Below are 72089 nucleotides of genomic sequence, written 5' to 3'. Positions count from 1 at the left end.
TTAATTAATTAATTAATTAACTACACCAGTTATATCTACCATGCAGACTCTCTATCCAATTTTGACCTCCTGCAAAAACTTTTAATTCTAACAAATTCAGGCTTCCAAACGACACATTAGGAGTAAATGCCATCATGTTGTTCTCTCATGTATGCAGTCATTGCTCCAAACATGTTGATCAGTATTCTTAATGGAGAGAAGGATAATAGGCCTGTGATGGATTGGTGTCCCTTTAAGTGTGTATTCTGGCCTTGTGCACCATGATTCTGTTCAGGATAACATGGTTACTGAAGATGAATGAATTAACAAATGAAAGTATTAAATTGTAAGGCAAGGATGGTACACCTACTAACGTTATGAAGAATGTGAAAGCTGACATTTTTTTTATGCATCAAAGGGCCTTTTCCCCATCTAAACATTTTCAACATAAAACTATAGTTGTTATTATTTATTGCTATTTCTTTGTGCAATGGCATAAAAAATAGTGTGTAACATTCATAGTAACATTATTGTAATGTTCATTATAATAAACCATTTTTTTGCACATGCTTTTTTCTGAATATGTGAATCCTAGAATGTGTTGGTGTGCAGATAAAGCACAGATTTAGGTGAGGCGTAAATCCATTCTCCCTTTTTATTAGCACATGTCAGTAACAACGGACTGTTTTATGGGTCCTTACCATAAGAAATCTTTTTTCCCCTGTGATCAAAGTGGAGCCCATGAAAGCCTTCCCTCAGAGGATTCTTCACATCCTTTAGTTTAATAGTGCCTTGAAGATGATGAAAGGATATCTGAATATCCACTTGATATACCTCATTCTTTAACATTTCCCAAGGTTGTATATATCCTACAGATACCGTTACAGATACAGACTACATTTACATTCAGTATGCAACCTGAATGAATGCTTTAATCTGCTTTAGTCAACTTTAGTAGGAACTCTCACTACCCAGGGATCTGCTAATCTGCTTTGGAAAATAGATGTTGGCATTAAAAAAATGCTTTTTCATTTAGAGTCATAATCAATTCATCATGCTGGACTGCAATTCTCAGCTTGAATTTATTCACCAAAAAGAGCTTTGGCATGCTTGCTGTGCCTAGTTGGGGTAACAAAAACAAAATACATCCCTCTAAAAATTGAAAGGCAGGGCTTAAGAAAATATGAACTTTCAAAAATATTTTAAAAGGTGTTTCATTGGTGGTCAATCAGAGCCACTTCCAGTGTCTTTAGAAAACAAAACAAAAACCAAACAATACAGTGCACATTGGAGAATTGGCTGTTACTCAATGAAACTAGTTCCCAGGAGTGGTGATTACCAGGTACCAATAGAGACCTTACAATACATAAATGTCACAAATCACAAATATTTAATTCAGAGTGTATTATTGAGGAGGTGGGTGTCTTAGCTACCACCCTTTCACTGCTCCCAATATGTATAAAAGTGTAACTATGTAATTTGGTTCAGATAAAACCACCTGCTGAGTTAGCAAATTGTATGATTCATGTATTATGTACATGTATTATACGCTTCAGCTGTGCAGAGTCTCATCAATCTTTTCAGAATACACATAGAAGCACATGTATATTAACAAACATGAATATATTCATATCAGCTCAAATATACTCAAATGAATATTAAGCACAGCATGGTTTCACTCTACGTGATCTGCAGATTAATGCTTTCACGAATAAGTAAATATGGACCATTTATGCATAGCAAGGAAAATGTGAGAGGTTATGGAGTTATGTTATTGTGAATATAGATGCAGAATGTAACTGTGATAGAAAGATTGATGCTTCACTCAGAGTCTTCAAAAGAGGCCAAGTTGTTATTACACTGCTTTAAATCAAAACAGATTGATATAAATAGAATCCTCAGCAACAAAAGTCCTGAAATAGATCATCAGCAACAAAAGTCTCTCACTAGACTTTTTTTTTTTTTTTAACTTCACAGAGCATCCTGTTTGGCAGCACTGACACACAGGAGGAAAACAACACATCAAATAACCTTTGATCTGTCTACACTAAAGCTCAGGGGGAATGTGTGTATTAGAACTGATAGATTACATGGACAGTATTGGAACAGCGAGGCCAATTCTTTTGCTTTTGCTAAACACTGAAGACATTTGGGTTTGAGATAAAAAGTTGAATATGAGATAATACAACCCCAATTCCAAGTTGGGATGCTGTGTAAAATGTGAATAAATGTAAATAAATGCCGCCATATGTCGAGCTCACTCAGCTGGTCTGCTTGGTAGGCCTACAACACTATCACTGTCTGCAGTGACTCACAAGCAAGACTACAACCACGTAGGTCTTGCCCACCAATGCCACGGTGGCCTTACACGGTGGCTTGGACGGCAAAGCCGGCCCCCCTAATTACCTGCCGTCGATGGAGAGAGGTAGCTCGCAAGCTCCTCCACCTTCAGCATAGCTAAATAGCCATGCCGTTCATTCCCCACAATGGCTGAATAATCCAACATCATGGGGTTATAAATACGGCTTATGCATGGTTTTCCCCCAGAAGCCTGATATTTTGTCATGCACTTCTGGAAGAAAGGGGAGTTTCTGCAGTGTGAGGGATTTACTTTCACTGGGGAGAAAAAGGCACATCCAGCCTTAGTAATCATTTCAAGCAGATCTTTACATGCTGCTCTCAGTTTTTAGCACATCCTTCTGGCTCCTCAGAGTCAGAGAGGAATTATTACTATTATTTTTGTGTGTGTGTTTTTTCCCCCCTTTTGGCTTTCCATAGTGGAAGGAGGAGTCGCGATGCGAGCTCCAAAATCCAGCGGAGAGCCGAACCCAGAAGACAGAGCAAGAGATTGAGCAGCGCTCGTCTCCGGCTCCTCTTCCGGATCCATAAGAGATCCCCCGAAGCTGAGATGGCTAGCTGCCTCAGTACCGGCCGGTCCAGATCCGTGAGGCTCTGAAACCCAACTTACTTCGGCTTCCGAGAAGAGCGCGAGTCGCAAGCTGAGCTGCATAATGTAGGCATCGCATGCTACATCCCTAGACACTTCACCCAAAAAGTGTGCACTATTCCCCGTGATGAAAACCGGAGCAAGCTGTAACACACTTCCTGAATTCTCTCACTCATATTTTTCTCTCTTGCTCATTTCTTTTTTTTCTCTCTTTTTTTAAAGGGATAGAAAAGTTCTGAGATTTAGAGAAAAGATAGTGAGGAAATGAAGCGTCTTTTTGTTTCTTTTCACAAACAACTGACATGCAGTCTTTCGCTGAAGATAATAAAGGCAGACACTCAAATGGATGCTGTGATGAGTGGTAGATGAAGACGGTAGGAATTGGGACCTACTCCTGCCCTGCTTGCTCTTCGCTGTCTGAGAGGCACCCCAAGCATCCACAGGCTAAACCCCCTTTGAGCTCCTCTTCGGACAGCACCCCCGAGGACTGTTGGACATGGCCTAGGATGCCTGAGAGGAACAGCCCTCTCCATTTCACTCCCTGGTGGAGTATGTGCAGGACATGCAGGAACGGATTGACTGAGTGACACCGATCATCCAGGAGCATATGGAGGCAGAGCAGCAGGACTAGCAAAGGCCCTACAACCGACCACCTGAGCCCAGAGAATTCCAAACAGGCGATTAGGTGCTCCTCCTACTCCTGAACAACTCCTGCAAGTTCCTGGCTTGCTGGTAGCGTACACAGTCCTCGAGAGGGTGGGTCCAGTCAAGTACCAACTGCAACAGCAAGCATGCAGACTCCCAACTGTATCTCATCAATCTATTGAAAAAATGGGTCGAACATGTACGAGTGGTGTCTGCTTTTGCCACTCTTCTCACAGATCACAAGTATACCTTGGTCTACCAAGGCGTGGACCTCACCCCGAGACAATGCCAAGAGCTGACAGAGCTGGTGGACCTGTTTGCCAACATCTTTGCATCCTCCACAGGCCTAACGCATCTGGTCCACCATGAGATCATAACCCCACCTGGATTAGTGGTAAGACAGCAGCCCTACCAGGTCCCGGAGGCTCACCGTCAGGCTATTGAGTAGGACGTCAGCTGGATGTTCTGTGATGGCATCATCAAGAAGTGTGCCAGCCCCTGGTCCAGCCCAATCATTGTGGTGCCAAAGCCCGATGGCAGTATCAGGCTCTGCACTGACTTCAGTAAGCTGAACCAGGTGTCTCATTTCGACAGCTACCCCCTTCCCTGAGTGGATGGCCTGGTGGAGCAGCTGGGGAGCGCCAGCTTCATCTCTATCCTTGACCTGACCAAGGTATACACTCAAGTAGCCCTGGTTCCTGAGGCTAAACCCAAGACCGCCTTCGGCACCTCCAGCGGTCACTTGCACTACCGGGTTCTCCCCATTGGCCTTCACAGAGCCCCAGCGACATTCCAGCGATTGATGGACATCGTCCTAAGACCCCACAGGTTCACAGCCGCCTACCTGGACGATGTCATCATCCACTCCTCCGCCTGATTGGGCCACCTTTACCATCTGAGAGAAGTCTTGGGGAGCCTCCGAAAAGCCAGGCTGATGGCCAGCCTGAGAAAGTGACATCTGGGGCTGACCGAGGCACAGTACCTGGGGTATCACATTGTCTGGGTCCTCTTAACCCTCTAACCCCTTAAGGCCGAAAAACCGGCTTGGTCGTCTATGCCAAATACCCGTAAGGCCGGCATTACTCTGCTATGATTCCTCACTTATTTAATTATTATTTTTTGACCCGGAAGGTTGATGACATCATGACATCACGACGTGATTATGTCATTACGCTGTCATTACGATGAAGCTGATCCAAGTGTGAATGTTGTTGATAAACTTATGTTTTAATAGTAGAAGTGAACTAAAAATGCCAAAGTGAAAAGCTAATTGTGTTCCAGCTAAAGTTACACCTACAGTGAACACAGGTACATCTAAAACAGTGAAAAAAAATAAAACATACACAGTTACACAGGCAAGAGCAAGGATTCTAGATAGTGACAGCAGTGAAAGTTCAGGCGATGTTGAAACCGAAACCGATGGTAAGAAGGCTAGACACTTCCCCAAGAAAAATCCTTCCGTTGAAAAGAAGAACAACCCACACAAGGAATCAAAAACTGTTTTTCGTTGTCGGGAATGCGACCAATTTCTGTGCATTCGTGAAAACAGTACCTGCTGGTCTGATTATCACCAGAAAGTTGACTTTTGGCGCTAAAATGCATTTATTCAAAGGCATTGACCACGCTGATGCTCGTGTGGTACTTCTAAATGAGTATAAGGATTTTAGCGAGCATTTTTCATAATTTCTCTAGTTAAGAATTGTGCTCTAAGTGGAGTAAAAACACTGAACTGCTTCATTTTCAAAGTAATATTACACAAATACATTATTATAAGTTGTTTCAAGGCCTACAAATGTTAAAATTAAAATGGTGATTTTGGGGCCAATTTTGGCCCAGGAACTCAGGGTTGGCATGCTGTTTCTATGGGGAATATAGGGTTGTGGGACATAATATTGTGGGTAAGAGGGTTAAAACCACAGGAAAAGAAGATAGAGGCAGTGAAAGAGTATCCCTGACCCACCGAAGAAACAGGTATGTGTATTTTTGGAGTGGCAGGATACTATAGGAGGTTTGTGCCTAACTTCTCCTCTCTAGCCTCCCCCACTCTTAGATCTCACTAAAAAAGGACAGCTGGACCAGGTGCAGTGGACCGAGGAGACCTGGATTTCAACATGCCTTCACCGACACCTCCGAGACAAGGCTAGGGGCCATCATGTCTCAGACATTCAATGAGAAGAGCACCCAGTCCTCTACATGAGCCAGCAGCTAAACCCCACCGAGACAAGATAAAACGGGGTTGTAGAGGAGCTATGGTACTATGTGGCAGGTCGGAACTACACGCTCATGACCGACCATTCTCCTTTGCAATGGATGGCCAGAGCAAAGGACACCAATGACAGAGTAACCAGGTGGTTTCTATCATTACAAGACTTCCCTTTCCAGGTGCAGCACTGAGTGGGGGCCCACCATGGAAACCCAGATGGCCTCTCACGTCGACATGCATTATGGGCCCAACATCTGCCAGCAGTAGGCTCTGAACTGGGATGTTCATGCAGCTCACATGCACAAAAGCCAACCCGCTCCTCGCATGACTGCCACCCAAGTGTTGAATAGACAGCTCTGCTTCAGCACCTCACATGTTTCGGACAGCTTAACAGCACATGGTTACAAGGCAGGGAGGCTGAAGCATACATGGCTGGCGGCCAATGAGTGGAGCAGCAGCTCACCCTCCTGCAGATGCTGGAAGAGAATAAAAGGGCCATGGCAGCACAGAGCAGGCAGCCACGTCTCCTATAATGCTGGTATTGACTCCACTCTCTTTGTCTCTTACAGAAGCAGACAGAGATGATGACAGCTCCGGAGATGACTCTCCCTGGCCACGCTGCACCTTCAGCCAATACCCTCTGGCAGTGCCATGCTGTCTGGGTCTGCCTCGAGCCTGCTCCAGCCCGCCCGCCACTCCCCACTATGGGAAGACAACACTACGAACAGCCTCCACTAAATTACCTGATGCCCTCACCTTCCCCCTTTCTCCACTTATAAAAAAATAAACTCCACACATTTCCCTTCATCCTGCCTCCTTTGTGTCTGTGTTACTCTCATCACAGCCTTGAGTTGCCACAGATTAGTTGATGTTAAATAGTGTTTGTACTACTGCCTGGTATCCTCTCAAAATGTATGACTGTGTCTGATTTAGCTATTTAATTGTACTTATCACATAGTGATTTTATTTAGCATATGTCTTCATATCCCCTGAAATAATTTCCTGGCTATGCTACTGATGGGAGTAATAGGAGCAGCCTCATTGTGCTTGTGCCCAAACTGGACAGGGTGGTCTGTTTCTGCGAGGACTTCCGCAAGGTGATGACTGTTTCTAAATTTGATGCCTATCCAATGCCTCGTATTGACTGTAGTGAAATCTTACTGCCATATTCTTTTGTTGCAAATGTTCATGATTTTTTCCACAATATTATTTTTACACCAATTAGTCACTCTTCTATTCAGGCTCTTTGGGCTGCTGGCTACATTCTGCATGCTGTGGCCCCACTGTGCCTATGCCACAACTGATTTACATACAGTCCTAATGTCCTTGAGATGAGTCGGCCTAATGTGATCCAGCTTCCACTTTGGTCATGGGCAGGTACCTCCCCAAATTGATAAGACTGCCAAAAATTGAAGCGAAATTAACTGTTCTCAACCCCCTCTGTAATAAAAACTTCTTCAAATTCTTCTTCCTAATGCTTAGTGTGAGCCCACCAGGACAGCAGTTGTATCTATTATTACTGTACAGGGGGAAATGTTTGTAGTAAATGTATAGATTTTCTAGCAAACATATATAGATACTGTATTTTAAAGCTTTACTGCTGTTTAAAAATTAGAATATCAAAAATGTCCAATTTAATGAGACCTGCTGAATATTAACCGTTCTTAACATTTGATACATTATTAATTATTTGTGAAATGCATATTAAAGCTGTGGTTATCTTATATAATTCACAATAAATCTGAGTCAATAATGTTATATTAAACCTTTAACTGACATGCCAAATGTGAACAGTCATTCAAATATACATTGCAAAGTGAATCATGCAGCATTGCAATTAATTTTTTTCTCCATTTTTAATGCACCCAAAATGAAACCCTAACATGCTTAGCAATCATCTAAAGCTATAAGCATATGAGATGTGGTGGTATTTTAAGTAGCTTTGTTTTTACACTGTCATTACAATTATCTTAGAATAGGTGCAATGTAACAATAAAGCTGACCTCTATCGTTTAAGTACCACCTATTTAATTGCATGTTACCTATACGCTTATTTGTCACTACCATTTCCAACTGAAAATAGCCTACATGTCTGTGGGAGGCCATGAGATCCTAAAATTATCTTATCTCTTTGAATCTCAGTTCAGAAACTACGCCACCCAGCCAACACACAAGGGCTCACATCATGGATTACATTGCTAAGTACTGCCAACATGAATTGAACAGACTGCATCATACAAGCGTACAAGGAGCTTACACTGCCAACCACCAAGTGAACTCACATTGTGTCTCTGTGCTACACACATTCCACATTTACATTGGAGGAAATGTGTGGGTTTGTTAGTATGTTCAGTGTGTGTGCATGTGTGTGTTAGTATGTTCAGTGTGTGTGTGTGCGTTTGATGGTCAGCTGCGTTAGATTTCGCATCAGTCAGGAGCTAAAAATATCATTCCACTTGATGGCAATGATCCAACGAGACTGCAATCACTACAAAAATCTCAAGATTACTCAGTGGAGGCAGGTGAAAGAGCATTACAGCTGACAAATCTCTACAATAATATTATGGTACTGTTTAAGGCCTCCTATACACAGCTTGGATTAATCATAGAGCAAATCTTTGATTAATTGTAGGATGTGTATAATTTCTGTCACTAACCTAAATGTATTTCCCATGTTGCTTGATAATTGGCCCGATTGGTCTCTCTCTCTCTCTCTCTCTCTCTCTCTCTCTCTCTCTCTCTCTCTCTCTCTCTCTCTCTCTCACTATGTCTCTCATTCTCATAAGTGAAGTAGACTTGTGCATTCCCATAGGATGCCCTCATTTTGTCTAAGCTAATGGATTTATTTTCTACTCTTTCCACTGGCATCATATTGATGGAGGAAAAAGGAAAAAAGGGATTCAAAAGGTAAAAGTGTATTTAGCCAGTGTGACACAAGGTCAATTTCATTGCGATGTAGGCTACATGGAGTCAAAGCCATTTTTCATTACCTTTCACCCTGACATCCTCCAGTACTATAAAACACTATACTTATATTTTTTTATTGTGTGGCTGAAAGAGCTTGAAAGTCTTTCATCACCCACACCCCTGCCACAGGGAAACTCTTGTTGCAAAATACAAGTCTAATGAGCATCATGTATAGGATTTAAACGTTCAAACTTCCTGCAGTTCCACTAAAATGTTATTCCCAACCATGGAAGTATGGCTACAACCTTGCAGCTTTTTTAATACCTCTGTCGCTACATGGTGAAGGCATTATTTTTTTTGGTTGTCTGTCCATGTGTCCATCCAAGATTCTTGTTAGTGTGATATCTCAAGAGCAAGTGCTGGAATGTTTATAAGATTTATGTGGAATAATCATTGTAACCAGCAGATGAACTGATTTGATTTTGGAATCAATCTGAACAGGATCAAGGTCACAACAAAGTCATAGCTTTTCTCCAAAAGCTTCCTACCTATTTATCATACAGAGAAATTACTTAAAGGTCCATGCCCAGGAAGTCAAGAATTCACACCCAGGAAGTCATTATTCACTAGCTATCTATGACTTTTGTCTTCGGTCCATCCATCCATCCATCTATCCATCCATCCAAGGTTCTAGTTAGTCTGATATCTCAGGAGAGAGTGGTTGAATGCTTGTAGGAATTATATGAAATGATCATTCTAACTAACATGTGAAATTATTAGCTTTTTTAATTGATCCAAACAGGGTCAAAATCATATCAAGGTCAAATGTCTGAAATATTTTTTTTCTTCAATACTTTCCTACCTGTTTGAAGTATATTTTAAGGGTATTTTAAGCATACAAATTAGTGATAAGCACTATACTGGCTGGTGGTGGTGGCATCCCCATCGAGTTCTACTTATCAATAAATGGCATTCAGTTGCAATCTTTATTTTAGAGATTGAAAACTTGCAGCATAACTAAAAGAGTTCATGTGACATAAAACCATTTCTGAGTAAATTCAGTGACGATAAGATTTCTAGATCCATGTTGTAGCTGATGTAACAATGGTCTTGTGATCCTGTTACTTCATAGGAAAAAAAAGACTAGAACAAATTTTTCCAACGTAACATGTGAAAACAAAAAAATTCAGGAATGAGGATAGAAATTTGCATTAACATGCATATGTGAACATGTGCTAACTTTCTCTGCTTTGTGCCCCATCAAGCCACACTTCCACAGAGGTCTGACAGACAGTAACCAGGAATCATAACAGAGTTAGACACTTGGGCCCATATTTATAGACTATGCAGACCTTAGACGTAACTATTCAGACAGTTGAGCAGAATTTGTGGGTACACACGGCCATGGGTGATTGCCTAAAGCAGAGGAGTGTCTCAGTTATCTGTAATTATGATCCTAGACTTAGGCCCATTTTACTTGTGCAATATCTACTTAAAATAAGGAGCAGTATTAAGAGCACAGCTACCATACTATCTGTCAGTTTGATGTAACCACGATATGTCATGCTGAAAATTAACATTAAGGCCATTTTAAATTAAGTCAACAAGGTTATTTTTTTCAGACATTGGAGGAAAACTGAGACATTGCCATCATCTCAAGGACTGAATATATTTTTATAGATAAAGTTTTATTTTCTGGTCGTAACTGAAAACTTACTGACTAACCTACCATTTTATATGATTAATGAAAATTTCTAAATGTGGAGATTCTCATGCTGATGTGCAGATGTTCAAAATTTCTAAAGAATAGCAAATGCTTTACTTGCTTTTTATACATCTTCCTAAACTAACAGTGTGTGTTCTGAATCAATCTGCTCATTTAAGAGTACTTCTTCAAAATCCATTGTTCTTTTACTAACTTTTTTTTTGAGTCATAATTTACTGATGTGTGGCTGACCATGCCTGTGTATCTGTTTGAAATTTGTGCTTTGTATAGTACGTATAACATAAGAGCCACTTGTTCCCTGCCAAATAAATAAAAATTAAGAAAGTAATATTCTAGTGAATTGGCCAAATTGGTTTAAATTCTGTGGCACTTTTCACAAACCCTACTAGAAAATGAAACTAGTCACCACTCTGAATTACATGATCCATGGCTCAGCAAATTTGTCCTGCCTTAATGCATGGCTTCTCTTTATGATTACTGGTGGACCTCTCAAAGGGGTGGAACCTCATAACAAACTGCCAATCAGTAAATTTGGGAATGAACATGACTGTCATCTCAAAGATATCCACATCCAGTTAGAATCCCATGCAGTCACCTGACTTGAACCCAATAGAAAATCTCTGGTGGGATTTGAAGAAGGTGGTTGCAGCATGCAAACCCAAGAATATTACTGAACTGGGGGCCATTGCTCATAAGGAATGGGCTAAGATTCTTCAGGAACGCTGCCAGAAGCTATGCATCTCGATTGCAGCAGGTCATAACAGCAAAAGGGTGCTATACTAAGTACTAAAGATGTTTGCCATGAATAGGTTGAATAATTCTGAAACTGGAGAAATCGTTATAAGTTGCATTTTCAGTTGAATTTGGGGAAACCACTTGAAACATTCGTTATATTGAACTATTTCAATTTCTTTTGTTTGATTTGTTCATTGAAAACAGCTGAAAGTCTGTAAATTTGACAATAAACCTGATTTGCAATAAGGTTTGAATAATTTTTATTGCAACTGTACTTTATAAAAATCCAACATCACTCCGTCATCAACCGGCCACGCACAGGAGCTCGTCGCAAGATTTCTGACCAGGGAGTCTGAAGAATATTCAGAAGAGTAGCCCAAGAGCCAAGAACCACTCGGAAAGAGCTCCAGAAACACTTGGAGGCAGCAGATACCATCGTCACAGAGAAAACAAGAGGCAATGCACTCCATGCTCACGCTTACCCTGTAAGACTCCATTACTAAAGAAGAGGCATGTCGAAGCTTGTTTAAAGTTTGCTACAACTCATTTGGACAAGCCTATGAAATACTGGGATTGTAGTCTGGTCAGGCGAGAGCAAAATGTAACTTTTTCGCTGTCATACTACACACCATGTTTGGAGAAGAAATGGCACTGCACATCACCCTTAAAACACTATAGTAACAGTGAAGTGTGGAGGTGGAAGCATCATGGTGTGGGGCTGTTTTGCATCACATGGTACTGGCATGGTACTTCCCATCCCTGCACCATGGAGATGGGGGCCAATTCCCCAGAAACCCATGTCCTGAACCCGTGCTTTCCGTCCCCCTCCTGCTTCCCTTGTGTCCTCGCCTCACCATCGAATAATCTTGGGGACAAATTGATCGGGGTTTTGAGCATTAGCTAGAGAAATGTTTGTGTATCGGTAGTGCAGTAATGAAAAATGGTGTGGTATATGGGCAGCATTGGCTGGGGAGACAGTGCCAGGGCTGTCAGCATGAGCTGCACATCAGGGAGACGGCTATAAGAGTTTGCACTGTGAGATAAAGTGCTTGTCTTAATACCCACGTCAAACTCTAAATTACTTGCCAAGTGGTAAGGGCCCTTTGAGGTCATACATTGGGTCAGGGAAGTTGACTGTGAAGTAAGGCGAACACATAGAGGTGGGGTTGCCCAAACACAAAAAAAATGCAATTTGGGATGAACTCAAGGCTATGCTCAACGTGGGGGTAATCGAGGAGTCCCACAGTAACTGGAGCAGCCCAGTGGTGTTGGTTCCGAGGAATGGGGGAGTCAGCGGCAAGCCGGATGACTGCATGGCCTGAATCAGGCGGTGGGGGTATGTGGGAGTGTGTGCAAGCGCCGGTTTGTAAATGGAGGACGGAGCTGGAAAAGGTGAGTGGTAAAGACTGCACACCTATGGGGAATTCTCTTAATGATTGTTCTGAGTTGCAATGAGAAGGATGAGCGGATAAGAAGGAGTGAGATATGCACCTCGAGAGAGAGAGCCATCAGCACAGAGCCGTGTGTGCGTGCGTATGTGTGTGTGTGTGAGTTTACGCTGACAAGTGGGAAAAAAGGAGGAAATAAAGAACACTTTGATTTGGTTCAAGCCTGTCTCTGACTTCCTCCTTTCTGTCTGAATGGGAGAAAATATTACAGTGAATTTTCAAATTTTTCCTTCACCTTTAGAAAAGCTTCATTTTCAGTCACCAAAAATGCTGTTTTGATGTGGAAGGGAGGCTAAAACACAGAATACATCTTCAAATAATATGCATGTTTGTGTGCAACATAATTTAGTTAAATTAAACTAAACTAAACCACCATGCACACCTATTGCAGAGTTGAACCAGATTGGTTCTAAAGAGGTGTAAACTTGAAAGTTTGGAAAGATGCTTTTAATATAGAAAAACCCCCGAATATTATTATTAATTATAATATAAAAATGATTATTTCAAGCATTGCTTGACCCAATTTCAAAATATTGTTGTGCCCCAGTAAATAAAAGCATCTCAGAATGCACAAAACATTGAACCTTGAGGTGGATGGGCTACTGTACAAGAGCAGAAGACCACATCAGGTTCCACTCCTGTCAGCCAAGAACAGGAATCTTAGGCTATCATGGGCACAGACTCAACCAAACTGGACAGTTGAAGATGGAGTGGAACCTGGTGTGTTCTTCTGCTGTTGTAGCTCATCCATCTCAAGGTTTGCTGTGTTGTGGATTCTGAGATGCTTTCCTGTGCACCATGATTGTAAAGAGTGCTTATTTGAGTTACTATTGACCTCCTGACAGCTCAAACCTTTTGGTCATTCTCCTCTGATCTCTGATCTCTCATTGTGGCTGTGTTTTGTTTATAACAGTTATAATCAAACAGCACCAACACATTTAGTCAGCCCAGGATTTTATGGTCTGAACTTAAAAAAAGAACACCTTTAGATCAGTTCAGTAGTTTAAATTTGAGTGGAATTGTAAACACATTTGCCTCACACCTTTGTGGTTGGTGGTTCGAACTGCATGTTCTTCACGTGCTTCACGGGTTTCCTCCAGGTACTCCGGTTACCTCGACAATCCAAAAACATGCGTTGTAGGCTGACTAGCATTTCGAGTTCCCTGAGATAGGCTCTAGGCTCCCAGTGACCCTGTGTAGGATAAGTGGGATGGAAAACGGATGGATGAGGCACTATTTGTTATAGGCAGAATAGTCCCTATTATTACTTCTGAAAAAGCACGCTAACCCTGTAAATAATTTGCCACAGTTTAGGCTGCTATTGATTTTAGGATAGTTCAAAAATGACTTTAAAAAGGGGTGAAAAAAAAAACCCTCCAAGAAAACACAGCCAGTAATCAGTAATGTTTGTTCCAATTTCAGCAAGGTTTTAAAGGCTACATGATATGGATAGGGTGAGAGGGGCTGCATGGACAGTAGGACAAGAAACAAACACATATGTACTCTCTTAAAGATTTAAATGATATTTTATATACTACATTTTAATATTTAAACTTTTGGTCAGTGTAAATATTTTAGAATCATGGGTAAATATGTAGATACGTGCACCTAGACTAAGCACAAACTACAATTATGAAATTAAAACACAGTTATGTGTAGTTATATTGAAAATGTTGATGATTGGAATGAGTGTTGGAATCATTCAGTAAAGCTTGATTTAAGAAGAGCGCATGATCACTCATTATAATTTGTGCGTCACTAATAAGGTTATCCAGGCTAGTTATACTCAGGACATCTGGCCCTTAATTGGCGCAACCAGATACGCGTGGCGTGCATAAGCATCACATCTCACACTCTCTCGAGTGTCACGTCAGAAGATTTGAACTTTTAGGATCCTTTTGCGGACCTGGGCCTGAGCGGTAGTGCGCAGGTTTGGACGCGACATCTGTCTTGTTATCAGTCAGCAGACGTCATCAGTTTCTAGTAGGCCCATAGATATGGTTCTGTAGGGACCTACTTGTTTCTCACTTTTGTTCGCTCGCACCTTCCCACACTCGAGTGTCTCTCTCCTCCTCTCTCATTACGCAGTTGATCCTGTTCAGCGTTCGAGCGCGCGCTGCCAGAGGAGCACTCACTCTCACTCACACGTAGTCGTGATGCGTGCGATGTGATGTGGACTGTCGTAGTTAAAGAAGGATATCTGTAACGCACAAAGGCGCCGCTTTTATCGGTCTTTCCTTTTTTTTTATTTAAATGTGCAATGCATGTTTCGGTGGCGGCGTACAACGACACAAATAAAACGGAGGCACGGTAAGTTGCTCGCGCTTCTCCGACAACCGACTGTTGCGCTAGGAGAGCGTCAGTCAAACATGAGCGGAAACGCGGACGGAGGCGACGCGCTCGCGGAATACGAGCTCCTCGCCACTTCATGAGGCGCGAGCTTCGATTCTTTAACGTTGTAGAGTGGAAGCGGGTACAAAAACAAACAGCGGAAGAGCGCGCGCAGGATGAGAAGCACGGAGCTGCTGCTCGCCTACTTTCTCGTGAAAGTTGTGGCGTGCAACGTAGCCGGTGAGAGCGCTAGACAGATCGGTTCGGTGGCCGTGTCCGGCTCCAACGAGTCCCGAGACGGCGAGAGCGGTCTCTCGGAGCCTCCGCACACAGAGGATAAATGCAGGGGCTACTACGACGTGATGGGCCAGTGGGACCCGCCGTTCGTGTGCCGCACGGGAAGCTACCTGTACTGCTGCGGCACGTGCGGCTTCCGCTTCTGCTGCGAATTCAAGGAATCGCGCCTGGACCAGCGCGCGTGCACTAACGACGGCACACCGCCGTGGTCAATGACGGGCAGACCGCCACCCAAAAAGAACGACCCGGCGCACGACCCCACGAAGGATAAAACCAATCTAATCGTGTACATCATATGCGGAGTGGTCGCCATCATGGCTCTGGTGGGGATTTTCACCAAACTCGGCCTTGAAAAGGCGCATCGACCTCACAGAGAAGACATGTCTAGGTGGGTGACCCGAGGGAAGACTTAACAACATCACCTTTTTATCCATAGTCAGAAAAATAGCACGGACACACTAGTGAACCCATATTGAGTGAACTCAATGTGCCTGTCCAGTATCCACACTAATATAATAGACTATTCACACTAGACAACCCATAGAATCATAATTCTTAACAATCACACAGAGGAGAGAGTATGGCTTGAGATAGACATGGTAAACAGGTATGCAGGGGTCTTCAGTTTTATGCACTGCTACAGGCTTTCATTACATTCAAACTGAAGGCACACTTGATAGAGTGAAGATGAACTGATTAAACAAGTGAAATCAGGTGAGGCTCCTGCTTGGTTTGGAGTGAAAGCCTGCAACCACACCTGCCCTTTCTGTTTAAGATTGAAGACCCCTGATGTAGCATATAGGCCTAGTTGCTGTCATTTAATTTACTGATAGGCCTGGTGTTTACTACTGTACAGTGGATGTATGGTAGTAAACACTATCAGTAAATGAAATGTGTTTGAAAGGGGGGGCCCTGGTATAAAGGATATGACAGAGTGAGATGCGAACATGCTTTTACACTACCTCTTAAGTTAAACCTATAGTATAGAGATGGAAAAATGTTTGTTTTTAATGTATGCAGCTCCACAGCAGCAACTGCCAAAGTTTTTTTTTTTTTTTTTTTACATTTTAATATAAATACACTTTGATGTGTTTTAAACCCTGCTTCTAATTAAGCCACTATCACAATTTATCCCGATCATGCCACTGAACAAGTGATTGTTCACATCTTCATTCAGGACACGTCTTCTAGGCTTTAGTATAGAAATCTACAGCGTGTCCCAAAGGTCTCCATACTCAGGGGACTATGTTTGCCAGCACCACATCTGCTGTACCTTTGTCAGTGGATGTTCTTGGACGTCCACTTCTTGTTTGGTCCGCAACACTTCCAGTTTTTTTGAATTTGTTAATAAGTTTTACATCAGTGTCATGTGTGATGTGCTTGCCATGTTTCCTGTTAGTCCATCGCAACCTTGCGACACCTTCCCGATCCAGCCATGAGAATGACTTCAATAAAAGGCATTCTTAAAGGTTATCTGGGGTTGAAACATATATAATGTAAACTAAGCATAAAATGTTGGGAACATATTTTGCTAAAAAGTGTTAATTTCCCCTATTTATGGAGACTTTTGGGACACCCTGTATTTAGATTATATAAGGTCAATTATTTTTCAGACTCCCTGATTTCTGACATCCATTTTTAAGCATGCACTTTGAGTAATACACATCATGCATGGTTTTTCATTTTGAACATACTGGCATGCTCATGAGAATACAGCACCTATTTCCTGGCAGTGTATCTGTCAGTTTTGGAGTGAGACTTCAATGACCGTAAAATACATCAAGCAAGCAGCACAGTACTTCATCGCTAATAGTTTTGAGACCTGCTATAATGACGTGTGTCTCTGCAGAGCGCTGGCGCAAGTGATACGGCAGAGAGGAGGAGAGGAACATGAGGAGAGCCTGGCTGTGCATGGACAGCCCTATGAGAACCTGCCGGCCAGGACAACAGGAAATAACCTGCGTGAGTATACATGTTTTTTGAACTGTAACACCAGGACTATGTGTTCTCCAACTGGGAGTGTTTTATATACAATAAGTAATTATTTAATTTTGTTGGTCAAAAAATACAGTCGTATGACTCTTGTCTATGTATTAAAAGAGCTGCCTATATATTTCTGACTGTGGGAGTCTTTATGGTCCATGATGGACTCCAGTATGATTTTTCTTCAGGGTGGATTAGATTCAGAGTCAGTGCAAGTGAGATTTAGAGTTGGGTGAGTCTCATTCAGAGTAAAGGTGATGCTGGTTCAGAGTCAGGTTGCGATTGATTCACATTGAATTTGATGGCGAAAACAGATGCAAGAGAAACTAATAGAAGCAGCTGTGGCTTATTCACCTCAGAGAGGCAGCTGTGAGGTCCTACAGCTATTCACAAGGGCACAGATCTTTGACTTGGCCTTCGTTGTGGAAGGGAAGTTGTTATAGCTGGCCATTTTTGGCACATCCGGTAGGCCACAGCACCACTTACATCTACAGTGATCATTTAATGTGCTGGGGTGGTAATTGCCTTGGCTGACTAATACACATAGCAATACTCTCTCTCTCACTTTCTACACACATGCATTCAGAAGCATGCTGTGAACGCATGCGTAAGCAGGACTCTAATCACCATGATAGCAAGCTCCTCATGCTGTGCTGCTACCAGTGTACACACCTCCTGGTCTTCCCTGCTAACCCAGCTTGAAGGATTCAAACTGATGATTTGAGTTTGTGTTACAGATTACACATGATGATGATTTTTTTTTAAAATAGAAAAACAATAAACCTGCCTTTGTGACTAAGAGTTTTACTGTGCTCATATTAATCTTTTTGTACAAATGCTGCCTGGTGCTGTATACATCAGTGTTGCTATGGCACTAGTGGATTTTTCTCTGTTAAGCTTTCCTATTGCTTATGTAGGTGTGCTGATCAATATGCTTATTATAAAATATATGGCCAATAGTTTGTGGACACCTGACCATCTTACCTACAGTTTCATCCAAACGTATTGTAACAGCATAGCCAATTCTGTTGTTTTTGCTATACACTGAAAACATTTGACTGAGATGAAAAGATGAATATAAGACGATATATCAGAATTTCAGCTTTCATTTCCTGCTATTTACACCTACATGTATGGAACCACTTGGAACATGGCACTTTTTGTTTGAACCTGCCCGTTTTTTAACTGATCAAAAATATTGGCACATGCCAAACAGGTGTTTCTTGTTGTTCAGGTGTCCCCTGTCCCTGTTAGAGTGATTGTTTAAATAATTAATAGCTCCCAATGTCTGCTCTTGGTTTGAGCCCTGGGTTTCACCTGTGAAGACTGCATTTGTTGTTAAAAAAGGATAAACCTACAAGAAGACCATAGAGCTGTATATGGGAGAAAAGCAAGCCATTTTGAATCTGAGAAATTATGGAAAATTGCACAAACATTGGGCATAGCTAGTCCAATTTGTAATTATCCTGGAAAAAGAAAGAAACCACTAGTGTTCAAATAACCAGACATTGACCAGGTTGGCCAAGGAAAACAACAGCAGTTGATGACAAACATTGTGAGAGCTGTGAAGAAAAACCTCAAAACAACAATTAGTGACATCACCAGCAAACTCATTGGCCAAGTGTGGTGGAGGTAGTGTCATGGCTTGGGCTTGCATGGCTGCTTCTGGAACAGGTTCACTAATCTTAATTGGTGATGTAACTCATGATGGTAGCAGCAGAATGAATTAAGAAGATTTCATTTACACTTTGTATGCCAATTTAAAGAAAAATGCATCCAACTCTAATCTGGAGGAACTTCATCATGCAGCAAGACAATGACCCAAAACACACTGCCAACTCAACAAAGGACTTTATCATGAGGGGAAAAAGTGTAAGGTTTTAGACTGACGAAGTCAATCACCAGGCCTTAACTCAACTGTGTAGCATTTAACCTACAGAAGAGGAGACGGAAGGAACTCGAAACAAACAACTGAAAGAAGCTGCAGTAAAAGCCTGGAAAAGCAACACAAAAGAAAAATACAACAGTTTGGTGATGTTAGTGATCAGCGGCTTGATGCAGTTATTGCAAGGAAGGGATATGCAACCAATACTTTTGCTCACCTAAAATTAGGCAGTCTGCCACCAACGGTGCCATGTTCTAAGTAGTTTAACACGTCTAGATGTAAATATCAGCAAATGAAAGTTGAAGTTATGGTCTCTATATTCATCATTTGAATGATGATTCAGCTGATTCAGAATGCTGCAGCGCGCCTCGTCTTCAACCAGCCCAAGAGAACCCATGTCACACTCTTGTTCGTCTCCCTCCACTGGCTTCCTGTAGCTGCCCGCATCAAATTCAAGGCCTTGATGCTCACGTACAAGACCTTGTCAGGAACTGCACCCTCCTACCTCAACTCTCTCCTGAAGGCTTACGTTCCATCACACAATCTGCGAACGATTAGCGACCGACGTGTAGTAGTTCGCACTCAGCGTGGCGCAAGGTCCCTTTCCAGAACCTTCACGCTAACTGTTCCTCAGTGGTGGAATGAACTTCCAACCTCAGTCCGGACCGCAGAATCTCTCACCATCTTCAAAAAACAGCTAAAGACCCACCTCTTCCATGAACACCTAACCAACTCATAAAAAAATAAATAAAAAAATTGGCACTTACACCTCTACACTGTGCACTTTGCTTCTTCTGGAACTCAATTAATGGCTCTTGTATGGTAGCACTACTTGTATTATTCTCTGCTCGATATATCGCTTTGCTTGTATTTTTCTCATTTGTAAGTCGCTTTGGATAAAAGCGTCTGCTAAGTGAATAAATGTAAATTTGATCTCAAACACGAATGTCTTCAATGTACAGCAAAAACAAAATAATTGGCCTTGCTCTTCCAACATTTCAATACAGTCAGAGGGGACCGTATATAGGTACAGTAGTTTGCAAAAGTCTTAGGCGCCCTAATTTTTTTTAAAATACAAATTTTGTCTGTGTTTATTTTATGACTTCTGCATTATTGAGTCAATAAAAATATTTTAGATTCCTAACACTACTTTTCTACCAAAAAATTAAATGTTACAGGAAAATGTTTGTATGACAGTAAGGAAAGCAACATATTACATAATACACCACTTTTCAGACAAAAAATCAAAAAGAAGTCTGTCCGGTTTTATCTGCAAAACGTTCCTCAAAATAATATACTTAAATATTATTCTGTACCTGCTTATTCATGTAGTTATCTAGTCAGCTAATCATGTGGCAGCAGCAGAATGCATAAAATCATGTATAGACTGTACATCAAACATAACAATGTTGAAAACGTGTCATTTTAGTGACTTTGACCGTGGCATGGTTGTTGGTACCAGATGGACTAGTTTGAGTATTTCAGAAATTGCTGATCTCTTGGGATTTTCCTGGGGGAACAGTCAGTATAGTTTACACAAAATGATTGGGGGGAAGCCGACATCCAGTGAGTGTCAATTCTGTGGATGGAAATGCTCTCTAGATAAGAGGTCAGAGGAGAATGGCCAGGAAAATGAGCTGAAAGGAAGGCTATGGTAACTCAAATAAACCACTCTTTACAACCATAGTGAGCAGTCAAAATATGCAGATGGTCTACAACAGGAATTTTTCATAATCAGAAGACCACATTGAATTCCACTACTATCAGCCACGAACCGGAATTTGAGGCTACAGTGGGCACACGCTCTCGCAAACTGGACAGATTGGAAAAATTATTTAGTCTGATTGATTGAATATTGATTTCTGCTCTGACATGCAGATGGTAAGGTCAGAATTTGTATCAGCAGCAGAAATCCATGGACTCAACCTGCCTTGTGTTAGAAGTTGAAGGTGGTGGTGGTGTAGTGGTGTGGGGAAAGTTTTCTGGGCACAGATTGGGCCCCATAATATAGAATCTGAGTATTGTTGCATCTGAGTATCGCTGCTGATCATGTGCATCTTTTATGGCCACAATTTACTCATCATATAATGAATGTGCCACGTCACAATGAACAAGTCATCTCAAACCTGTTCCATGAACATCACAGTGAGTCCAGTGTACTTTAGTGTAATTCAGTTGTGTACCTTTTGGGATGTGGTAGAACCAGATATTGACAACAAATCTGCAGCAATGATGTAATGCAATCATGATGACATGAACCAGAATCTCAGAAGCAATATATCACACACATTGTGGAATCCATGCCATGAAGAAATAATGTTCTGCAAGTCTTACCCTGTATTTAATTTTTATCAGAAATGTAAAATGGGCCATTTTGATCCAAATAAAACAAGAAGTAGGTTAAAACAGGTTACACCCAGAAAACAGGCCAAGAAAGTAGATCATTCAGGGTATTTCTATAAAATAATTTGAAGCCTTTAACAAAAAACAAACAAACAAACAAAAAAAAAACTGTAAGCTTAACTAACAGGTGTTTTAAAATGTATATTAAAATGTTAAATCTTGCTTATTGCAATTCATCTATCTAATCTTTATAGAATTATATTATATCAATATAAAAATTGAACTGTAGATTTACAGCATCAATGTTCAGACATCATTTGGACCATCCAATGCTAAAAAAAAATAAATAAATTATCTTACCACACAGAACACAGGTGTGCTGGGTCAGTAGTTCCTAAGCTGTGCTTTAAAACATATTATTCCGTAACCACAGTGGATGTGTCAGTGTGATGAGCAGCTTAGCCAAGTGGTGACTGCAAACGACACCGTAATTAATTCTCCTGAGAGCTTGTGTGTGCCATGTTCTGTCCCTCCAGCAACAGTCAGCTCAGCTCTGACGGATACAGAGGACTCATTACAGTGGAGTAAACTTGCATTCAGCTCGATCATCTACTTATTTATTAGAACAGCTGAGAGAGCATTGGGTTTAAACCGCATTTGGCTTACCAAAATAAGGGCTGTCCCATTTGGAGGGCAGGAGAAAGACAGCTCTCTTCTTTTTGAAGATTGTGAAAGAAGCCCCATTTTACTAGATGATTTTTAGACTGTAACAGTCACCATTGTGTGTGTTTGACTGTTTGTCATGATAATATTGTAAACCATGATAAAAGGTCAAGCAGTTATTGTTATAAGAAAATGTAGGTATACCTACCAGTCATGCATATTCACACCATACATGTATGTCAATTCAGTTTTATTTGTAACAATAGACATTGTCACAAAGCAACCTTACAGAAATATATAAATTTAGGATGTACATTTTAAACTGATAAATTTGTCACATGCCAATATTGCTAGGCATATTCTAATATGTTGTATGACAGATGTTACAATATATACTTTATGGAGAGTGTCCTAACAGGCCAATGAAGTAGGCTATATTTCAAGTAGTGGCTTAGTGGTTAACACGTTTGTCTCACACCTCTGGGGTTGGGGGTTTTAATACTTCCTACAATTTCTGTGTGTGGAGTTAGCATATTCTCCCTTTGCTTTGGGGTTTTCCTCCGGGCACTCTGGTTTCCTCCCCCTGTCCAAAGACATGCGTTGTACGTAGGCTGATTGGCATCGCAAAAATTGTCCTGGGCATATGATTGTGCCCTGTGATGGGTTGGCACCCGGTCCATGGTGTCCCCTGCCTTGTGCCCTGAGATCCCTGGGATAGGCCCCAGGCTCCCCTGAAACCCTGTGCAGGATAAGTTGTATGGAAAATCTTTTATCTTTGTAAATATTTCATTGTGCTTATCAATAAATATTTAGTTTTAACTTTTTTCAATTATATTATTATTATTATTATTATTATTATTATTATTACTTTCAGATATGGTCTGCATAATCCATTGACCACATCTACCAGTAGCTCTACCACTAACATGTCCTGAGAGTTTGTGGTTTATCATGCTACACTACACATGTTAACCATTACTGGACCACATTGTGTCCATGTGAGGAGCAGCTTATCAAGTGGTGACTGCAAATTACACTGTAATTAATTCTCCTGAGAGCTTGCGTGTATCCTTTTAGAAAATATCAATTCACTTCCGTTCTTTTCTGTTAGCCATTATTTTCTTTACCATTTTGGGGGAAGGTCATGACAAACCCTTTTGTAATACAACTCGCAAGTGACATTTTGTATCAGGTCAGAGCAAATGAAACACTTATTTCAAGTGTTATGAAAGTTGTAGCACCCCAGGCTTGGGGAGTAATGGAATATATATAACTGTGTTACGTAATCAGGATACAAAAAACATAACTGTAAACCGTTAGTTATGTCAAAAACAAAGTAATCAGATTACAGGTACATTTTGTAAAAAAAAATGGAATACTATCAGATTACAATTTTTTTCATTTAAAACCACAAATTAATCTTTTGACATAACACAATATAGACAGCTGCTTGAATATAATTTTAATAATAATTAATAATTCCTTACATTTATATAGCACTTATAGTGCTTTTCTAGACACTTGAAGTGCTTTAAATAGGATGGGGTGGGGGAATCTCTTCAACCACCACTAGTGTGTAGCATCCACCTGGATGATGTGACGGCAGCCATAGTGCGCCAGAACACCCACCACACCACCAGCTAGTTCTGGTTCTCTCTTGCCAGTCTTGCTAACATGAGCAACCTCCTGGCATATGCGCAAATAATTTTTGCGTTAAGTTAATTTGGTAGAAATGAACACAAATTGTTCTCTGAAATGCTTTTGTTAGGGTGACCATACGTCCTCTTTTTCCCGGACATGTCCTCTTTTTCAGACATTAAAAAAGCGTCCTGCCGGGATTTCTAAATTTGAGAAAATGTCTCAGATTCGGCTTTAATTTCATTATGATGTGCTTATGGTGTAATACTGCATCATGTGTGCACATGTTTGCATTGCTTTAACCCCTCTTTGTATTTCCCACCTTCTCGCACACCAGTTCGTCGACTATAAAAGGCTTACAGCAACTATTGGCCAAATTCCTGCTTCTCAACCATCAGCCTACTATCAGTGAACATGCAAAGGTGAAGCGCTGTTGTGTACGGCATCAAACAGTTGCTTGACAATAACAGCGAGTGACAGCTATCCTGAGTCGAAACAATGCCCATGACCATATGAGGTCATTTTTAATTTCATGTTATCGCATTGCTTCGTATTACATGGCCATTCAAATGTGTAAATGATGGCAGAAGGTACACTCGTGGCATCTAATATTTTATTTTTATTCCATGAACATTCAAAAGAATGGGAATTATATATTTTGTGATGCTAATAGTGTCCTTTTAAGTGTATTAAAATCGTAGTAAAATTATAGTAACATTGTTTTGAACACTATAAAGAAACACAAAAAAGGTATCCTCTTTTTAGAAAACCAGAATATGGTCACCCTAACTTTTGTGGTGTAATGTTACCTGCAACAGGGACAGTAATCTTTTATTCATTCCTTTTATTTATTTATTTTCTTAAAACGTATCCAAACATTGACCATGCATTTAAGCTCTAAAATAAGTTCTAAATAATGCTTTTCTCTTGACTCACATATTTACATATGTGACCTTGAAGTAATCAAGAAATAATCAGACTACATTACTTTCATATTGTGATACTTGGATTATGTCACTGATGGAAAGTAAGTAATTTCTATCTGTAATGGAATACATTGTTAAAGTAACTCTCCCAACCTTGTAGCACCCTAAGATGAAAAAACACAGATGGAAGCCTGGATATGAGATGAAAACTATTTCAGATACATGGACAAACATGCATGGAATTACTTTTGTTTATAAGATTGATTGATGATTGGTCATCATTTGATCTCAGAACATTTCGAGCAAATTAACGAATGTGAGCAATTTACATGACATTATAACGTTGCTATTTTAGCAACACTTATTATATGCAAATCTTGTTCTGCTGTGCATTATTCTGCAGCTTCATATCAGTAAAGTCACATGCTTCATGAGAATAATGTTGAAGCAGTGGGCTACTTGCTGTGTGCATTTCTGTTTTGAAATTGTGCAGTTTTCTAGTTTCTAGTAGCACGGTTTACATGTAGAGCTTTGGGACATGTAGAGCTCTGGGACAAAGATCAAATTAAAAGATAAAGATTAACCTGTACCAGAGAAAAGTGAAAATGGGCTTTCCCCTTTGGAATAAATAAAGTACATCTCTTAATCTATCTTATGTATGTCAAGGCTGTATCATTTTCCAAATTAGTGTCCATCACTTGAGAAGGCATCTTAGAAAGCTGCAACTTTCCTATATAACTTTCCTGAACACTATAGTGATCTTGAACAGGTGGTCAGTTTCATTGCCAGTCAATTTGAGGGACCAGGATGTCTCCATGAGTATACAGATATATAGGTAGATGTACTTTATTGATCCCAAAGTCGTAATGTGGGAAGAACAGTCACCCGAGCTCAGGATCAAACCCACAACCTTTAGAGCTATAAGGCCATAAAAGTAGGCATAACTCTACCATTGCACCAGTGACATTCTACATCAGGAACTGCCTAATGTATAGTGTGTATGCCCAATAATGCATTTCAACATAGAAAAATAAGTTGTGATCTTGAGAAAACTCCATTTATTCTTTTAAATTCCATAGCTATTCAACCAAAAAAAGGTCTTAAATAGTCCAACAAAAAGTTTTAGTAATACCTTCCCAAAAAAATGCATCTCTCCTTTGCTATGCTCCTTGCAATATCACTTTGTGCTGTTGCAAATATCAGCACTTTTCTGGTGCAGCCGTTAGTTAATTACAGCTGTGCTGATATTCAGTACAACAGCAGTCCTATAAACAAGAAATTAATAGACTAACTGACATTACAGACACTATGTCCAAATATTTTTATTTGGTTTTTTTCTTCTTCAAAGAAAACAGTTGCTTTGTGTGTTGCCATGGTAATGCGCAGACTGAATGACAGCCCATAGTAAGTGTCGTAATGGTTTCAGTGTAACAAACTATTGCTAGAACTGGAATTTTATGTAGCGACAGGTGACAGTGATGCACACAGTTACATGTCCCAGTACTTTATATTACATCTACATATACATATACAGTGCTCCTGGAAAGCCGCTCATCCTATCAATAACTCTAGCTAGACAGCTTCCATCATATAAAATAAAGCAGTTACATGATTAATCCTTGCTGGTTTAACAGCTGTTTAGAACATCTGCTTGACTGAAGTGAGGGAGTACTGAATTTAGCTGATTACAGAGATGGTTTAATGATCTGACGCACTCACACTGAACATCACATACTCTTGAGTCATGCAGATGCTACAACCCATGGTACAGTAGCATGTGTTTAAAAGCATTTTTCATAAAATGTGTCAAACTCAAGATATTTTATAGACATATGACTGGGATGCTTAGTATAATGTAGTATAGCTTCTGTCCTATCCTAAAATTACTGCTCTAAATTCATTAATATTTATAAGCAGAGAAGGAGAGGGCCTTGGCAGATCAATCATTCATCTTTCTTTTAAACAGAGACCTCTCATTTTCTTTCCTACCTCCCCCTCCTGGAATAATTATCAGTTAATTTCCTGCCAACAGCACTGCTGATAGGTAGGTGGTTGTGCACGGTGGCAGCTCAGGTGGATTACTGTAATGGCTGGCAGTCAATGTGCTGGACTCTGTTTCACAAATACCACAGACTCAGGATAGATAAAATGAGCACACACGCAATGACCAACATATAAATAAGCATTAATTAGCATTATGGCATAAATAGCAAGTGGCTTTGGAACGGGAGCACAGATTGTGGATCTTCACACTTCTAAAGCTGACATTCACAGATGAGAGCAGAAAAAGGGATACATGTGGTGCAGTGTGTGATGTGGCTCTGTGAAGAGCTCTGAGCCAGCAGGCCAGGCCGACTTAACTGGGTCCTCATCAGAGATTGCCATCAGTCAAACACTCCTGCTGCTCACTCTGCAAATGATTATGGGTGATTGTAGGCACACAGTTGCCCTTTAGGTGCATTGAGAGCTATTAGATATTAACTTGGATATTCACTTAAAAGGGCAAAAAAACAAGTTGCGTGTAACTGTAACAGCTTCTGGATTTTTTTATTCTGCATTGGTTTAGATTCAGTGTACGCTAAAACAGCTTCAAGATGGAGGACAGCTGTAGGTTGACTTTAAAACGCCTCAAGATATCAATATATTTTTTCATATCTACATCTACACTGTATAGAAAAGATGTGACTGACTAACACTAATGTAGAGGTAGCTGAAGCACCCTGATCTTGGTTAATAACAAACTGCTTCCGCGGCAGCTATTATTTTCTGAGATTGAAATGCTTCAGCAGTGTTCTCGTTTATACCATGGTCTTTACATTAGTATTTAAAATACCAGTGCTTTCTATAAGTTTTAAATACTCAGATCTTAATGATAAAATCATCATGGAAAACCACTGTCCCTTTATATAGCTTTTATATATGTACATCAAAAAGCTACCATTATGCGATTTGTGTTATGGTTATGCTTCAAAGGGCATTATTTCTTGCACTCATCACAGCAGCCAGCATGCAGAAGGTATGGATTCTTGGTGAAGGGGTATGAAAAAATGACCCCAGGGTTGCACAGTGGCTTAGTGGTTAGCATGTTTGCCTCAGGGGTTGGTGTTTTGATTCCCGCCTCCGCCCTGTGTGTGTGGACCATGTTCACCTCGAGCTTGGGGGTTTCCTCTGACTACTCCGGTTTCCTCCCCTAGTCCAAAGACATGTGCTGTAGGCTGATTGGCATCTCTAAATTGTCTGTAGTTTGTGAATGGGAGTTTGTGTGTGTGATTGTGCCCTGCAATGGGTTGGTATCCCTTGTTCAAAGTGTTCAATTTACAATTATTTTGTAAAGAAAAACAAGGAGTTAAAAATATTTTTATTAATGGAAAGAAAAATGACAGTAGGCCAATTTTCCAACATTCATTCCTAGTCATGGTTACTTTAGAGTAGTGTATACTAATGCAATACTGCTATAGAGATTAGTAGGCAGATGACAGTATTGTCTTTGAGTACAGTAACAGGTTTAAACTACAGCACAGTTGGAGACACTGCTGTGAATCAAACGTGTTTCCACATGTGGTGGTTGAATTTAATTAGACTTGCTCTTTTCGATTTTACTGAGAATATCCGATATTGGAGAAGTGGGTCAAGAAGTTTATTCACATTGCTTTTTTATGGTACGATTTAAAGTAGGCTAGGCAAGATCTTTTTCAATGCACTGTGGTTTAACAAAGCACATAGAGCACTACATTGCTTCTCCAAAGGGAATAATTGTGCAATTTGGAAAGCATTTTTATTCTTCTTACATTGGCTACATATCTGCAGCAATTACAGCTTTGAGTCTTATAGCGTAAGTGAATTTGGGCAGTTTCTCCCTTCTTCCTCTCAAGCACAATCAGTTTGGATGGGGAACGTCTGTGAACTGCCATCTTCAGGTCTCTCAACAGATGTTCTCTGGCACCACTCAAAGACATTTAGACACTTGTCCTGAGGCCACTTCAGTGTTGTCTTGGTTGTATGCTTCAGGCTGTTATCCTGCTTAAAGGTGAACCTTTGCCCCATTCTGACATCATGTGCACTCTGGAGCAGGTTCTCTTCAAAGATCTCATTGTATTTGGCTTTTTTCATTCTTCCATTAATTCTGTCCAGTCTCCTCATCCTTTCCACTGAGAAACACACAATGCTGCCAGCACAATGCTTCACCAGAGAGATGGTATTAGCTAGATGATGAGCAGCACCTCCTTTGTATGACATTGTATGATAGGATTTAGCCACTCTAGATGATATGATAATGGTAGAGTGGTTAGACCCTAAGTCCTGATTGATGGCATATTCTTGATATCGGTAATCCTTCTCGAAAATACCCTCTGTGGAGGACTTCTGGAGCTTTGTTAGGGTATTCCTGACCATGGCCCTTCTAGCCTGGTTACTGAGTTTGGCTGGACAGACAGCATTAGCAAGAGTCCTGGTGGTTCCAAACTTCTTCCATGTCACTATGATCAACCCCCCTGTTACTGGGAACATTCAAAAGTTTATAATTGGTCTTGGACATGGACATGCTTTGTGAATTGTTGTACCTTATATAGACAGGTGTGTGCCTTTCTAAATAATGTCCTGATTTTGCCACAAGTGAACTCTAGTCAAATTCTAGAGATTATTCCAAGATAATCAAAGCAAATAAAATGCACCTGAGGTCAATTTGGAGTGCCTTAACTGAGTAAAAACGACACTAATGTTTAATAAATTAAAGTAATTTATTAGGGGCCAAGCACCGAAGGTGTGTAGGCACCTATTGTATCCATTAGTTTTCCTCTTCCACCTCCTCCAATTCAGTTTTTTCGCTACTGCTCATTCAAATTTTGTCCAATTCTTAACAACATTGGCTCAGATGATCAGTGGCAGAGCCGCACAAAAATGACTGAACAGAATTTCGATATTCGTATTTGTTGAAAAGTTATGATCCAGTATCTGTTAACATTCTAACTAATGCTTTTGTGTGCTCATTCACCTTGGAAGCTCTCCTAAACATCAAACTGAATCTGTGTCATCTTTGTGGTGCACTGTGATAAGCAATAAGCACCTATTCTAAAGGTCCTGGGTCCAGTTCCTGTTTGGTGCACGTTCTTGAAAAGTGTGTAAGGCTGTGTCTTTGGTTCCTTTCTTTTGTGGCTCACCATTGCACTATCCTTTCAAACTTTTGCAAATAAATGCCTCTGTTCTGTTAATTTCCTGTTCAATCTAATTCTCAGCTGTGCTTCTAAATCTGTCTTTTATTCATTCATGAACATTCTATTTCTCCACTTGTGATCTATTTCTCCACTTGTGATCACATTGTGCTTGCTGCACCTTTGGTGCTTGGCCCCTGTAATGGCTGCTTGCAGATATATTTATAAATGTGATCATAAACGTTTGAGAATATTGTCGATTTGTTATAGAATATTTTGTTTAGATTAAAGGCAAAAAGTAAATTAAATCTATTTTAAATTAAATCGATGACAGTAAAATGTATAAAATGGATATTTCAAGGCTGAATGTTATACAAATATAGAGCTAATAAATGTATTAAAAATGTGATACACTGAAAAGATGTGCTACTTCCATATTTGCATATTGACAAATTAGATTTGTTTTCTTTTCCTGTCCACATTAGACTGGTCCAGTTCAATATTGTTGCAGCTCTGCTCTCAACATAGCAGCACAAAAAAGCTGCTATTATGGTGTCAGTGCTGCAGAAGCTTGTAATCCTTTCTCAATACCTGAATAAAATGAACAGCCTGTCAGGAGACATCAAAGTTAGTAATAACAGCTTTGTCTTTAAACCAAAGGAGCCCAGTGAAGCACTCAACATCGTTTAAAAAAAATTATGATTCTTCTTCCTCTTCTCCTTCATATGATTGTGTTTCCTGCAGAGTTTCTGAAAGATTAATTTGGTCTAGCGATACATCTAGTAAAACATATTTTGTGGCACATTATGGTTTATTGCATAATATTGAGCTGGCTATGGAGAAGGTAATTTACCTTGATAAGGAAATCTGAAATAGTTACTCTATTAATATTATGTTATAATGCAGTGGTTTTCAAAGTGCGGGCCGCGGCCCCCTTGGGGGCTGCCAGGGGGCGCCCGGGGGCCCTCAACAAACTGTGTCGGAGCCACCAAGCCCATCCCTCCCACTAATATGTTTTCTCTTTCTCACTCTCAGACAACCACACACACAATCAATTCCTAATGTAAAGATGTATGATGTAATTATTAATAAAAAAGGGGGATATATTCAGAAGTCTGTATTTTTAATGTATTTTAAAGACATCTTGCAAAAGAGGTGCCTTGGTCAAATGTTAATGCCATTTGGGAATTGCCCTGGAAAAGTTTGGGAACCCCTGTTATAATGTATTATGTATCAGATCAAACAAACCAGGGGAAAATGGGGGGGCCCAAAAACAAATGGTTTGTAATAAGCTACAACCTTAATTAATTAAATTCTAGAAAGGAGAAATAAATAAGATTTGCCCTGTGCTACAGTAGATCAATAACAAAAGATCCAGCGACCTTGCCAGTGTGAAGCAGGTGGGCTCCAAATGTCTGAGAGTACTAGTGAAAATGTTTCTATTTTGCATTCTTTTATAATTTAATATAACAATTTCATTAGCGATTATATTATTGATAACGGGTGAAAAGTAGAATCTTTTAAATATTTCTTGTGTTTCAGAGTGTACACTTGAGCTGGCATGGACTCTGCAAGTTTGTGCAAAAAAATCCATTTTAAATCAAATCCATCGATGTGACTGAACAGGTGCTTCAGTAGAACAGATTAGACATGAGTAAAATCTGACCTTTTCTACAAAGCAGTTAACATGGGCAATATCACATGTTTGCTTACATTTAAATATGGACCTAGAAATAGTGCAGAATCTTGAATATTCAAGATATTGAACATTTTATTTTCTTTGTTTGAAATATTTCTAAATTCTAAAACCTTCTGTTTATTTAAAAAAAATAACCCCAGATTTCAGCGTGTTCTCAGACTTTTGGACCCTGCTGTACCTATCGACATGAACTGCATAGGCTGATTTAAGTCACCAACTGCATATGCATCATGGGCTGTAGCTTGAGTCTGAATGCCACTGAAAGGTTAATGTAATGCAAGCATTATGTGAATTAGAAGAGGGGGGGGGGGGGCATGCTGAATTAATACAGCACAGGGGGCTATGTAAGTAGTCTGGAAATGATCACTTCTTTAAAAAAAAAAAAAAAACAACAACAAAAAAAAAACATTTAATTTATTTTAACATAATTTTTACTTTTACTCACAATTGTATAACCGTGCAGAAAACATCTTAGAAATTAGGCTTGTTGCGATAGTCGGTGTTCCTGGTGTTACACGGTGTTCATCTGCGCTATGTAGCATGAGTTGAATGAGTCAGAGTCGCAGCACAGATCAGCAGGAGTCAGATTTCACTTATCACGAGTGAGAGTGAGGCGAGCTGACTGACAAGACAATGGCGGAAGATTTGGTTCTGTTTCTATAAGCGAGTTTGTCAATGTACTATTTTGTAGTTGTGTTCTTCATTAAGAATAATAATGAACCCACCTCAAAAGCCAATGTGAAATGCACACATGGGCATTCATTAGTAAGGGGGAAAAGCCACCCTCCCCCTCGGCCCCGCCCCCCGGTGATACCACCGGTGTTGTCACACGTCGATTAGTGGTGGGAAAATTTCCTCACTGCCACATCCCTAGTAGCAATCTTAGCAAGTGAAAATACCTTTATGTATTATTTATGTAGTATTTCATATTAATTACAATAAACCAAATATAAGATTATTAAGCTTAGTTGTAGATTTCTTCAAGCTTATTTCTTTTTTTTCTTTCTTTTTTTTTTTTTTGAAAGATTCATTTTGCCTTGTTCTATTGGTAGATAGTTTTGCTAGTGTAAAGCATTTATTTCTAGAAAGAAGCAAAAATGATCTGCCATTAGAATAAAATGTGAAGCTTGAAATGAGTAAAAATGCCTAGAAATATGTTTCATAATCTTATATTTGATTTATTCTAATCGTAAAATAGGAAATACTAGATACATTTGACTATATTCAAGATATTTTCACAAGTTAAGATTTTTTCAGTGGCTTTTAATTCAGGATTTCTATAGTGATGTCTTCTAGCAATTCTTCAAACAATTCCTAAATTATGTTACAATTAAAGACTTATTCGCGATCATTATGCAGTGCACCCCACAGCATTTTCCTGCTTATAATTAAACTTGCCAAGACACTGGGTAATGCATGAGCAACACATTCTTGTCATTGGTTTAAAACACACACACGCACACGCGCACACACACACACACACACACACACACACACACACACACACACACACACACACACACACACGTACACAAAATATGAATGCATCCCCAAGCCTGCAACCTTTTGATTATTCTCTGCTCTAGCACAACAATCTCTTATGAAGGACTGTATTAGCTGGTTATTTGGATTAGGCATGTTAAAGCAGGGACAGCAACACAATATTCATGGCAGAGCTCTACTTGGACTAGGGGTGGAAACTGCTGGTCTAAATCACTTACAGCCAGTAACCTGACAGCGTTATTGAGTAATGGCTTTGGGAATATTTGTCCATTAATATTTATAGCGTTTCAGGCACAGAACTGAATATTTATAATAACCATATGAGACTATCACTGTGAAGATGACTCCAATTTTTTATAATTTTTTTTCCTCATGGGATAGCATAGACTGGCACATTCAGATACTGGTAGTCCAGTCGTACAGATTTTGTATGGCAGATCTCCAGTAATTGCCTTTACATTTTGGATCGTCATTTTCTAAACATAATCTATCTCTGTCTAACAAAGATTCAGTGACTGACTGTTATTGCATTCATAGCACATACATTAAGAGTCAGTGAATTTTAATAATGCAATATGATCATGATGCCAAAAAATGTACTTTGAAATTCACAACTTTCTGAGGTGCTTAGATGGCTTAATAGCCAACAACCAGGGCATCAATTTAAACACGAGAGGTTACCTTTATAATGTGGCATCTTCTTCGGAACAAACAGGCTTCTTCTCATGCGTAAATCAGGGATCACATCCCTCCTCAGCACTACCTGTATATTAATAATGGATATTTTAACATTTAACGTACAATGAATTGCATTGATTATATTGTTACAATGGCACCTGTCAAGGGATGGGATATTAGGCAGCAAGTGAACAGTCAATTCTTGAAGTTGATGAGTTGGAAGCAGGAAAAATGGACAAGCCTAATGGCACCCCTTCATAGCAACAGTATTCCTTAATGGCAGTGACCTCTTTCAGCAGGATAATGCACCTTGCCACAATGCAAAAGCTGTTCAGGAATTGATTAAGGAACATGACAAGAGTTCAAGGTTTTGACTTGACCTCTAAATTCCCCAGATCTCAATCCGATCGAGCATCTGTGGGATGTGCTGGACAAACAAGTCTGATCCATGGAGGCCCAACCTCGCAACTTACAGAACTTAAAGGATCTTCTGCTAACATCTTGGTACCAGATACCACAGCACACCTTCAGAGGTCTTGCGGAGTCCATGCCTCGATGGGTCAGAGCTGTTTTGGTGGCACAATGGGGACCTACACAATATTAGGCAGGTGGTTTTAATTTTATGACTGATCTGTGTATTTGAAGCAACAGCCTTTATCAGATTTGGCACATTATCAGTTAATTCACTGATCCCTTTTGCCAGGGTTTTCACCTGTATAATGCTTTTGGTAATAGTGTGTTGTTGTTTTTTTAACTATCAACATGTAATACATTTTTTTAAATTAAATGTACTATACATGATGTTTATACAGATCTAGGTTGTGCAGCTTGATCACAAATCTTTTCCACTTGCACCAGTTCCAAAGGCAATCTGAAAAATTAAGTGTGTACTGGCGTCTCTTACTGTTTGTCCAGCACTTGAAACCAGTTTTACTTTCTTGTGCCATTTGGAACTCACTTTGTTTCACTGTCTTAACTCACAGACCTTCAGTGCTTGATATAGGAAAAGAGCTCAGATTGACTGCATGTCAGTTATGGCATATATATATATATATATATATATATATATATATATATATATATATATATATATATATATATATATATATATATGTGTGTGGACATGTAATGAATTAAAGAAAAGCCTGTGGCTCTGATATGCTATGGAGGGCATTTTGCGGCATTGGTTTGGCTCTACTTGTCCTCTTAGAGAGAAGCTACACTGCAAATCAATACAAAGTTATTCTGATCGACCATCTTTATCTTATGATGAAACCTTTCTATGCTGATGGGAGTGGTCTCGTCTAGGATGACATCCCTATCCACAGGACACAAGGGCTCACTCAATGGTTTGACGAGTATGAACATTATGGAAATCATATGCTGTGACCTTTTGCAGTCCATCAACCGAACTGAACATTTTGGACTGACAGGTTAGATAGTGCTCTCCACCATGACCATCATCAAAACACCAGAAGTGGAAATATCTTTTGAAAGAACGGTGTCAGTAAAGTCTTGTAAAATCTGTGCCAAGATGGATTGAAGCTGTTCTGGTGGCACAGACTGACCCAACACTTTACTAAGATGCTTTAAATTTCTTTTAAATTGCCACCCATCTGTATGCGTCCTAAGAGTTATATAATAGAAGGAATAAACATTTGCTCATTTCCTCTCTAGTCTCTCCATTTTCTCTCTCTAGAAGCCTATTTGTGAAGAAGCTGCTTGTTAAAATAAAATGGCACGTTTCCATTTATGGTAAAGTTGGACATTGAAAAAGGCAATTCAGAGCTTTGCAGTGGCATGTCTAGTGCACTGTGTGGTGTAGGCGGGTTTGGATCCCCTGCAACAATTGAATTCCCTTTGGAAAACATTCACCTCTAGTGTTTTCTCTCTCTTACAGAAGGTGCCCAATAGCTTTGCATGCTATTTTCACACCTGTACCACATGATTGATATTAAACTAAAACTTGATCTGATAACAGAAGGATTGTGGTGTTTCTAATGGAATGGCTGTACTGTGATAGAATGCCCCCTCAATAATTTGGTTAAATGTGTTTCCCAGGTAGTTCATATGCATGAGCTCCCTAAAATACCAGCAGGTCATGCTTTCCAGCTCTCTCTTTTGCTGTGTCTGAAGCTGCTCCCAACTCCTATATAGTGTACTATATTGAGTTGGCCATTTTGTAGTGGTGTCCAAATTCTGAGTGAACAACTTAATTCCCTACATTCGTTCAGTCAATTATACTCACAATGCATTCTTATTTCGTGGGAGCATCCGATGTACACTTGCCAACACACTATTTCCCATAATCCAACATGAGATGGCGATGTAAGTGTAACTTTTATTCATTAAAATACATCTGTAATGAGATATTCCGAAGTGAAATGATACAGATTATTGATTTATTGGCACAGTATATGTTTTCAGCAACTTAGTTTGCGATTTAACATAACTTTTAAATTACCAACTGTACACATCAAATGATAATTTGGTGGATTGTTCACATATATTAGTTTAACACATTCACAGTACAGTATTCACTCACACATGCATATTTGAAAATAATGTATTCCCAACTTTTTAATCAAGTTAAGGACGGATGGGGGAAAATATATATAGTTGCATTTGTTTCTTACCGGAGTCGGAGGGATCTAGTCATCAGTTATTTTGTTAACAGTTGGATGTATGTTGTCTAATGTATTCTTACCGATAGATGGCATCTTCGAGCTAACAAAGCATGCCTTAAAGTTGGTATTCTTTCTGAAATCCGCCTTTTTCTTTTCCTCAGGAAAAAGAAGTTTCACCAAAACCAAAACTACCCAGACTGAGTAGATTTTACGCCAGATTTACCTCAGGAGTCAGCTTGAGGACACTGACGGGAAATCCCTCGAAATTTAAACCCAGCGAAAATGGATCTTTTCTACGTTTTTTAAAAATAAACAAATAGAATAAATGTAACAGACAATAGTGTTATTCTCTTTTTAAACTTTAATTATGATAAATATATTTATTAAATATAATAAATAGGCCTAATGGTAAATTAACATGACAAGCAGTTTTTGCTCTCTTTATCAACTAATGCAATAAATGTGACAAAGTAACAGTGAGAAAATAAACTTTACTGTTTTACAATACAATCCATAATGTCCGCGACAAAGTGCTCTCTGACGCGTTGTCGGCATCCAAATTCGCTCACTCATTTTTTGTTCACTTCTTCCTCATATAGTGTACTCAAATGTTATTCACTATATAGGGAATAGTGAATCAGTGAACGAGTGAGTGGTTTCAGACACAGCACTAGATTTGTAAAGAGGACGGAAGTAGAATGTTGTCACATCCAGTATTTCAGAATCTGCTGATCCCCTGGGAAGCCTGCAGGCTGAAACAACTTGTTGATGAAAGAGGTCAAGAGGTCTATAGTCTTGAGGTGGATAAGCTACAACAGCAGAGGACCAAATCAGGTTCCACTTCTGTCAGACAAAAATAACAATCTGAGGCTATCATGGGCACAGACTCGTCCAAACTGGACAATTGAAGACTGGAAAAAGACCAGGTGATTTTTTTTTTTTTGTCTTTTAATCTTGAACTGCCCAGTTTGGGTGAGTCTGTGCGCATGATTGGCCTTGGATTTCTGTTCTTGGCTAACATGAGTGGAACCCAATGTGGTCTTCTGCTGTTGTAGTACATCCACCTCAAGGGTCAATGTTTTGTGCATGCTGAGATGATTTTCTGCTCACCATGGTTGTAAAGAGTAATTATTTGAGTTACTGTATTCTTCCTTGCAGCTCAAACTAATCTGGCCATTTTCCTCAGACCTCTCTTATCAACAAGGCATTTCCAGCCACAGAACTGTCTCTCACTCAAGGTTTTTTTTTTCCTTTTCTTTTCCACACCATCCTGTGTAAACTCTTTGTGTGTGAACTTCCTAGGAGATCAGCAGTTTCTGAAATACTCAAGCTAGCCCTTCTGGCACCAACAGCCATGCCACGGTTAAAGTCACAGAGAGCACACTTTCCCTTCATTCTGATGTTTGATGTAAACATTAACTGAAGCTCTTGACCTGTATCTGCATGATTTTGTGCATTATGCTGCTGCCACATGATCGAATGATTAGATAACTGCATGAATGTGCAGGTGTACAGGTGTTCCTATTAAAGAGGATGGTGAATGTATATCTTAATACTCCCCCCCCCCCCCCCCCTTATCAGTTTAGTTTTTTCTAAACACAAAGTGGGAGTACATATGGAATGGGATGTTCAGCAAGCACATACAGTATATGGATGTGATGGTCAGGTGTCCACAAACATTTGGCCAAATAGTGTATACGATAGTATAGAAAATAGTTAAATTATTAGAACATACAGTATGTGATGGATACTATTGAAAATGTTATAACACCAATTATATGTGTATGTGTGTGTGCGTGTGTGTGTGTGCATATATATATATATATATATATATATATATATATATATATATATATATATATATATATATATATGACCAAAACATTCTACACATAAAACTAACTGCCTCTAGCAATTAGTGTTCCAATGTTAAAAGTTTAGTGATACAGATGGCAAAAATAGGTTTGGATTTAAGGGTTATCATATCTGCTATCCAGATAGATTAAGAAAGCAGCTTCACTGGTTTGCATAAGCTTTATAAGCTTCATAGGATTTATAAGATGATGTACAGAGTTTTGTTTTATGTGATATGAATGTAACTTGAAATAAAACTGGATCGAAGAACAGAAATGGTTCAGAATAGAGGATGAAGCCTGACTGAACAACCCATGAATTAATAATGACCACTGTAACTTCTGTAACTCTGAGAAACAGTGGAGCAGCAGAAAGCTAAAACACATACACCAGATTGAACCTGGCCAGAGTTAAGGATGTGCTGTCTATGGAGATGTTAAGCACCCTTACTGGTTAATCTAGTTTCAGAGTATAGTTAATGAAAGTAAAGAATATGTCTCAAACAAGTGGAGAGCAGAAAGAATTCGAGGTGAGACACAGGGCTAAGAGAGAGAATGAAAAAGTTTTAAGTTTTAGTTTTTTGGTGTCCACAATCCCTTAATGCAATGATAAAACAGAAATTAATAGACAAGTTGGACTAATTAGGACATAATTTCCCAGTGGTCAAATGAGAGAGAACTTTGAAGTTAATTGCTTAAAATGATCTGTTGTGTCTGATTAAATGTTTGAGGGCTCATAGGAAATGCTTCTTCAGTAGCTCAACTATTTTTATAAACTTCAGTGGTAGCCTCATTTCTGTAATTTTTTTTTTTTTTGTCTGACAGTCAGGTTCATATGCTAGAATGTTTTGTAAAAGTTAAGTGTAGGTCTAATGGCTTTGGTATTGTCTTGAAGTGTCATTTAATTTGCATTCACATATACAGTACAAGTTTTTATTGGTTAAGTTGCTTATAAATGAATCACCATCATTGTATTTAACTCCTTAGCATTAAAGAAATGAAGTTTTTGGAATTGTACAAATGTATGACTAATTTGTAGGGCTGCCCCTATAGTGGAAGTGGCAAAGTCATGCAGTCCATGATGGACAGATCGTTCACATGGTTGGTCCATGTGGTAATGATGTTGGGCAAGAAATCCAAAGTGTGGGATCATTTCAAGAGTGTAAAGGATGACCCCAAAAAGGTGACATGCAAACTCTGCAGGCAGACGTTCACCTATCATTCATCAAACTTGAACATGGTTTATCATTTGAAACAAGTAAGTAGTTGCCTAACGTTAGCCACGATACATGGCTGCTCACTCTAACATAAACCTAGATAAATGTTCGCTATTACAGTATTAATAATAATGATATTGATGAGTCTTTATTGGTCACATATACATTAGGTATAAATATGGTATAAATACGAGGTAACACATAGGCCAAATTTCCTTAGTCATTCATAACATTGGGTAAGACCGAGGAATATAGCTGTGATGTGCAGCAAAAGGTTGTTGAGCTTCACAAAATGGGACGTGACTATAAGAAACTAGCACAAGCAATGAAAATGCCCATTTCCACCATCAAGACAATAATTAAGAAGTTCTAGTCAACTGGAAATGTTATGAATCAACCTGGAATTGAAATCAAAATCAACACAAAAATGGTTTACTGACCACAAAATCAAGGTCCTGCCATCCCAGTCCCCTGACTTGAAACCCATAGAAAACCTGTGGGGTGAACTGAAGAGGAGAGTCCACCAGCGTGGACCTCGAAATTTGAAGGATCTGGAGAGATTCTGTATGGAGTAATGGTCTCAGATCCCTTGCCATGTGTTCTCCAACCTCATCAGGCATTAGAGGAGGAGACTCAGAGCTGTTATCTTGGCAAAGGGAAGTAGCACAAAGTATTGAATAAAAGGGTGCCAATAATTGTTACACAGCTATATTTAACACAGATGCATGTCTTTAGACTGGGGGAGTAAACCAGAGTACCCGCAGGAAACCTCCGCAGCACGGGAGAGCATGCAAACTCCACACACAGAGGGCCAGAGCAGGAATCAAACCCCCAACCCTAGAGGTGTGAGGCAAACGTGCTAAGCAAGAAGCCACGAAAGATCACAGTATAAACAATAAAGACAATTTTTTATTTTTGGGACTTTGCTCATATTTACTAAAGGTGCCAATATTAGTGGAGGATGTTTATATAATTAAAATGTACAAAAGTCAAGTTCTTTTGTCAGCTTCCAAGCTAAATGCCTTAATGCCTTAAAAAGTATCATAGAAAACGTGTTTAATAAGCTTGATATTCTAGAAGATAAAGCTTATAAACTCTTAGTATTTGCCATGCCCTGATTTCTTCTGTTTTTGTGTATATCCCATACAAAATTGTTTAAGAAATTAAAACAAAATCTAAGATAAAATAAAGGCAACCTGAATAAACATAAAATACACTTTTTAAATGATAGTTATTTATTGAAGCAAAAAGTTATCCAATGCCAGCTGGGCCTGTGTGAAAATGTATTTGACCCCTTAGTTACTAATTCTCCAAATCTATGAAACTGCATTCATAATGAGGTTCAGCTGGACTAGACACAACCAGGCCCGATTACTGAAAACCCTGTTCAATCAAATCAACACTTAAATAGAACTTTTTAAACAACATGAAGCTGGTTAAAAGGTCTTACCTAGTAACACACTATGCTGAAATTGAAAGAAATTCCAGAAATGATGAGGAAGAAGGTGATTGAAATTCATGTCTGGGAATGGTTACAAAGCTATTTCAAAAGCTCTGGGACTCCAGAGAACCACAGTGAGAGCCATTATCTCCAAATGGAAAACTCGGCACTGTAGTGAACCTTCCCAGAAGTGGCCGACCTTCCAAAATTCCTCCAAGAGCACAGTATACTCATCCAGGAAGTCATAAAAGAGCAAAGGACAGCATCAGAGGACCTACAGGCTGTTCATGACTCCACTATCAGAAAGACACCGGGGAAAAATGGTATGGGGATGCCATGGAAGCGTGGCGAGGTGAAAACCACTGCTAACCCAGAAGAACATTATGGCGTGTCTGAATTTTGTCATAACACACCTTGATGATCCTCAATCCTTTTGGGAGAATGTTCTGTACATTGTCAAAAGTGGAACTGTTTGGAAGATAGGGGTCCTGTTACATCTGGCATAAACCAAACACCGAATTCCACAAAGAGATCATCAAACCTATGGTCAAGCATGGTGGTGGAAATGTGATGGTGTGGGGATGCTTTGCTGCTTGAAGGCCTGGGCAACTTGCAATAATTGAGGGAAACATGAATTCTGCTCTCTACCAGAACATCCTAGAATATCCAAGAATATCCAAAAGAATATCCAGTCTTCATTGCGCAAGATGAAACTCAAGCACAACTGGATTATGCCGCAAGACAATGATCCAAAACATAGGAGTAGGTTCTACACCTAGAAGTAAGTGAAAGTCTGATCTCGGAAGTGTTTGGTTGCAGTTATTGCTGCTAAAGGTGGCACAACTAGACTTTAAGTTTAACTTTGCAATTAGTTTTTCACATTGGTGATCGGTATTGGATAAAATTTTATAAAAACTGTATTGTGTGTTTACTCAGGTTGCCTTTGTTTTATGTTGTGCTTTGTTTGATGATCTAAAACTACTTAGTATGAGATATATACACAAAAACAGAAGAAATCAAATACTTTTTCACAGCACTGTACTTGCAATATGCCATACTATACCACAGCATTGTTGAATTGTCAAATCTTACTGGTCGGAAGCTGTTGATTAACTTTTATAACAGCAGCTCTGACAGTAGCTTCGGCTGCACTTGAAATGATAAATTTATATTAATGCATTAATCTAAATTTAGGGCTGCAAAAAATATTTTAATAGTAAATTTTTATCTGAATTAATACAAAAAAATCAATTACTTGTCTTAAATGTGGATTGTAAATGAGAAGGGTTGTAACAGATATCATTTGCCATTTTTGTTAATCCCCCCCAATAATATAATGCAAAGCAAAACTGTCAATATTTTTTTTTACAAATAACTTCTACTGATATTTAATGATTATTTCCTGTTACAATAACCATACCCTGTTTTAATAACATATAATTAAAATACATTTATTTAATGTATTTCAAATAAAAGAACAGCATTCTTGGAATGTTTGGACTTAAATGGAACTATTTTTTTATCTAAATTTTATTAAGTCACATTGACCTTGTTAATCTTAACATGCAAAAATTAATCAGGCTAAACTTAACCGGCATCATTAAAGGATGTGTCAAATATAATTTTTCATAATCGACAGTGAATTGTCATCTCATAATTTCAGGGCTTGTTCTAACAGATTATCATTGTCTCAAAAGGTGAGTATAGATGGATGCAAATACAGTTAAGCAATGCAGAGAAATCCAAATTGTCAGGCAAGAACAAGGTCAAAACACAGGTGTGGATCAGGTGATGAGCAAACAGAGGAGTCTAGACAAAACAGCCAGCCAACAATCGCAGGCAAAAACTGAATGTTTACTTTGCAGTGACTGAGTGAGTTAGAGTCTCATTTATAGTATGTGCTTCAGCGTGTGATTGGAAACAGGTGTGTGTGATTAGAAGTCCAGTGATTGGGAGCAGCTTAGCTGCCATGGTTTCTGGGAAGTGTAGTTTGGAGCGGCCATCTTAGTAGGCTGCAGTGTGGTCTGGGAAGTGGAGTTCATGCCCTGCATGGATCTGACAATCATTTTCTATAATCATTCACAGGGACTGGTAGAAAGCAGCTCATTTTCATTTTTTATTTTGCAATTTTCTATATTTCTGTCTTTTAAAAATGCAGTCCTTGGCAAATTTCTGTGGTATAACTGTGGAGTATTTTAATATTTCTGGGAATGTTTTTGATTAGACGTCAATCAGTGGGAAATCGATATCATCTAATAGTTATTTGGGCATCGTAACACACCCCTTATGTAGGTTGTGGTGTTGTCAGTTCACCTTTTGCATATTTGATACTGTTTTATTGTAGACTAAAACAAGGGTACATTTTAAAATATCAAATAACCAAAGAAATCAAAGAATAACAATTATATTCATAACTGATTAGTTGGCCAATTATTTTTTCGATTAATCGGATGGGGGGGGACTTTCAGTGCCATTTTTTTGTTTATTTAAAATAAAATCCACAAACTGAGTGTAACAAATATAAACTTCAGACTAAAACTTTACAACTGCTTGTCCAAAACAGAAAATAACCCAATACACACACACACACACACACACACACACACACACACACACACACACACACACACACACACACACACACACACCAGAATATATATTATTAATTTAGGACTGTAGTTTAATTCTGTGCTTTTAGTGCATCCATGAAAATAATGCATAAATACTTGTATATAAATATAATATAAACTAAAATAAATAAATAAACACATAAATATGTACACGCATATAATTTATTTATAAATAATATTTATTAATATTTAATAAATAATGTGTTATTTATTTAGCTTGCTAAAATAAATAAATAAATAAATAAAATATAACATTTTTAGTTTTTATTATATAAAAGTATTTATGAATAATTTTTTTATGGATGCACAAAAGGTGCAGAATTAAACTACAGTCCTGAATTAATAATAAAAACTCCCTTTCACTGCACCTTGTGGTTTCTGTTACTCACTGCCTTAGGAATATTGTTTTCTTCGGTTTACTTATGTGCATAATGCTTTAATTAGACATTACAGATCTTACTCGCGCTCCCACTGTGTATCACCGCACGTGAGGAGCAACATGGCCTCGTTACTAACGCATCACGTTATAATTCCGGTATAATAAACTACAGAAGTTACACTGCAAGCGTGCAAATACAACATATAATGACAATAAACTGGAATTAAACTAAACCTTTTAAGCATCTTGCACCAGTTTCCCCTGCCCCTTACACACAGTGGAGCATTTTGGATATAAACACGAGCTTGTGCTCGTGCATCAGAGTTTGATCTCCGCGATGTTTAATATAAAATGCGCCCCTGCCTTAGAGGACTTTTTTCCTCAGTCACGTGACTATTTCGCCTCCGTCTGATGGTGACTGAGGTCATGTTGGGAATAAAAGGTAACGGTGACAAACAGTGAACTGAAGAAAGTCGTTGTCGGTGACTCTGGGTATTAGGCTAAAGCTACCAGCGTCGCATTACGTGCATATGACGTCATGCCCCATCGAGTAAGAAGCGACTTCTACTTCCGATTAGTAAAAAAAAACCCACTAATGATATATGTGAGATGAAAATCCATAGGCTAGACGGTGGAGTACACAGTGTATAGTGTAAGTGAATAGTACTTCAATTGGAACAAAACTTTAGTATTTACTTTCTGAAGCGTGTTTTTGGAACAGAAGTAACATAGTGAGTAAACGTACCCCATGCCGCCTGCAGACCAACTAATCGATAATGAGATTCGTTGACAATGTTTTTCATCATCGATTATTATTGATTTTATCAATTAGTTGTTGCAGCCCTATTTATATAATTTTTTTATTTTTTGAAGGAACGAAATGAAAAAAGAAATGACAACTTGATTGTAGCAGCTAAGGTCACAAAGGTTGTCTGAAGCAATTGAGACCAGTCCTAAGTGAGCCGAAACCAGAGATACAGACACCCATCAAGAGCTCATGAAAAATGCAAAGCAGTATTTTGGGATCTTGAAACCAATTAGAAGGGCAGAACTGTTCTCGCACAAAAGCACCAGTACAGATCTTAAATAACAATTGTCTGAATCCTTCTAACTCTGTTCATTCAGAACACACAATAAAAAGCAAAAATTGTGCTTTATTTTATTCAGTGATGGCTTGATTCCTGTGTTTTATGGATACGGTGAAAATTCTGTCAATCAATAGCATATAGACTTTTATGCACATGCTAGAGAACTCGTGTGATGTGGTCTGGCACTTCTCTGTAAGCCTGGCACTCCCCTATAAGTCATGTAACTATAGCTTTTTCTTCTTAAACAGTATAAGCCTTCCCTAGTGGGGAATAAACAGTTGGAAATTTATGGGTTCACATTAACTGAAGCTCTTGACCTATATGTGCATGTTTTGCTATGTGCTGCTGCCCCATGATTGGCTGGTTGGATAATGTTCCTATCAAAGTGACTGATGAATGTTAATCAAATTACTAGTTGCATGTGCAATTTGTGTTTTTGACAGCATGAGCATTTTTCTCTTTGAACAAGAGAAAAATATTTCAGTTTTAACATAACAGTAGATGTTCCTTTCCCTGTTTGGCACAAGATTTGGCACTGTAGTACCCTTCAGAAGCCGAGCAAACAAATCATAATGAATATTATGCTGGTGTAGTATGAATTATACAAGTAATGTGGCTGTTGTACAAATAAAATACCTGATTGCATGTGCAGTTTAGAAAAATGGCAAAATGGGCAAAACTTAATGGCTCTTACTGTTTTTTTCTGTTTGGTTCTATTTGGTTTACTAAAATGTAAAACCATCAGGCCTAAAAAAGAATTTTGTGAAGATATGGCTACCTCTCTGTGCGTGCCAAAAGCACCTCTGGTGTTTATTACCAAAAAGCTCTATTTTAGTTTCATCTGACCATAGAACCCGATCCCATTTGAAGTTCCAGTAGTGTCTGGCAAACTGAAGATGCTTGAGTTTGTTTTTGGATGAGAGTAGAGGCTTTTTCCTTGAAACCCTTCCAAACAACTTGTGGTGATGTCGGTGACTTCGGATTGTAGTTTTGGAGAGTTTCTGACACCAAGACCCAACTAACTTCTGCAATTCTACAGCTGTGATCCTTGGAGATTATATAGACAATATAGACACATTATACACAATTCCAGGTTGATTCATAACATTTCCAGTTGACTGGAACTTCTTAATTATTGCCCTGATGGTGGAAATGGGCATTTTCAATGCTTGTGCTGTTTTCTTATAGCCACTTCCAATTTTGTTAAGCTCAACAACCTTTTGCTGCACATCAAGCTATATTCCCTTGTCTAACCCGTTGTTATAAATGACTAAGGGAATTTGGCCTAAGTGTTACCTCATATTTATACCCCTGTGAAACAGGAAATCATGGTTGAACAATTTCCTGTTCTGTGTCACCCAGGTATACTAAAAAAATGAAAACTAGGGGAAAATACTTCAAATATATTTTTCTCATATTCATAGGGGTGCCAATAATTGTCACACACCTATATTTAACAGGTTTTTGATAAACCTGTGGGTTTTTTTTCCCAAATGTTTGATATCCTTGAGAGCAGAGAATTTTTGTGAATTTTTTAAACAAATGATCAAAAGGTTAAACAATAAAGAAAAGTTTTCACAGCCTTCTTTGCTGATATATTTGCTCAGAACTAAATTTTGTATTCCTGACACTTTAATAAACAAGAATATATGTGATAATCATAGTAAAAAAACAAACAAAAAAATTACAATATTTTAGTTATCTTTCTTCTTTCCATAAAATGTGCTCGTTCCTATGCCAGCCATTTTGGATGCAGTGTAAATTGTTCCTAGCATCCCAGCCTATAACATGACATATCACTAGAAAGCCCGGGATGTCCTCTGTATAGTAAAACAGGAATTGCTAGAGTAGCTCAAAAAAGTCAAAGGACATGCACAAAAACAAAATGTCCACTACAGAGGACACAAGTCAATGGGCAGGGTCTCAGGAGGATATGGCAAAAATCCCTGTGACTAGTTTGTAAAAGTAAGTTATAAATTTAAATGTACAGGGCTAAATTTTCCAAAAGAAAATGTTTTATAGTTTCAGCTCAAGAATCCAAAAAACATGAAGAGCATCCCAATAGTTGAGTATTTGAAAGCAGTTCTCCTGTTTTTCCCAATTTAGGAGGTTCAGTACTCTTTAACAAAAAGTTTACCTCTGAAATCCTGGTAAGCACATTAGCACAAGTCACTCTTACAGACATGACAAAGAGAGCAGAGAATGAGCTCATTGCTGACCTTGAGAACAACTTATCACCTCTACCATTATACAGGTGCATCTCAAAAAATTTTATATCATGGAAAAGTTCATTCAAAAAGTAGAACTTTCATATAGTCTAGATTCATTACACACACAGTGAAATATTTCAAGCCTTTTTTTGTTTTAATCTCGATGATTACAGCTTATAGATCATGGAAATCAAAAATCTAGTGTATCAAAATATTAAAATAAAGAATTTATAATACAGAAATTTCAACCTTCTGAAAAGTATGTTAATTAATTCACTCAATACTTGGTCGGGGCTCCTTTTACAATCATGGAGAAATTGCAACTTGCACACCATATGACCCGAAAATCAACCAGTGGAATGAAATTACAAGCTATACTTGTTACAATTGGCTGCACTACATAATCAACACTCTGTTTTGCGTTTTCAAATATTTTCAAATCACTTTTCACTTTGCAGAATATTGTTATCACAAAAATACCCTAAATATCGGGATATTATTTGAAGGCTATATCACATCTCTACATGTTATCACCAGGGTTTCACTGCACTGACACCGTGGCAGAAGCTGTCGCATCTGGATATGTACTTTCTTACCAATCAATCATTTCTGTCAGAACACAGAATGTCTGTTTTTCAAAAATGCATTTGCAAGTTCCTATGGTTGCATTGTGCCTAATGGCATTGTGTTTGATGATAGTAATAGTACCACTGGGTCTGTTATTAATGTGGATGTTTCAGTGGTGAATGTTTTCACATTGTCTAAATTCATGATTTCCATAATAGGTTGGCGTGGATGCAGCATGAATGACAGTCCTTATTTGAGAGAGAGAGAGCGAGAGAGAGAGAGAACTCTGTCGGGTGCCCACATTGGAAAACAGGGGCTTGGGCGCTTGCATGCCTTCTGATAAACTGTGTTCACCTTTACTTATTGTTTAGCTGTAGCTTAGTTCCTATAGTGTAAGTATTTGTCCGATAATGTAATTGAAAGTTTGACTCCTTCTGTCAGAGCTGTTAGCAACTGTTTAATGGCATGTGTAACTTGTGTAACTGCTAACTATTTAGTTGGGACTTCCTGATATGTTTTATCTGTTAGATGTTTTCTAGTGTAATTCAACATGTTTTATTTACAACAACAAGAATCAGAGATACATGGTTCCACACTCAGTAATGGTGCTATGGACTTGTTTTTTGAAATACTGACTCCTGGTCTTGACAGCTGACTGTAATAGGACTTAGTGGCTGTGCAAAATGTGCTGTCTGCAGGATGCAGAACCATAGGCCAGGAAGCATGTGTAACTAATGCTGGCATATTCATTATGTTGCTGTCTGCAAAAATGGCTTAAAATCCAATCAAAGTGTGTGCCAGGGAAGAATGATGGGAAAAAGAAGCCTGGGTGACATTTTGGTGATAGCTGACATGTCCTCTCAACAGGACGAATGCCTGTTCTGTTGAAGAGCCGGTCACAAATTACAGCAATTTCTGTCAGACTGACACTCGATTTTGTCACCTGATAAATAATTTATACTCAAATCTGAACAGCTTTGTCGGCCATTTGCCCAGTGACTAACCACGTCAAGTGATGATTTACAAACAGATGATACACAAACAGGACCAGTTTGGTTTCAAACCAGATTCAGCAATGTGCACTAAACAGAAGTCAAGACACACCACAGCAGTGCTATTCTGATACTTCACTTAAGTTTCATGGTTGAGTAAAGGCTCATGGCAATATTGTATTGGAGAACATCCCAAGCAAAACTGAAAATAAACTAGGTGACTGTGAACAGGGTGAGAGAGGGAGAAAGAGAGAGAGAGGAGAATTGATCCAGTCGAATTGTGTGATCATCTGCCTTTTCCACAATTTACTGCAGTGTACAAACATATCTTGACAGAATAATCTTCTTTCATGCCGATGTTTACTTGCATGATCACTGACATACACAGTAGGGGAAATAAGTATTGAACGCGGCAACATTTTTTTCAGTAAATATATTTTCAATGAGGCTATTCACATGAAATTTTCACCAGACTTTGGTATTAACTCAGGAAATCCATACATACAAAAATTCCAAACAATAAAGTCCATAAATAAAGTTATGTGTAATAAAGTGGAGTGACACAGGAAAAAAGTATTGAACACGCTAACTGAAATTTATTTAATACTTAGTGGAGAAGCCTTTGTTTGTAATGACAGCTTCAAGATGCTTCCTGTATGAAGAAATTAATTGGCCGCAGTATTCAGGTGTGATTTTGGCCCATTCTTCTAAACAAATTGTCTTTAAATCTTGTTCAATTGGATTCAAGTCAGGTGATTGACTTGGCCATTCCAACACCTTGATTTTTTTCTCTGAAACCGATTGAGAGTTTCCTTTGCTACGCTTTGGATCGTTGTCCTGCTGGAAGGTCCACCCACGTCTCATCTTCATCATCCTGGAGGATGGCAGCAGATTCTTCTCAAGAATCTCCCAGTAAAGGACTCCATTCATCGTTCCTTCAAGTATATGAAGTATGCCAGTACCATGCGATGAAAAACAGCCCCACACCTTCCATTTTCATACTTCACTGTTGGTATAGTGTTTTAAGGGTGATGTGCAGTGCCATTTCTTCTCCAAACATTGTGTGTAGTACGACAGCCAAAAAGTTAAATTTTGTTCTCGTCTGACCAGACCACACTCTCCCGGTATTTCATAGGCTTGTCCAAATGAGTTGTAGCAAACTTTAAACTGTAAATTTAAAGCTTGCAGGGTGAGCATGAGCAGTGGAGTGCATTGCCTATTGGTTTCTCTGTGACGATGGCACCTGCTGCCTCCAAGTGTTTCTGGAGCTCTTTCTAAGTGCTCCTTGGCTCTTGGGCTACACTTCTGACTATTCTTCAGACTCCCTGGTCAGAAATCTTGTGAGGAGCTCCTGTGCGTGGCCAGTAGATGATAGAGTGATGTTGTTTCCACTTGCGGATAATGGCCCCAATGGTGCTTACTGAGGGATTCAGAAGTTTTGAAATGCGTCTGTAGCCGATTCTATCAATATGTATTACAACAATAAGGTTGCGAAGGTCTTGGGAGAGCTCTTTGCTTTTACCCATCATGAGATGTTTCTTGTGTGACACCTTGGTAATGAAAAACCTTTTTATAGACCATCAATTTACTAACCCAGCTCATATTAATTTGCACAGATAGGGGTATAAATACTTATGGATTTCAGCTGGTTACTTGCTTTACCTTGTCTTGGAGAACGGCTTTTTCTTAGCATATTCAATACTTTTTTCCTGTGTCATTCCACTGTATTGCACATAAGTTTATTTATGGGCTTTAATGTTATGAATTGTTTATATTTGTGGATTTCTTGTCTACATGCCATCTCCAGGAAAGGCTAATGTCAAAACTGGTTAATTTTTAAACCATTAGTGAGCTCTTGATGAGACAGCCTTCAATATCCTTAATAAAGGAATTAAATTGGATTTTTATTTCTATCCTACAATAAAACTATTCAGGAGATATTCTGATCCAGCAGCAGACAGCTGGTCAATTGAAGGGTGCACAGCAGCATGGCAAATTAACTACTGGAAACTACTGGGGATATGTATGTATGTATGTATGTATGTGTGTATGTATGTGTGTGTGTGTGTGTGTGTGTGTGTGTGTGTGTATATGTATATGTGTATATGTGTATATGTATATATGTATGTCGGTACCAATATTATTAAAACTTGACGGTACTTGTTTTTCTTTTTTTTACCAGTAGCGTTGGTAGCGTTGTTAATGAAGCACCGAGGTTGCAATTCTTTCGGAACTAATGGGGGCAGCCAATACGCGTAAGGGTTTTAGTCGGTCCACAAGTGGTAAAGAAGGAGAAGAATGGTTGAATGTTCTGCAGTAACACACATTCACTCATCACAGTAACATGTTTCTTTATTCTGTAAATATATGATACTTCTTACATTTATATACAATGACATGTTATAACCCCATTAAAGTTACTGCTCTCATAAAAACACAATTACTTTTGTTTCTAAATATCGCTAAATATAGCCTCAAACAACATATTTGATCAAAATGAATATTTTAGTCAGAGTTATCGTGCTTCCTTTTTATTCTGCACTGTTTGATTGACGCGCATGCGTGGACTCGTTTAAGTTTAATGGAGACTCACTTGCTGTCAGGATGAGCCTTTATGTACAATAGAAATACGAAATACTTGCCTGAATTTCTAACATTTACAAATAAGGATTTAAATGTAAAAATGTAATTTCTACACTGAAGAAAACATGTCTGGAACACATTAAAGAGCACACGTATCTGTTGCAGGATCTGATACGACAAGCCATGTTAATACACTTGTGAGTTTGTTTGAAGCGCTTAATATAAAAAACAATCATGTTTTAGACAACCTGGATTGTGCACTGTTCCTGCAGCAGATGTGTTTTATTCATAGAAATGCGTTTTTCACCATTGTGAAGTGACGTCACTGATGGGGTTATCGATTTTAGTGATTAGTTGTTGCAGCCCTAATAAATAAATAAATAAATAAATAAATAAATAAATAAATAAATAAATAAATAAATAAATATTACATTACACTTTCATGCGCAGGAAACTGGTCACCACTCATCACCTGGCCAACCTCATCCCTACAATGAAGCACAGTAGTAGTAGAATCATGCTGTGGGGATGTTTTTTTGGATGATAGACTGTAAGGCTTCTCAAGAACAAGGGAAAATGAACAGTTAAAAGTACAGAAACATTGTTGAGGAAAAACCAGCTCAAGAGCCCAGGGCCTCAAATAGGGGTGAAGTTTCACCTTTCAACATGAGCTAAAACACAACCAAGTCAGTGCAGGAATTGCTTTGAGACTAGTCTATAAATGGGAGAATATCCTAAAACCCCAATGTGCTTGTACTGTAGTATAATACTCAAGAAGAATTTAAAATGTACTTGTTGCCAAGGGCCTTCAACAAAGTATATAGTAAAGAGTCCAAGTACTTGTGTAAATGTGATATTCCATCCATCCATTTTTCGATACCACTTTTCCTACACAGAGCCATGGGGGAGCCCGTGGCCTGTCCCAGAGAACCCGGGGCACACCCTAGATGGGGTCCCAGCCCATCACAGTGTACAATCGCACACACTATGGACAATTTTGAGATGCCAATCGGCCTACAACGCATGTATTTGGACTGGGGGAGGAAGCCGGAGTACCTGTAGGAGACTCTTGAGCACAGGGAGAACATCCAGGATGTCCCCCACCTTGTGCCCCAAGTCCCTTGGGATAGGCTACAGGCTCCCCACAACTCTTTGTAGAATAAGTGGTACAGAAAATGGATGGATGGAAAAACCAATGTGGAAACTTGTTTCTGGTTTTCATTATGCAAGGATTTTTTTTTAGATTGACAATGAAAAAAAGACTGACTCTACTTCAGTGTAAAGCTGTAACATAACAAAATAAGGGGAAAAAATGAATCTGAATACATGGAGTACGTTTTTATATGCACAATAGCTGTAGACATTGAAGCTGGGTTAAAAAAAATACATCACAGCAAAAATTGGGCTGTTATTAGCTTGCATTTTTTTAATGTGACAACTGAGAAAAAATATCTTGTGTATCAAAATAAGATTTATTGACACCCTTCCTGAAAATAAGTAAAAATTAATATATAAATAGAATTGCTTTTTGCTAAAAGGATTGTGTAATGTACAGGATATGTGAGATGTGTGAGGATCCATGTGTGTCCACAATCTAAATTCATAGTCCAAGGTCATACACAAAATCCACAATGTAGCAATATCCAACAGGGAAAATTTTTGGATACACAGGTAAGAGTCAAAAACACGGCAAGGCATAGACAGATAAACTGCTCAGAATGTACACAATTGAGAATATCAGCAAGGCGTTACAATAAACAATAATGAACGATCTAGTGAGCTTTGTATAGTCCATGAACAGGAAATGACTGACACATGAGACACAAGGGGCTTAGAATTTGGTGGAGGGGGGCCTCTGGTGGTGTGGTAGAGAATTGTCTCTGATTAGTGCGACAGCTTTTTTTTGGTGAGAAAACACACAAGGGACAAAGTCAGACCACAACACATGATTCTCACAAGAGCTAATCACAAGACATTGGGAAAAATTAGGCTAACACAAGAGATGAGAAAGTAACAAAGACAGAAGACTTCAATAAACACACCTATTACACAATACAAAGAGTGGACAGCAGTGTTTAATTCACAACACTATGAAAAAAGAAATATACATGTTGTTTTGTAGTTCTCTAATCCTTACCGCAATATATGGGGTCACACATATACTCCGCAGGGCAGTTAGAAATAATGGTCACAACATCTGGCTGGTTTCCAGTAGTTAATTTGCCACACTGCAGTGCACCCTTCAATTGACCAGCTGTCTGCTGCTGGATCAGAATATCTCCTGAATAGTTTTGTGACTTAAGACAGCTGTGTCCCTCGACTGGACAAGCCTTGAAAGCTTCAGATCAAAGTATTGTCAGATAGAAATAAAAAGAAAAATCCAATTTAATTCCTTTATTAAGGATATTGAAGGCTGTCTCAGCAAGAGCTCACTAATGGTTTAAAAATTAACCAGCTTTGACATTAGTCTTTCCTGGAGATGGCATGTAGACAAGCAGGTGACAAAGAGGTGACAGTAATACAATTTCTACAAAATAACAATAAAGAAAGGAAAGATATTGGTAGGAAGAACAAAGCGAGAGGTAGTAGTAAGTGCTAGTACTAAGTGGTGCACAACCCATTCAGTTAGAATACCAGTGACAATCTTTTGAATCACAGAAGGCTAGAATGGCAAGTAATACACATAATGATGTGCAACAGATCATTCATCATCAGCTACACTCACTACTTCAGAACAGATTACACCACTGGTTAGGGCAAAACGTATAAAATAGCTGGTAAATTCTTATGGCTTATTTTCATACATATTTTCCACAGAAATCTCTATTTTCATTTAAAGAAGCTTGAACTGTTCCTCATCCCCTTGGCTTTCTCTTCTCTTCTTTTCAGAAAGCAACCAGATAAACAATGTGGGTCCAGGTTCAGGCCTAATGCAGGCAATGACCCCATACCCCACACTGGGACAGGTCTCTCACACCTATGAGCAACCCCAGCCTGTCAAGGAGCTCAACAAATATGCATCGTTGAAAGCAGTAGGTAAGCGTGCTTGAATACTTAGATTGCATACTTGGCTCTATCTAAAAGAACCAGCAAGAATACAATCCAAGCATTTACTGTAACTGAGGATCTGGTTAAAAGCCTTAGGACAGAGTACAAGAGTTTTGTCAGAAATGGCATGCTTAGTGTAAAGCATATTGAACTTACCATGAACTAAGCCCCATATTTTTTTATTTTTTTATTTTTTTGCCTATTGCATTTATTTTCTGATAAATGTGTTACCTAAATTCTATTACCAAGATAAGTAGTAAATATGATCTGAGAGTCAGCACCAGAGTTTTTATTATCTATACATTATCAGTTAATAATTCATCAGATTTTTATAATGATGTGCCTTTTACTTAATGGACAACAAAAAACATGTTAACAGTATCTAATTCAGATTCAGTTGGATTTCACTCACAACATTTAGGCATGGTGACACTAATGAGGAATTTATTTATTCTATAAAGGAAATTATTTCTGGTAGCAGCTAATTTCACTTTATGCTGAGTGATTATTTCATTATCAAAAGAAATAGTCAACAACTTATTTAATCATAGAAGTAATTGTTTGTTGCAGTTTTATAAGACAGAAAGATGCTATGCTTTTATTGTAATACTCTTATTCTGTATTTTGTTTATGGGTAGTGTGTGCATAGCAAACTAGTTTACATATTTTCTTGTTGGATTTTAAAAAGCCTTGAAGCCCTAAACCTTTTAGTTCATTCAAACGCAAAGCGAGTCTGAAAAAAAAAAGCAAGTTGTGTGGAATTAGAGAAAAAAATATATCAGAAATTCACTTTCAATAAAAACTATGATGATGATTTTCCTGATAACATTTAATATAAAATAAAGTATTCTGCATCAAGGTCCAGTTCATTAAAATATCTTAGTTGCCAGAGAGCTGTCTGAATTTGAGGACAAATGCTGGCAGACGAAACAATGCATAATGGTGGAAGTCTTGCCAAGACAGTCAATCGCAACAAAGGTTTTCCTTGAGGTAATCCATTAATTGCTGCCTTTTCAGATGGATTGCTGAGGAAACAAGTCAAAGAAAAGACAGCAGTCAGAGAATTAAAATGTTTGGGCCACCGCTGACTGACATGGTGCTCGTTGCAACTGATATTTGCTAATCTTGGGGTATTGATTTACACGAATGAGCCTTGTTTTCCCAGGTGACCTTCCTGTCTCTACTGCCTGGCTTGTTTTGCATTCTGTTCTGCCTGTAGCTAAGTGTTAGTTCCAAGCAAGCAGGGACTCAAGAGGGTGTAAGGGTTAGAAAGGTCACCTGAAGGATATTTAATTAAGCAGTCTAAAATATCATAGAGACTTCATGCACATATATGCTATCCCAATTAGAGATTTAGACAATTTCAAGGTGATACCAGTGTGTGAAAGGTGGGAAACTTGCATCTCACCCTGACTCACTGGGGATGAGTTTAAAATAAACAACAGAAAGAAAAAATAAATCTCTACAGACTGATGATCAAAGATAAATGCTTGACATAATTGTATAAACAAATTTAGATAAACAAAATTCATATGGGTTTAACACATAAAATTTACAAATATTTTTGATTGCTTTATCATTGCCCAAAATAAAAATATTCTCCAAGGGCCTCTGTTTCATCCTGAACTTGGATTACTGTCTGTGTGGAGTTTTGCATTCTTCTTCTCATGTGGGGTTCTCTGGTTTCCTTCGACACTGTGCCTGAAGCAGATTTCAGATCCACCTTTTTCCAGGATGAAGTGCTTACTGAAGATTAATGAATGAATGTTAATTATGGATGCATGAAAATAACTAGAACAATCTATGGTCAAATTAATAATTAAATATATTTTACAATCTCAGACCATTTTAGATACCTTGCAAACTTGTTAAACCTAATGTTGACCCACTTGCCACATTAAGAAATTATTTTCCCTGCTTGTAACTATGTATATAATATATTTTCCTTAGCCTTCTTGTAACGGATATATTTCTCGGAGGGACTGAATTTAATGTATGTAAAGCTGGCTCCAATAAAGTCCTCATTGGATAAAAGCAAACTACATGTTTGCCAAAAGGCCAGAATAACCTCACAGTTTTGCATATAAGGCAGCTTTGCAGATTTTATTGGCTCGGTTTGAACACCCATTGTTTGTTTCTGCTTGTGTTTTCAGCTGAGAAAGCTAACGAAAACTTTTACACAAATCGGAGACATGGGGTGGAATTGATGACCAAAGGCACACTACCCCTGCACCCAGTGCAACTTGAGGCAGAGCCAACCAACCCTTATAGCCCAAAGTTGCCTTGCCAAAAACAAAATGGACACAAGGCCAAGAGCATTAAGGTGCCGGGCTCACACCCACTGCCCTATGGCTCCAACACCATTTCTGCCCCAGGTATGCTCAGGAGCCGGGAGGGATCAGAGGCACTTGGGCGTCGCCACACATATGGCCCTAAAAAGCACAACACGCTACTCGAGCAGGTCAATGAGCTGAGCTCACAGAGTCAACATTACCTGCCTCCCCATCCATACTTCATCAGCAACAGCAAGACTGAGGTGACCGTGTGAGAGGTATGACACAGCCAGCTGACCTGAGCCTAGAGTAATGGAAGAGGGAAAGGAAGATTTGAGGAAGCCTGAGAGTTGCTTTTTTGTTCGTAGGGCCTGGCATTGGCAGAGCTGCATCATCCATATGTAGGATCTGTACTTTTTTCTTTCAGGAATGTGCATGAAAGAGGATGGTGTAGGACTCACTCTGCAGCAAAAGGCAGTATATTTTATAATCTGTACTCTCTCTGTTTCAGTTACTGTAATGTCTGCATTATAATGCAATTAAACAGTATTGTTATAAGCTTATGACACAAACAAACTGTCTAACAAACTATAATATTGTAATGCAATTACAGTCATCTGTAGTGCATTTTGGGAACAGTGGCACTCTGTTCAGTAAGTCAGTAAGGCTGCATAGTTCTGGGAGACATGGCCAGCAATGTGTCTGGGGCAGAAACTCGCTAATTATGGACAGTTAATTTTTCTTAATCTTGCCTAGTTCATTTTGATATTGTCTCAGACCAATGTGTACCAAAACGCTGTATCGATACAGCATACATCTTCTAAACCTGGGGCTTACGCTTTTCCATCAAACCTGGCATCTAAAAATGTTGTGCTTTTTTTTTTTTTTTAAGGCAATTCCAGTGTTTTGTCAAGAACAAAGATGAATATATAGGGCTCTATTTTCATGCAGTTGTAAGTGTAATTTGCTTATTAATGCTAGCCTGTTGCCATTTTAGTTGGGCACAAGAAAATTTACCCACATTTGCTCACTGTTGCTATTTTGATTGTCATGAATGAATGATGGTAGAATGGCAAAAAAGTGTGTGTGTCATTTGAAACGGCCAGTGCAGAGGTATTTTTAAACCCATTCGGTAAAAAAAAGGTGCATGGATTAGACTGTGTCTTCCTGACCTGAGACACAAAATTATTAGTCTTGTCCAATTTCTTACAGGCCTGTTTTGTGGTTGTTAACTATTTATATCACTCATGTGAACATAAATAGGCCACTTCACATAAACATAAAGTACAACAGAGATATTTATTTTATCTGTAGCAATAAGAATGCTAGTTACAGATATAGTGCACCTATGCATGCATGCCTAGACCTTGAACAAAGTGAAAGTGACAGTGATGTGTTTGCTATAAATGCCTTCACACCATGACACGTCAAGGTAGGGACTGAGCGTTCAGCCTGTTCATAGACTGTGGTGATAACTTCTTCACCCACTGAGTCTCTGTTTAGACAACGTAGCACACACACTCTTTGCACTCTGACAGATGAATAACTGGCTTGATGAACAAATATCTTACATTTACAGTTATGGCATTTGGCAGGTGCCCTTATCCAGAGTGACATTTATCTCATTTATACAACTTACCAGATGAGGGTTAAGGGCCTTGCTCAAGGGCCCAGCAGTGACAGCTTGGAAGTGCTGGGATTTGAACTCTCAACCTTCTGATCAGCTACCATTGCCCACATATCTTCACTTGCAGTTCCCCTAATTTCTCCATCTGGGGTTTAATAAAGTATTATCTTATCTTAAATACCACAAGGTATGAACTGGACACAGTAGAGAACATTCTGCAGATTGACCTTCATAGAAACATGCAAGATCAATATTCTGGTTCCCAAATTTGAGTGAGTTAACCTTAGGTAGGAATTTTAGTTTTGGACACAAGGTTACTCTGGAATCAAGGGCCTTGCTCAAGGGCCCAACAGTCACAGATTAGCAGTGGTGGGTCTTGAAACCCCGACCTTACAATCAGTAACCCAGAGCCTTAACCATCAAGCCACCACTGCCTCCCATCAAGCCACCACTGCCCCCATTACAGAGCAGCATCTCAAATGGATGCTTGTATGGAGAGGTCCCACCCCAGGCTTTTGTGGACTGATGGTGGATTGAGGCATCTAGTTTTCAGAAATGCTGTTATGAGCTACCACCAAGGTGCTACTCACTGTGCTGCGGTTAGCTCAAATGGCCCCCACATACATTTTCAAACGGGGACCTGCCACTAACCTGCAGTCCCTTCAAGATGACTAGCACTTATGCAGTGCACTGGGTCCAATTGACAGTGTACATACCATTTTTGGAACAGTTTACACCTAAGACAAATCCCACATACTAGGGACTCTAGTATTTAGGATAGTTTCCTGGACTGCTACAATGCAGTCACTGAACAAAGCCACAGGCACAGAAGACTGTCTAGGTGTGCCATTGCTCCCCATTCATGTCAGACAATAAGTCTTACAGGGGAGGGAGTAGCCAGGGCATTCCAACCACTAGCAAGATGAGCAGTAGACACCAGGGTCACTCTACCCATAGTAGAACTCTGTGGTTTGCTTGCTGATTTGCTAAACCACATTTGACAATGAGCCAACTCATTGTCAGCAAAGACAATGAATTGTGTGCCTCACCAAAGTTTTCCCAGATCTTCTGCATGACCTCTGGGTGCAGGCTCCACTCTTTTGGGCATATGCAGTACCTTGACTGTATGTCCACTGCCCCATTGTGCTGAATTAGTAGGTAAATTGGTGTCAGTGAGGCTAGCCAAGTAGCAATCCTACTTGATGTGTGCCTGTGTAAGGCCAGAGAGCTGCAACTTTTTGGGGGTCTAAAATTGGTGAGTTTTTGAGCCCCAAGAATTCCTGGAACTCCTGGATTCATGATCCTAAGTACATGGAGGTTAAGGCTGAACTCAGCATTGTCTGCTTGAATCCTAAGATGCAGATCCAAAAGCTGAATGTGAGTGGTTTCTGAATCATTGTGCAGAGGTTTTGTTGGGGTGAGAGTAAATGGAGGAAAATTTTTTGTGAAAAACTGTAGGTGTCAAGTGAGTGACTTAGGTGGGGTCCGGACAGCAGCAATGCTCAAGCCCTGCTCCAGCCCTGTTAGTGCCAGTGGCTCTGGTGGATCTGAGGGACATGGATAGGTGAGGGACAGTAGGTGCCTAGGTGAGGATGCTGTCGACGGCATAAGGGTGATTGAGGGACAGTGTTGATAGCACTGGTGAGTGTAAGGGAAATGCTGGACGCACATGCTCCACATCTCATGGCCCAGAGTGACCGAGTGTGCTACTTGAGGGGTATGCTGTTGGCAGCACAAGCGCAATGGAGGAACAAACATGTTCCTAACCTGTGAACTGGAGCAAGCCGCTAAAAAAACCCAACAACAATCTAGCTAGCTTGGACAGTGCATAAGTGTGACACAATATAAGCTAAGTTGCTAAGCTAGCAACTATAGCAACCTAGCAAATCGTAGGCCAAATACTTACTGTGGTGGAGAGAATCAGAAGAAGAAAACAGGGGTCTATCACAGCTTTGGAGGATAGGAAAAACTCCAACTGAAGTCACAACCTGCACAGAATAACTCCAAAATGTACATGTGGTCCAACATGTGCATGAAGACAAGTAGAGAAAAAAAGAATTGGCATGGCTTGTAGGTATTTAAAACAAATGCTATGTCCCTGTCACTTTGTCAAAGCTCTCGGCATGCATGTGCACATGCACTGGGGAATATTGAGGTGTTCGCCACCCCTCCTGGTGGTTGGACTGGATGAAATAGAACAAACAACTCAGCTGTGGTTAGTACAGGCCAATTCACATTGAAATCTCTTATGAAGCACAGTAGAGGGCCGAAACAAACCCTACATATCTAAACAAACACAAATGACAACACCTGGCTAAAACTTTACTAATGCCCATTCCTGTTGTACATACTCAACATGTTCTTGCATTAATGTGGCAGTTATAAAGCTCGGTGCTCAAGAGCATGATAAAAAATCTTACATTAAAAAAAAAAAAAATCTTAGTAAAATTACCAAATCATGGTGATCATAACATTGAAGGACCATCCAAGCATTTCCAGAATAGCAGGATAGCCATAGCCACCCGCAGCATCCTTGCAATGGACATCTTTCAACCTTTTCTTGGCTCAGACAAATCTATTCTGAAGCTATTTCCATTTTCTCTTGACATATCTTTTGTCAGAACTAACAGAACACTCAGTTTCTAGCCAGGCATTTTCAATTGCTCTTTGAATGGAGTGCAGAGCTGATGACGCATCACACATGTGCTCATTGTATGAGTGAACCAGCTCTGTATGAACTCTTCATCAAACTGCTCGTCTGTCATGACATTTGACGGGGAGAAATCTGCCTCTGCCTTTAGCCGACTATAGTGCCCCCTTGCTTCAATGCTCAGAATTCAGCTCTCAGTGTTGTGTTGTTATAAATTTTGTTTTAGTTTGTGTAGATATGTAGGGTATGTTTCAGCCCTTTGTGCACATGCTTTTGTTTTAACTACTGTTGAAATCCACACAAGCTGTTCGATGCACCGTGAAAATGTACGCCTCTCTTGAATTTTTGCTGCATTTTTAATTTCTCTTGTCTTTTGATGCTTATTTAGGCCCACTCTCAAAGATGGTCTCAACATCATTAAAAGATCCAATAAGTCTACATACACCTATATACAGTGTATATATATGAACAGTATATATGAACAGTGTGAAAAGTTTTTGGGTGTGGGGGTTTTGTTCTCCAGCAATATGTAGCGATTTGGTAGAAATGTAGACATGGCAGAGACTGCATTTGGAAAGAAATGAATTATTTTACATTTTAAACAGGTGTTTGCTTGCGATGTGATCAGACATAACGTAAGCATTCAGTTCCATTGATAAAAACACTAACTGAAAAATTGTCATTTATTGTTTTGTAAACAAACTACTGAATATAGTTTATATACTGTTTAATTTCAAAATTAGTCTAAATCTTTTATTTGAGTTTTTAAGTGTTTATACCTGGAAATCATGGCAAGAGTAGGGGTGGGTGATATCACATTTTTTCATCAAGTAAAAAGACTAGTATCCTGATACAGAGTCTTCTTGTGTATATAAATTTGTGATTTTTACAGGTAGAATTTACAGGCACATATATCAGCAGTTATATCGTGACTTCAATATTATAAGGTTCTATATGCCATTTTGGTCGAAAAAATTAAGATCTCACCCAGACAGTCATCATAATGGATGAACTTAGCCTTGGTCAAATAGCATCCACATTTTGTTTACACTGACAGAGAAGAACAGACATCAGCTAGCTACATGCATTGTGCTTAATTACCTGACGTTTCCAGTATAAATGGAAATAAAGTTCAACTAGCAGAAATGTAAGATCCGTTTTCACAAAACCATGTATTGTATGATTGGATATGTTTTAATATTGTAAAATGTTTTTAAGGGAAATTTCACCTTCAGTTTTTTGATATCTTGTATTTTGGAACTTGGAGAATACATAAAAACACAGTACTTACAGTAAAAAAAAGAAAAAGTACAGTACTTATGATCATAATGTGGTCTTAATAGGTGCAAAATGTCTTTCTCTGCTGAGTTTATTACTAGACATCTGTTATTTAAAGAGATTATGAGATTGCTTAATAAAAAAACAGACAAAGAAACTTATAAAACCAATCAGTATTTGTTAGTACTTGCAGGATAATAAGGTTCTATTGGTATTTGACCACTATTCAAAAATCTTCTTTTTACAGTCTCAAACTGTCAGGATTTTAGTGTTTTGCTAGCTGGAAATGTCAAACAGCTCTTCACCCATTTAGAACCTTATAATACTAAGTTCATGATATGTGGGGAATAAAATTTAGACTGTTCTCTTTTTAGGTCTTGTTTAATTTCAGAAGAAGCAATATTACGTGCAATACTCATTCACACTGTATGAAACAATACTCACATAATACTCATTCATACTGTATGAAATGGTCTGGAGAGCAAAGGGATGGCGTAATGAGAAGTAGTTCTTCTCCTGCGCATCATTTATAATTGTAACATTTTACTGTTCACATTCTGTTTAATTTAAAAACCACACACAATATCGATGTTTTTATATCAGGCTAACTTTTCAAAAGCAACAGCCAGGAACGAAAGAATTGATACGCCCATCCCTAGCCAAGAGGAAATATGCAGTCTCTGTGCGTGGCTGTAGCGTGGCTTGTCAACTTTGTATAATTCTGTTCATATTCTTCATTTGCCTTCTTCACATTTTTTTTATGCAATAGCACACATTTGTATTCAAGTCTCCACATTTGTGAGACTACCACTGAAATGAACAACATAAAATCTGCTTGCAGAGAAAACAAACATATTTGCTGTAATTCAGCTGATTTATTATTACCACTAAAATTCATATAAAATCTATATGTAAGTGAAATCGATTCATATTCAGTATTAAAACCATTTTTTTCCTGGCCAACTTGCCGCTCCCCATTTCCACTTGTGCCAATGGTCACGAAGATACTAAAAATATACCATGCTGGGTTTTTATGCCTTGTTCTTTCACGTGTACCCTGATCACAAAAATAAAACAATTATGCTGTTGTTGACTTGTTAAAGATGAAATATCAATGTCTAGTGCCCTAAAATCTTTCTGTTCATTACTGTAACTTACTAGCATCTGATGTCTTTGTCAACTATTTCTGTAGAAAAAATGTTCTGTATAACTTCCAGAAATAAATGTCACATAGTGTATGGTTTTTTTTGGTTTTGTTTTTTCCCCCATGAGTCATGAGGGATATTTATAAAAGCCAATAGCATGGAGGTCAGTGAAGATAGTAGCAAGGCATTCCCAGCCCAAATTTCATTGCTATTTGTTGTTATTTCTGTAGATTCCTTTGTTGAGCTCAATAAGGTGCAATGATTTCAATTTAAATATCTCTAGGAAAGTAGACTACCAGTGTATACTGTATTGGAAGTATAATGTACTGTATTTAAAGTCAGTGGGTATTACTGCATAAATCCATGTCTGGATTGATGTGTGAAGTCTCTTTAAGCAATGGTCTTTAAACAACACCACAATACCTGACTTAATTACTTGCATGACTTTATTTTGAGGAGTCCTATGTAAGCAGTTGGTGTTTGGTTCAGCTGGAACAATGTCCTGCTGATGCTGATATTAGAAAAGAAGATTCAAGATTTTGTCACCCACCTCACATTTTGTAGAATTAAGCTCCTTCTGAATGTAATATTTGACATCATATTTATTCCATGATCGTATTATACGACCAAAATAAATGACTGTTCTTATAACTGCATTCTCCATTCGTATATATTATTCCTCACATAGGCTTTTAAATATCATTGTGGGTGTCTTGCCTTGGGCCAGTCAGACAATATGCTAAATATTCTTTATCACCCAGAGAAATAGTAATAGTTAAATCTAAAGGTAAATAAAACATGCATTTGTTATGCATTGAAAGATGTATCACTGACTATAGTTACTTATTACAAGAGGTGGGATTATTATTATTATTATTATTTTAAATGAATGAAATACGTATGATATGAGGTGTAATTACATTGGATAAAGTCTTCAGTGTTCACTTGTGTATTCATTAAAATATTACAACCACAAGAAAAGTCATCCAAAAAAGTCATTGTAACAAGTACCACAAAATCACAAGTATTAGCACTTAGACTGTGTAGCTGAAAACTGTAGTTATATTTTTGAAACATGGTGTACATTTTAAAACAAAGTGAACTAAAAGTTAGTGAATTTGTGTGCAATTTGTGGAGGAAAATGTGTGTCACTGCATTTACGTATTTGTCTACGCACCATGTGAAAAATTCCACATGTTTTCCCATGTTATATAAAGAACCACTTATGCAATTTGCCATGTGTTGCATTATGGCTATCCTGCCAAATGATGCATGGCTGGCCAACACTTTAACTGCATGTATTCGTCATGCCACCCAACCCTCAAATCTGCGTCACTGCCACATCAGCTGTAAAAAGCTGAAATAATGGCTTCTGGTTTGACGTTCACCGGAACCGTGTAATTTGTATTAAAACGTTTCAGATGAATGTTGACCTAATGACATGCAGCAGATTCTTTCTTATGCAACAACTGAAAAAAAAAGTCTTAGTTTTTTCATTGCACTACAGTTAGATGATTAGAGAACAATTAAGAAAATTACACTGAGGGCATTTGGGTTTTATATATATATGAAAGAATAATAATTTTAAAAAAAGACTATTCTTAATATGAAAGAAAGTGAGATTATAAATGTATTACAGTCCTTGCAAACCTAAATAATCAGGTTAAGACTTATTAGCTGAAAGATAAGAGCCTCGTTGTCACAGTTCCATACAAATAAATAGCTCCTGGGAATGTTGATTATCATTTAATTGTGTTGTGTTTGACTGGTTTAGCATTAATTATCATTCATTAGCTCAAACTTCATCCACTCTCTTTTCAAAAAGCAGCAGCCAAGAGGAGCCAGTGTAGATCTAATATGTTAATGTACATCATACAGTACAAATTTAATCTTCTACACAGGTAGTGTACACAGGTCTTATATTATTTTGTAAGATCAGAAAAGCATGAACAGTAACATTATTAATGCAATCAAATCAACTGTATTATGATATTGTACAGAAGGGCTGACATTTCTACAGAATGCTAGAACTGTGACCCAATTATTGGTGGCCCACTTACATTATCTACATGGACACTTACAGTTTGTATGATGACAGACAGAAAATGGTTTTATATCTCAGGTAATGGTTGCAGCAAATGGCATGGGCTGTGCAAATTATATATATATATGCATACATGTGTGTATATATGTATGCATATATAATATATATGCATACGTGTGTGTGTGTGTATATATATATATATATATATATATATATATATATATATATATATATATATATATATATATATATATATATATAAAATGTGCATACATGTATATGTGTGTATAAAATTACTGTTTAGTAATAATGGATCAAAAAAAGTGGAATAATGATACAGTAACTACATATCACAGAGTATTTTAATGGTTGCTAAACATCATACACTGTCAAATTTAGTTGTCTGTTTTTGTAATTTATATGTCAAACGTGATGGTATTTGAAGATTAGATCAATAATGAATACATTGAGAGTACTCATAGTAAGCAAACACAAACCAAATAGTGGACCCAGATTATGTAATTTGGCTCTACTATAAAAGAATATTATTATGTAATCAATGTATGTTACGAATGTATGACCATGATATAATAAATCATTCTCCTCTTTTGTCCTAAACGTGTTCTTGATTGACAAACTGGACAATCAGAGAACCATGAGACTTCTAATCTCATCCTACCATGTTCTATACAGGATGTCAGCCTTTATTTTTACTTATTTATTTATTTGTTTTTACAATAATACATGTAACATTTCTATGTGCGAGCTCTAAAATGAAGCCCTGTTGTACTGTTCCACTTATAATATGTCTTATAATAAACCTGTCTTCTCAAACTTTTGTGAATTTTTTTTGTTAAATAATCAGATGATTAAAATCTGTATGTATGTCTGTTTATCTCAATGATGCAATAGATATTAATGCTAGTTTATGCTAAGATTTTCGGAGCTTGATGTATACACAGCTCAGTCTATTCCTATATTTATTGTGAGTTAATCTGCATGTTAATTATCTAGCAGTGACATTAGTTAATTCAACAAAGAAATCTTTTTACCTTGTACTCATGGCCATTTTATTCAGAATGAAGGGACACTACTGACCTGTAAAATTAAACTGTTCTGGTCTGCAAGATCTATCAGCAGTCTTTGTTTGCCTAAACATAAACGGACCAGCCTGAAGCAGGATATTGAATTTGTATAAACATCTCTAAATAGACAGTATTAGCTCTAATATACAGTATATCTGGGCAAAAGGTGATCTGTTCTGTTGATGATTCTAGACAATTCTTCAGACAGAGGGGGCAAATAGATTTTTTTTCCCAACTTGCAAAGCCTTAGGGACAGGACATCCTACCGGTATTCTGACTGCAGTCACTGTGCAATCAGATTCCTATCGTTACCACAAAGTATAAAATAGAAGTAATAATAATATAGAAGTGGTGTGCTGTGGAAAGATTCCTATCGTTACCACAAAGTATAAAATAGAAGTAATAATAATATAGAAGTGGTGTGCTGTGGAAAGATTGGTCAATAATAGCATTTCTCTGTCATGGTCCAAATCAAAGGACCGGATGGGCTGTGAAATATATTCTATTTTTAAGTAAAAGAACAATTTTGTCCTGAAGCGGTGCTATTTTTTGCATTAGACACTGAAGTATTAACCTAGATACGAAGGTAAAATTGCATATCAACAGCATGACTGCCTGTTGTAATTTTTAAAGTCCTCCTCTTTGGTGACAAGGACAGTTCTGCTTCACTCATGATGCATTGTTTCAGCTGCCAAAAGTCTGTCTCACCTGGCTGTGGCCTCATTATGGTAGCTGATTAAAGCCCTTTAGTAATTAAGGTCAGAGCAAAACTGTTTAGAAACTGTGATAATTTACCACCAAAGTAGCAGGCAAGACCTCCCTCAGTGCCTTTTGTCACAAGATTTGAGAATAGATTGATCAAATGTAAGAGGTCACGTTTCAATTGAATTTGACCTTTCAGGCAACAGAATTATTACATTATAAAATGTCATCAAAATGACATACTCTAAATAATATGGATTGGTTACACAGTACTGACCAAGCAAAAGAATAGAATATATTAGAAAACAAGACAGTAGTCACTCTGGTTGGATCTACACTGACACAGAAAGGAGTTGTATGTAAGTTTGAAACTGCACTAAAAACTAGCGGTGTGTTTTACTTTTGAGTTGATGATCTAATGCAGCCTTTTAAGTCCAACTATTTACTTTAAATAAATACATAATAATACATATACATAATAATACCTCGCACAATATGTACAGCTAGAACTTTGTGAACCATTTTGTTTTACCTGAAATGTGATCAGATATTAAGTCCTAAAACTAAATAAAGAGAACCTAATTAAACCAATGATGCAAAAACATGATAGTTTTTACATTTATCTACTGAGTATAGTTATCCAACATTAAATATCTTTGTTAGAAAAAGTATGTGAATCTTTTGATTTCAGTAACTAGTGCGACCCCCTTGAGCAGCACTAACTTCAACCAAACATTTCCAGTAACTGATCAATCCTGCATAATAGGTTGTAAGAATTTTGTCCCATTCCTCTAGGAATTCTGTGCTTCAACTCAGTGATGTTGGTGGGCTTCTGTGCAAGAATGGCTCTTTTTAGGTATTCCACAGCATTTCTCTTGGGTTAAGGTTTGGACTTTGACTTGGCCATTGTTCATTTTATGAAATATCATCTGGTGCAATGATCAAGAAATTTTGGGGGGGACTTTTATATTGAAAACATGAAAGCATTTAAATTCTGTGCCCATTATCATATGGTGCAAGCAAAATTCATTTGGTGTAACCACTGTTATAGTTTAATTTGGAACAGATTTTTCAGCATTTTCAACTGATATTTGAGGATGAATATTTAGTTTATAAATATGTATTATTTAGGTCCCCCTTGCTTATGAATGTCCATGCAGCTATGAGCATTTCTCTTTTGCTTTCGAATTAGCGGCAATTGGGGGCAGCAATTGCTTGAATGGTGGGTTGATTATTATTCTTAATGAAAAACACAACTACAAAAAAGATACAAAGACAAACTCACTTATATTAAACATAGAATGTTTTAAACCAAATCTTCCGCCATTGTCTTGTCAGTCAGCTCGCCTCACTCTCACTTGTGATAAATTAAATGTGACTCCTGCTGATCTGTGCTGCGACTCTGACTCATGCTGAATTGAGCAGATACGTTCAGTTTTTAATTGTAGCATCCGTTCTCTAACTGAGCTAAATGATTTCTATTACTATAAAAAGGCAAAACGACGTTAGGGGCAGTGCCGCCGGGAACACCGGCTATTTCAGCAAGCCTAGTATTTTTCTATAAGAAAAGAAACATATAAAATTTTTTACATGTTTAAAGTGACTATATTCTACATCTAATGTCCATTTATAATCGACAGTGCCCTCCACTAATATTGGCACCCTTGGTAAATATGAACAAAGAAGGTCGTGAAAAATTGTCTTTATTGTTTAACCTTTTGATCTTTTGTTTAGAAAATTCACAAAAATACTCTGCTCTCATGGATATGAAACAATTTCATGTAGAACACAGGTTTATAAAAAAAAAATGTCTTTGTTAAACATAGGTGTTCCACAATTATTGACACCCTTTTAGTCAATACTTTGTGCTACCTCCCTTTGCCAAGATAACAGCTCTGAGTCTTCTATAATGCTTGATGAGGTTGGAGAATATGGCAAGGGATTCATGGCAAGGGATCTGAGACCATTCCTCCATAAAGAATCTCTTCAGATCCTTCAAATTTCAAGGTCCACGCTGGTGGACTCTCCTCGTCAGTTCACCTCACAGGTTTTCTATGGGTTTCAAAACAGGGGTCTGGGATGGCCATTGCAGGAACTTGATTTTGTGGTCAGTAAAACTTTTTTGTGTTGATTTTGATGTACGTTTTGAATCATTGTCCTGCTGGAAGATCCAACCACAGCCCATTTTAAGCTTTCTGGCAGAGGCAGTTAGGTTTTCATTTAATATCTGTTGATATTTGATAGAGTCCATGAGGTCATGTATCCTAACAAAATGTCCTCTGGCAGAAAAACAGCCCCAAAACATTAAAGAGCCACCATCATATTTAACCATGGGCATGAGGTGCTTTAGGTGCCTAAAACAAATTATTTTGTGAAGATATGGCTACCTCTCTGTGTCTGCCAAAACCACCTCTAGTGTTTATTGCCAAAAAGCTCTATTTTGGTTTCATCTGACCATAGAACCCGATCCCATTTGAAGTTCCAGTGTCTGGCAAACTGAAGATGCTTGAGTTTGTTTTTTGGATGAGAGTAGCGGCTTTTTTTTTTTTTTAAACCCTTCCAAACAACTTGTGGTGATGTAGGTGACTTCAGATTGTGGTTTTGGAGACTTTCTGACCCCAGGATGCAACTAACTAGATTTTTTGGCCATTCGAACCATCCTCTTCACAATGTGTTGAGACAATATAGACACACGTCCTCTTCCAGGTTGATTCATAACATTTCTAGTTGACTGGAACTTCTTAATTATTGCCCTGATGGTGGAAATGGGCAGTTCCTAGTCACCCAGGTGTATGAAAAAAAAAAAATATCAAAGGGAATATTCTTCAAACATATTTTTGTCATATGAATTCATAGGGGTGCCAATAATTGTTGCACACCTATATTTAACAGAGATTTTTTTTTTGATAAACCTGTGCTGTGTTTGCAATTGTTTGATGTCTAATTTTTGTGAATTGTTTTAACAAAAGATCAAGGTTAAACAATAAAGACAATTTTCACAGCCTTCTTTGCTCATATTTACCAAGGGTGCCAATATTAGTGGAGGGCAGTGTATAACCTTTATATTATACCTATACTGTGTGATTTGATTTACCAAAAACTATTTTTTATATTATCCTTTTAAAATATCTCTTTATGTCTCGTTATCTTACAGGTTGTTTTTTAATGTGTATATATTACTATTTTCAGAAGTTTTTCAGAAGAAATTCAGTAATGATGCATGCATGTTTTTCTACTGATAATTTTTTTTGGATTGTACATTTTAAAATTTTAAGCATATTAAGGAGAGTATTTGTAGGATAAATAATTTTTAAGACCATGGCCAATTAATTTTGAAAAAGGGCTAAATTCACATCAAATTTACATGTTATATAAACATATGAGCATACCACGTTCCAAATGTTGTTTTTTTGTTTGTTTGTTTTTTAATTTGCCCTATCATAACCCTTATTCATCAATGACCCCTTTACTTTAAGGCACCTGCACAGGCAAAGAAACAAGTTCAAAGAGGAAAGGCATTTTCCCACTACTGCCAGTAGCTTTAATGATCTAGTCCACAGGTGCATGATAGCACCACAGCAATGTGATGTCATGTGAACAAGTATACTCTGTTGTTGGGGACCTAGTGCACTCAGGACAAAATAATATGTATGATTGTGAATAAAAGGGAAACAGAAATTCATGAATGCAGCTGTGAATTTCTAAATAACTAAATAACCTTAATAAATACCATACTGTAAACCCAGATAAGTTGATTGTACTTAAAAATTTGAGGAAAGTGGTTGCCTTAAAAAAATTAAGTAATGTTTACTCGATAACTTAAGTGAACTTAACGTAAACATTCTAGCCCTTCCAACAACTATTTTTAATAAGTTTAATACACTAAAAGCTAAGTTAATCCAGTTTAAAATCTTTTTTGCTATCAATTGCTTTGTAGTTATTACACTTAGAATATCAAGTTCAATGCACTAAATTCCAAGTTGATTTTACTCAAAATCATTTGTAATATCAATTGCTCTTTCCAATTACTCAACTTAGTTTCTTAAGTTAAATTAAGTAAATTTTAAATTCATTAATTTATATAAAAACGCAAGCAAATATCAAAAGTAAAAAAAATGTTTTATTTCAACTGAAATATTTTCATTTAAAAATACAATACACACAGTCAAGAAAATTCTGTGAAATTATTTGCCAAATTTTACTTCCTAAATATGTCTATCAGTGTGAGGAAACTTTTCCGTAAATATGTTATTCTAAAAGTTCAACGTTACAAAGTTTCTCTTTTTGGCATTGTAGCTGAAAAAAAAAATCATGTGTGTATGTGTGTGTGTATATATAAAATAAACACACACACACAGTGAGGGAAATAAGTGTTGGATGCATCAACATTTGTTTCAGTTAATATATTTCCAATGAGGCTATTCACATGAAATGTTCACTAGACATCATTATTGTACCACCGTATATATAAATATATACATTTGCAACATTGCAAATAAGAATTGAATCAAACCACAAAATCAGTGCCAATATCATAAAAGATGCACTTCATCATTACAAATGAACCACTTGCTAGTGGAGCAGTAGTAGAACAATTGGGAGGCCTGTTTTACTGTTAGCTGATTTTTCAAAGATTGAATTTTGGGTGCCAGCTTACCTCCCAGGTTGAGCATTACCTGCTGAATAAAGTGGAAACTGTTTTTCATACACTTAGGATAGTTCAAGTACAGGGCATAAATCAGTCCGAAAAGAACACAGAAGGCCTGAGGCAGGTCGGCCAGTTCATCCATCACCAAACTCCCTTCAAGTCGATGCTCACTTTGAATGGGTTTAGCTGAGGACTTTCTGAATTGACGCAGAGGATCCCCACTGGAGTTTGACTGTAGGAGTCCTTGTCAGTTACATACCAACAGAGAAAGAAACAGATTGACGAAAAAAAAATGTCAGCTGAACTCGCTGGGTAGGGG

The 72089-nt window shown here is 38.3% G+C and overlaps 1 protein-coding gene and 1 long non-coding RNA gene across 2 annotated transcripts in view; both read left to right on the top strand.

Annotated features, from left to right (window-relative positions):
• Positions 1–6553, top strand: part of LOC128629057 (uncharacterized) — a 49759-nt gene extending 43206 nt beyond the window's left edge. Inside the window, exon 3 of the long non-coding RNA XR_008393376.1 lies at positions 6344–6553. This is a non-coding gene — a long non-coding RNA (uncharacterized LOC128629057). The remainder of the gene's footprint in view (positions 1–6343) is intronic.
• Positions 6554–14425: 7872 nt separating this feature from the next.
• On the top strand, positions 14426–63384 carry shisa9b (shisa family member 9b). Its single transcript, XM_017454073.3, has 4 exons — positions 14426–15606; positions 17068–17180; positions 54160–54306; positions 56472–63384. Exons 1-4 carry the CDS (start codon positions 15098–15100, stop codon positions 56864–56866), a joined length of 1164 nt encoding a protein of 387 aa, XP_017309562.1. The 5' UTR covers positions 14426–15097; the 3' UTR covers positions 56867–63384.
• The last annotated feature ends 8705 nt before the right edge of the window (positions 63385–72089 follow it).

The sequence above is a fragment of the Ictalurus punctatus genome, chromosome 24, assembly GCF_001660625.3.
Source record: "Ictalurus punctatus breed USDA103 chromosome 24, Coco_2.0, whole genome shotgun sequence".
NCBI classification, from domain to species: domain Eukaryota; kingdom Metazoa; phylum Chordata; class Actinopteri; order Siluriformes; family Ictaluridae; genus Ictalurus; species Ictalurus punctatus.
Note: the sequence above shows the minus strand (reverse complement) of the source record. Positions and strands in the feature narration are given on the sequence as shown.

Excerpts from the sequence above, each read along its gene's own strand:
- shisa9b (XM_017454073.3), top strand. The coding sequence starts at position 15,098 with ATGAGAAGCACGGAGCTGCTGCTCGCCTACTTTCTCGTGAAAGTTGTG. Across the intron at positions 17,181-54,159 it reads GACAACAGGAAATAACCTGC|AAAGCAACCAGATAAACAAT; the intron begins GTGAGTATACAT and ends TCTTCTTTTCAG. Across the intron at positions 54,307-56,471 it reads TGCATCGTTGAAAGCAGTAG|CTGAGAAAGCTAACGAAAAC; the intron begins GTAAGCGTGCTT and ends TTGTGTTTTCAG.